At 39.1% G+C, this 72,089-nt stretch overlaps 1 protein-coding gene and 1 long non-coding RNA gene across 2 annotated transcripts; both read left to right on the forward strand.

Moving 5' to 3' along the window:
- The first annotated feature begins 1,933 nt into the window (after positions 1 to 1,933).
- On the forward strand, positions 1,934 to 25,691 carry LOC148121537 (uncharacterized). Its single transcript, XR_015738290.1, has 3 exons — positions 1,934 to 2,145; positions 24,317 to 24,477; positions 25,463 to 25,691. It is a non-coding gene; the product is annotated as an uncharacterized LOC148121537 (long non-coding RNA).
- A 32,323-nt stretch (positions 25,692 to 58,014) lies between these two features.
- LOC148121538 (interferon-induced very large GTPase 1-like) lies at positions 58,015 to 66,934 on the forward strand. Its single transcript, XM_087908602.1, is given in 4 exon segments — positions 58,015 to 58,056; positions 58,058 to 58,863; positions 58,865 to 60,645; positions 60,648 to 66,934. Coding segments are annotated over 4 exon segments (7,275 nt in total). The 5' UTR covers positions 58,015 to 58,017; the 3' UTR covers positions 65,297 to 66,934.
- The last annotated feature ends 5,155 nt before the right edge of the window (positions 66,935 to 72,089 follow it).

The raw sequence follows: 72,089 nt of genomic DNA on the forward strand, positions 1-72,089 counted from the left end.
ATTCTATCTGCTTTTTAGTTAATTTGGAAAATGTTTTGTCAGTCTTACTAATTTTCTTTAAACAACAATCTTTTTCATTGACGCTTTACCTTGGTTTTATTTATTTGTTTCTATTTTATTGATTTCAGCCCTGAGTTTTATCATTTCTTTCCATCTAATTTTTTTGTGTGGGACTTAGTTTTGGTCTAGAAGTTTCACAGGTGCTGCTTAAAGTTACTAGTATGATATCTCTCCTTTTTTTTTTCAATGTAGACACTTAGTGCTGTAAACTTGCCTTTAGAACCACACTTGTTATGTACTCTAAGTTTGGGTATTGCTCATTTTCATTCTATTTTAGAAAGTCTTTAACTACTGTATTGACTCAGTTTTCACTCACTAGAGAGTTGTCCACTTTTCATGAGTTTGTAAATATCCCTCATTTCTGTTGTTGTTGATATCCAGCTTTTTTCTGTGGTGGTTTTATAGAATGCAGGGTGTTATTTTAATATTTTTGTGTCTGTTGAGACTTGCTTTATAGCCAAGTATGTCACCGGTCTTGGAAAAGAGTCCAGGAAATGCTGAGAGGAAGGTATTTTCTTTTGTATTTAGGTGAAATAGCCTGTAAATATTTGTTACGTCCATTTGGATTCTAACATCAGCTAGCTCCAGTATTTCTCTGTTTAGTTTTTGCATGTAAACATTTTTTCTGTTTAGATTTTTTTCTGTATCACCTATCTATTGGCAACAGAGGGGTATGAAAGTCCCACACTATAGTAAGTGAGAGTCAATGAGTGACATAATCTTTATCCTCTCCCATCCACTTTTATCCTCTCCCAAGGTCTCCATGCTTCCATTTTACTCAAGAGATCTTGTATTTTTCTACATCCCACAGAGATACCACAGAGGTTATCTCTGTTTGGGGCCTCAGATCCTATCTGATGACACTTTTTTGATCTTTGAGTTGGTAGAAATTAGGGTTTTGCTCATATTTTCTGAAATACTTCTCTCATATTTACACGGTTGTTAGCACAAGGTTTAGGAGGTACTTCTGTTTGTGTGGTGCTTTCATTGGCTAATGAATAAAGAAACTGTCTTGGCCTAGTTGATAGGGCAGAATTTACACAGGTGGGGAAGACAGAACTAGATGCTGGGAGGAAGAAAGGCAGGGTAGCAGAGAACCACCATGGAGCCGACAGAGTCAGACATGCTGAATCTTTCCCAGTAGGCCACTACTACATGGAGATATAAGTGTGGAGGGAAAGTATTCTTACATTCAAATCAAAGGTCTTCAGTAACAAACTTGAAAAGAATGTATTTTAATATTATTCTCATAAGGATTAGTTGAGGTTTCATGGATTATTTCAACGTCCTAATTGTTATAATTTCCTAAAGTTTTCTTTTAATCCAACCACATTCTCAAATGGAGAACATTTAAGTGATTCATAAACTCATAGTCCATAGCAAGCAGTAATTACTCAGATAAAGGCTCATTTCTCTCCTAACTACTTTGTAGAAAAAAAGTATCCAACTTCCCCTCAAATCCTCTTGCAAACCTCTGTCCTGATGGTTTTCCTTAGGAACTAACCAATTCTAGCTAATTTAGCTAGTTATCTTGCTCCTAGTTGTCTCTGTGTCTTATGTGCTGGTATCAGTGACACCCAGTACTATGCCTAACATTTACATGGATTCTAGAGATGTGTACATAGGCCCTAATCTTTGCACAGTCAGCACTTTATCCACAGCGTTATCCCCCCAGCACCTGCCTCATTTTGTGATGTCTGATTCAAAAAGCATGGCTTTCTACTCTCATCTAGCTCCCTCTTCCTAAAAGCTACTAAGATATCTAGCTGTCTTTGCCAATTTTGGTTCTCCTTCAAACTCCAAAAAAAAGATCCTTAATTGTTTCTGTGTGAGATTAGTTATTTATAAACTGTACTCTGCGTTCCCTAGAGACACAACTCATGATATAAACAGAAATAAGAGAAGACTCCTTCCAGCAAGGAGGACTTGGAAGATTGCCCTGCTGATAGTAAATTCTGCCCCTGCCATCATATAAAGCCACCTGTCAGAGATGTAGCTGACAGTCTGCAGCATTGCCTCCTCCTAGAAGGATCAGACTCTTCCTGCACTTCTCTCTGGAGCAGCAGACTTCCCTCAAGGAGACAAGTAAGTGGAAGAATAGGTGGGAAGCAGGGTGGACAGTAAGTTCAAAACTGAATAGATAATACAAAATAGAAACTGATGGGAAAGTTAAAGGAACCATTAGAAACACAGTGATTATGACATGGTGATACTACAAAAATAATTTGGTATGAATCTAAAGTTCACATTGCCAACTGCTCCGCTGAAAACATTAAATGAAGTCAAGCCCAAGGAAAACAGATTTTACTATCTATCTATGACTTCCATTTTCAAGTGTTAGTGATGTGAAGGACTTTTTATGTAACCCCAGGATAAAAAACTAAGCTTCTAACTGGGCAGTCTTCCTCTTCAAGCAAAGTTTCTTGCATTCTCACAAGTTTTAGTTGTACCTAAGACTTTTTCCTCTGGAGTCAGTAGATGCATTTTCTCTTTAGAAAAGCACATTACATGTTTTCAAGTGATTTGATCATTTTTAAGCATGTCTATAGAATTGGTAGTTTTTTGTGCTATCTTGGATTTTCATGTTTCTTCTCTTTCTGCATTGGACTTCCATTTCTGAAATTAGTACCTTGCATTTTAAATATTATCCATATGCTTTTAGGTCAAGTATTTACAATATTTAAGAATTACTAAATTGTAGAATTGTAGTATTATTTTTCTCCACTGAAATTGGGGTGTAGCACACTATCTCAAACCTCAGTCTGCATGTTCAAAGCAATGGGTATGATTACAGCACATATCTGAGAGTGATGTGTTAATGGCATAAACAACCACAATTGATATGTAGAACCAGTAAGAAAATATCAATTTAGAAATAATCACTCCTTCAGTTCCAATAACTTCTGAAGAACAAAGAAACAAGATTGCTTTATACCTTGATGATTAAAGAACATATGTATATAAGTACGGTTATTAAAAATGGAGACTTTTACCATTCTTCTCCATAGTAGTAAGTCTAGCTGAAGAGATCAGGAGAGGGAAATATTCAGAGAAATAAAGTAGTGAAACTGAAACCAAAGCAACCGCTGGCACAAAAGTTACACATAGAAACACCATGAGAGTAGTCCCTAGTCTGAAACTCACTTTTTGGCATAGGTTGAATAATGGTCACATACATCACCCTACACCAAAACAAGATATATCTGGGGAGCTTGAAATTAAGAGATGTTGTATGTGTGTGTTTATGATATTGCATAACATTTGTGTACCTGGAATGGGACTCAGTGTATGTGCATATTACTTCATTAATAAAAATTTTCAGTTTTCATTGCAAAATAATACTAGAAAACAGACTAAAAGATCGCTTTTACCCATCACGCTACTGAAGTTAAAATCTCCTTGAATGATTAAAAAAGAAATCAGACAGCACTATATGTGCTAAGCTATTAGGATATAGTTGTGAAGATATGAGTGGGAAAGAGTGGCATTTAGTATTGGACAACACTCGGGAAAACACTGGGAAGGCAAAGTAAACAGAGCTAAACTTACAGAGTTGAAATAACACAAGTTCCAGTTAAATTAAGAAAGGAGAGAAAAAGTGATAAGGAAACATAACTGACAATTCAAAAATAAAAGCAAGATAATTTCAAACTCAGATCACACATGTCTTATGGAGGAGCCTGTTACATCTCAATCTTAAGTTATATACTCTTACCATGACCCTGAATAATGCATGTGTGTATGTGTATGTTGTAGCAATAATTTGCAGTCAGCAAGTTGAAAGCAATATTTAAGAACAAATATCTGCAAGAGATCTTGAAAGTGACGTGTGAATATAGCTTAATTATATCTGTCTGTAATTGTGTTTGCTATTCTTGGATCAACTGGGAGCAGTAATGTAATTTCTGCAGTTATTAAACTTTGTTAAAGATATCTCTATCAGAACCTGAACAAGAAAAAAACTGCTGGAGGTTTCACCATTTTCAATAGTAATAATTACAACACTATATTGGCATAAAAACAGACTGTTGAGGGAGTGGTGAGGTGATTCGGGCCCGCGACAGGGGCCCGGCGAGGGGGAGCTAGGACTCTCCCCGACCCCATAGACTCCCAGGTCAGCCTGCTCTGCTGGCTCCACCCTGCTAGCTTCCCCGCCAGCCATCCCAGCTTCCATCCAGAGGGCCTTCGGAGTGGTGAGTTGATTCGGGCCCCCGCGGGCCCGGCGAGGGGGAGCTAGGACTCTCCCCGACCCCATAGACTCCCAGGTCAGCCTGCTCTGCTGGCCCCACCCTGCTAGCTTCCCCACCAGCCATCCCAGCTTCCATCCAGAGGGCCTTCGGAGTGGTGAGTTGATTCGGGCCCGCGGCAGGGGCCCGGCGAGGGGGAGCTAGGACTCTCCCCGACCCCATAGACTCCCAGGTCAGCCTGCTCTGCTGGCTCCACCCTGCTAGCTTCCCCGCCAGCCATCCCAGCTTCCATCCAGAGGGCCTTCGGAGTGGTGAGTTGATTCGGGCCCGCGACAGGGGCCCGGCGAGGGGGAGCTAGGACTTTCCCCGACCCCATAGACTCCCAGGTCAGCCTGCAGTGCTGTTTCCACCCTGCTAGGCTCTCCCACCTGCCATCCCAGCTTCCATCCAGGTACAAATTTCTATATTTCTCCCCTCCCACTGAGCCCATAAAATTTCCCCAGTTCAGCTGCCTTGCACACTGGGCCTGCTCTGTAGGGGCATCCCGGAAAGAGGCAGTGCCTGTGCTTCAATACCCTGCTTGGGGAAAGGTAGGCATTCTATCAGTGAACTCCCTGCCCAACAAGGGAACCTGACCCGATACCAGAAGTTCCAATAGAGAGCATTTGATCGAAGAGATGGGCAGACGCCAAGGCAAGACCTCCTCCAACAATCTGAAAAACAACATGAAAATATCAGATCCCAATGACCCTACAACAGAAGGATTTGAACACTCTAACCCAGATGAAGTGGAAAAAAGTGCCATTATGAAAGCAATAGAGTCCCTTAAACAGGATATGAATAACTCCCTTAAGGAACTGGTCGAGAAGTATAACAAAAAGTTTGAAGAAATGAGTATAGAAATGGATGAGAAATATAACAAAAAGTTTGAAGAAATAAGTAAATCCGTGAGTGATACCCTGAGAAACCAAGAAAAAACAATCAAACAAGTAAAGGAAACAGTCCAAGAATTGAAAACTGAAATGGAGGCAATGAAGAAAACACAAAACGAGAACCGGCTGGATATGGAAAACCTAGGTAAACAAGCGGAGACTACAGAATCAAGCATAACCAATAGAATACAAGAGATAGAAGAACGAATCTCAGATTCTGAAGATACCATAGAGAAAATAAATGCTCTGGTCAGAGAAAACGGCAGATCCAACAAATTCTCTTCACAAAACATTCAGGAAATCTGGGACACAATAAAAAAACCAAATCTAAGAATAATAGGGATTGAAGAAGGAGAAGAACTGCAGATCGAAGGCCCAGAAAATATATTCAACAAAATTATAGAAGAAAACTTTCCCAACCTAAAGAACGATATTCCTATGAAGGTTCAAGAAGCATACAGAACACCGAATAGATTGGATCAGAAAAAAACATCCCTGCGCCATATAATAATCAAAACACAAAACATAAATATTAAAGAAAAAATTTTAAGAGCTGCAAAGGAAAAAGGTCAAGTAACTCATAAAGGTAAACCTATCAGGCTCACACCGGATTTCTCTATGGAAACCATGAAAGCCAGAAGATCCTGGATAGAAGTACTGCAGAAACTAAGAGACCATGGATGCAAACCCAGACTACTATACCCAGCCAAGCTATTGTTCACTATCAACGGAGAAAACAAAATATTCCAGGATAAAAACAAATTTAAACAATACGTAGCTACTAATCCAGCCTTACAGAGAATATTAGAAGGAAAATCACTACCGAAGGAATCCAACATTCCCAACACGATCTACAATAACTCGAACATCTAGCGACCATTCACAAGCACAAATCAAAGAAGAAGAACACATACACTCTACTACCTAAAATAAAAAAAAAATGATGACCGGAGTCAACAACCACTGGTCATTAATATCTCTTAATATCAATGGACTCAATTCACCTATAAAGAGGCACAGACTTAGAGATTGGATACGAAAACAGGATCCAACATTCTGCTGTTTACAAGAAACACACCTCAACCACAAAGACAGACACTTACTCAGAGTAAAGGGTTGGGAAAAGGTTTTCCAAGCAAATGGACCTAAGAAACAAGCGGGCGTGGCCATTCTAATAACTAACAAAATCGACTTCAAACTAAAATCAATCAGAAGAGATGGAGATGGACATTTCATACTCATAACTGGAACAATTCATCAGGAGGAAGTCTCAATCCTGAATATCTATGCTCCTAATATAAAGGCATCCACATATGTAAAAGAAACTCTTCTAGAACTCAAGGCAGTCATCAAACCACACACACTAATAGTAGGAGACTTCAACACTCCTCTCTCACCAATGGACAGGTCAATCAGACAGAAACCAAACAGAGAATTGAGAGACCTATTGGAGGTATTGAATCAAATGGACTTAACAGACATCTATAGAACACTCCACCCAAATAGGAAAGAATATACCTTTTTCTCTGCAGCTCATGGAACCTTCTCGAAAATTGACCACATACTCGGTAACAAAGCAAACTTCCACAGATACAAAAAAATATTAGTAACTACCTGTGTCTTGTCAGATCACCATGGACTAAAATCAGAATTCAACAACAATGCTCCCCCCAGGAAGCCAACAAACTCATGGAAACTGAACAGTCAACTACTAAATCACCCCTGGGTCAAGGAAGAAATAAAGAAAGAAATTAATCTCTTCCTTGAATTTAATGAAAACAAAGACACAACATACTCAAACCTATGGGACACTATGAAAGCAGTGCTAAGAGAAAAGTTCATAGCACTAAGTGCCCAATTAAAGAAAGCGGAGAAAGCACACATTGGAGACTTAACAGCACACTTGAAAGATCTAGAAAAAAAAGAAGCTGATTCACCCAGGAGGTCTAGAAGACTGGAAATAATCAAACTGAGGGCTGAAATCAACAAAATAGAAACAGAGAAAACAATCCAAAGAATCAATGAATCAAAAAGCTGGTTCTTGGAGAAAATCAACAAGATTGACAAACCCCTATCCAAGTTAATCAAACGGCAGAGAGAGAACATGCAAATTAATAAGATCAGAAATGAAAAGGGGGACATAACCACAGACACAGAGGAAATTCAGAGAATCATTAGATCTTACTATGAAAGTTTATATGCCACAAAGTTGGAAAATGTAAAAGAAATGGACATTTTTTTAGATAAATACCATATACCAAAGTTGAACCAAGAACAGGTGAACAATCTAAATAGACCTGTTAGTCGCGAAGAGTTAGAAGCTGTTATCAAAAATCTCCCTACCAAAAAAAGCCCAGGACCAGATGGTTTCAATGCAGAATTCTACCAGAACTTCCAGGAAGAGCTAATACCTATACTCCTTAACGTATTCCACAATATAGAAACAGAAGAGTCACTGCCTAACTCCTTTTATGAAGCTACAGTTACCCTAATACCAAAACCACACAAAGACACAACCAAGAAAGAGAATTACAGGCCAATCTCACTCATGAACATCGACGCGAAAATTCTCAATAAAATACTGGCAAACCGAATCCAAGAGCACATTAGAAAAATTATCCATTATGATCAAGTCGGCTTCATTCCAGAGATGCAGGGCTGGTTCAACATACGCAAATCTATCAATGTAATCCATCATATAAATAAACTGAAAGAAAAAAACCATATGATCATCTCACTAGATGCTGAAAAAGCATTTGACAAAATTCAACACCCATTTATGATAAAGGTGTTGGAGAGACTGGGGATACAAGGATCATACCTAAATATAATAAAAGCAATATACAGCAATCCGACAGCTAACATCAAACTGAATGGAGAGAAACTCAAAGCCTTTCCACTAAAATCAGGAATGCGACAAGGCTGTCCACTCTCTCCATACCTCTTCAATATAGTGCTTGAAGTTCTAGCAATAGCAATAAGACAACATAAGGGGATCACGGGGATTCGAATTGGAAAGGATGAAGTTAAACTTTCGTTATTTGCAGATGATATGATAGTGTACATAAGCGACCCCAAAAACTCTACCAAAGAACTCCTACAGCTGATAAACACCTTTAGTAACGTGGCAGGATACAAGATCAACTCCAAAAAATCAGTGGCCCTCCTATACAAAAAGGATAAAGAAGCAGAGAGGGAAATCAGAGAAGCATCACCTTTCATGATAGCCACAAATAGCATAAAATATCTTGGGGTTACTCTAACCAAGGAAGTGAAAGACCTATTTGACAAAAACTTTAAGTCTTTGAAGAAAGAAATTGAGGAGGATACCAGAAAATGGAAAGACCTCCCCTGCTCTTGGATTGGGAGAATCAACATAGGAAAAATGGCAATTCTACCAAAAGCAATCTATAGATTCAATGCAATCCCCATCAAAATCCCATCAAACTTCTTCACAGACCTTGAGAGAACAATAATCAAGTTTATATGGCAAAACAAAAAACCCAGGATAGCCAAAACAATCTTATACAATAAAAGAACTTCTGGAGGCATTACCATCCCTGACTTCAAACTCTATTATAGAGCTACAGTATTGAAAACAGCTTGGTATTGGCATAAGAACAGAGAAGTCGACCTATGGAATCGAATAGAAGACCCAGATATTAACCCACAAACTTATGAACACCTAATTTTCGACAAGGGAGCTAAAGGTATACAATGGAAGAAGGAAAGCATCTTTAACAAATGGTGCTGGCATAACTGGATGTCAACCTGTAAAAAAATGAAAATAGATCCATATCTATCACCATGCACAAAAATCAAGTCCAAATGGATTAAAGACATCAACATTAATCCGTCCACTTTGAACCTGATAGAAGAGAAAGTGGGAAGTAGTCTACAAGATTTAGGCACAGGAGGCCTCTTCCTAAGTAGGACCCCAGCAGCACAGACAATAAGAGAAACAATGAATAAATGGGATCTACTGAAACTGGGAAGCTTCTGTAAAGCAAAGGACACTGTCAGTAGGACAAAAAGGCTGCCTTCTTGTAAGCTTCCGCACTTTTCTGTGGACACCCGAACCTCGAAACAGGCGCGCGCTTTCCCTGACTCGAGCCCACGAGAACGGACGCATGTCCTAGGGGTTTGAACACATGACACACACACACAAAGAGACCGGCTCATCTGCCAAGGAGCAAGTGGCAAATGGCAGCTTTATTAAGCATAAGTCGGGTATATATACTGTGGGGCAAAAAGACACCAGCCCCCCATCAGGATCAAGGAAAGAGAAAAGTCAGGGGGCCACACCCAAGGTCGGAGAGCAGCTGAACAGAGAAAAGAGGAAGCCAGGTGGGCTGCTCAGGCTCAGAGAAAAGCTGACCCAGGAACCTTGCCTGCGGGCGAGAACCTTGCTTGCAGGTGGAATTACCATGATAGAAGAGTTCTCTCTGAGCTACACCTTTGGGCCGTAAGTGAAATAAACATAACAGGAGAGGGCAGTTCTATGCTACACCCTCAAGCTGCTGCAGTGGAACCAGGAAGCAGAACAGCCCTGCATAGCACCTCGGGAAAAATGGGGAACTTGTGTACCTACACCTTCTGACTGGGAGAAGATCTTCACCAACCCCTCATCAGACAAAGGTCTGATCTCCAAAATATACAAAGAACTCAAGAAACTAGGCACTAAAACTCTAATTAACCCAATTAAAAAAATGGGGTACTGAACTTAACAGAGAATTCACAACAGATGAACTTCGAATGGCCAGAAGACACTTAAGGTCATGCTCAACCTCCTTAGCGATCAGGGAAATGCAAATCAAAACCACTTTGAGATACCATCTTACACCTGTCAGAATAGCTAAAGTCAAAAACACCAACGATAGCCTATGCTGGAGAGGATGTGGGGTGAGGGGAACACTCATCCATTGTTGGTGGGAATGCAAACTTGTGCAGCCACTGTGGAAATCAGTGTGGCGGTTTCTCAGGAAACTGGGAGTCAACCTCCCTCAGGACCCAGCAATACCACTCTTGGGAATATACCCTAAAGATTCCCTAACATACTACAAAAGCATTTGTTCAACTATGTTCATAGTTGCACTATTTGTAATAGCCAGAACATGGAAACAACCTAGGTGCCCCTCAATAGAAGAATGGTTAAAAAAGGTGTGGAACATATATACATTAGAGTTTTACTCGGCGGTAAAAAACAATGACATCTTGAATTTTGCATGCAAATGGATGGAAATAGAAAACGCTTTACTGAGTGAGGTAAGCCAGACCCAAAAAGAGGAACACGGTATGTATTCACTCATAAGTGGATTCTAACCATAATTAAAGGTCTTTGAGCCTATTATTCGTGATCCTAGAGAAGCTAAATAAGAAGATGAACCTGATGAAGATTATTTAGCTATCCACCAGGAGGTAGGAAATAGACAAGAGTCCCAGGTAACCTCGGGTTCATGGGGGGGTGGGAGGGTCGATGGAGGGGGAGAGGGCTAGAGAGAAGGGAGTAGGGGAGGAACGGGGAAAGCTTGGTGGCCGGGGATGGGGTGGGGGAGGGAGGTAGGATGAATATGGGATCAGGGAACAATATATTTCAACTAAGGGAGCCATTTTAGGGTTTACAGGAGACTTGATTATATATGGCATCCCAGGTCCAAGGAGAAATCCCCCAGATTGCTCTCTGGACAGAGGAGAGGGTGCCTGAATCGGCCGTGGCCCATGACCATACTGATGTATATTTTGCTTATCACCATAGATCCTTCGTCTGGCGAAGGACGGCTATGCAGTCGGAGGCCCACATTGGAGCACCGGATTGAGCACCCCGAGGTCCGGAGGGGGAGCGGAAGGAGGAGGAACATGAAAGACGAAATCAGTACTGTGAGGGATGCTATCACCCACTGATACAAGGGAACGGATCTGATGAGAATTTACCAGGGCCAGTCGGACTGGGACTGAACGAGGACGTGATCTAGCCAGATTCTCGGAATTTGGCCGGATTCTCTGACTGTGGCTGGCCCGGGGTCTTTCTGAAAAGCCATTGACTATGACACTGGGACCTGTTTCCTCTGCATATGCTGGATTTTGGGGATCCAGTCTGTTTGGACGCTCGCCTTCCTGGACCTGGAGGGAAGGGGAGGGAGCTGGAGCTTCCCACAGGGCAGGAAACCCTGACTGCCCTGGGGGACGGAGGGGAAGGAGGGGGGGAGTGGAGGGAGTGGGAGGGTGTTGGGGGGGGGGGCGGAAATGGAAACTTTTATAATTTAATAAAATTTACTAAAAAAAAAAAAAACAGACTGTTGATCAATGGAATCAAATTGAAGACCCAGACATAAATTCACACACCTATGGAAATGGTGGAAGACTAGCTCCATTGGCAAAACACCAGGGCTACCATCCACTGACAGCCATTGGGATTCTGGAATATAAAGCTATATAAATCATTTAAGATATTCACTCTTGAAAGCACTGCTGCCTATACCATGCTCTAACTAACTGAGATAACTGGCCCGCTAAGACTGATAACATTTTATTTCTCAATAAACATCTCTATTATGAAATAACAAATTATTTTGACATCTGGTATATCCATATTCCTAGCATATAACAGTTAATATTTTATTCCCTGTTGAAATAGAGCTCTGTCACTAATGGTAATGTTGAAAACTCAAAAACATACAATGGTAGATATGACGGAGATTACAGTTTGTGCTCAGATTTTCACGGCCATTGACCTTACATTGTAAACCATTGAGGAGTTCCCTATGCCAGCTAATACAAAACCCAGATGAATTTTCAGAAAGAAATGTCCATTTGTAGCATAGTTATAGAGGGTAGATAAACCCAAAGGGTAGCTTCACTGTGATGGGTGTGCATTGTGCTTTGGCTTTAAAAGAAAGAAAATTGCTTAGTGAACAGAACTAAAAGTTGGGTCCTTATGGCATTATGGAAATAAAATATTAACCATAGCTTTAAAAATAAATTTCCACACTATAGGTTTTTTTTTCAAGTATGTGCGTTAATCAATGGAAAGGCAATATTATTCAGAAAAATAAGTTTAGGCAAAGCTCATTTAGGAAAGATCAAGTGGCATCATAGTGTAGACAAAATGATGGACTTTGAGAGGGGAAATCAAAGTGGTCCATGTCAGTGTTTGTTACAAATACCTCTTTCTTGATATCTTGCAACTCAAAATAATGTCATTAAAAAATAACTTTTCCTCTTTTATGTAAAATCACTTTTCTGTAATGAACTTGCAAATTAAAACTATTGCTTTACCTCTTTGATTTTCTCTAGCAATTTATACCTCCGACCTAAGCATCACACGAATCTAGATGGAATCAAAGCATGTGAAAAAAATGATGAGCATTCTAAAACTGCCAAGCCCACGACAAATCAAAGATGGGCTCATGTGTAGTCACAGACCAAAAGAAATAAAATCACTTAGCAAACCTGCTGTAAACACAGTCCTACAAGAACAAGATACAAAAGAGAGACGTGATCAAATTTAAAGTTTGAAGTCAACAGTAATGTGGCTATGACAGATACCAATACCATAGAAATCTAGCTACATACTACTCAAAACCACCCTACTGACTTTACAAATAAGCCTTAAAACTAAATGTTTGCTGTTGATTATTAGAGTTTTATAGTAAATTTCAAATGTAGATAGCTTGATTCCTTTCATTTTTATTATCTTTAAGAAATTATTCAGCTACTCTTGGTTCTTTGCACATCTATAGAAAAATTTAAAACCACTTAAAATTTACTTTAAAACCTAGAATTTTCATTGGTACTGAAATCAATGCGTAGATATTTTGATTTTTAGTACAAAGCAATGTTTTCCAATTCTTGAACATGTAATAACTCTTCTTTCATTTAGATTCCTTTCCTTTTCTCTTTGCAGTGTTTTACAGTAAAATGAAGCCTCAAAACAACTTCATTGATATCCTTAACCTATAACAAAACTGTTCAAAGTTTTCGGTAGGAAATAAACAATGTTTTCAATAAATGTTGTTTGAAAAAATAGTGAGCTGTACTACGCAATAAGAGGATCCTTATTTATCATCTCATACAAAGGCAAATATTAAAGAAAAGTAGATCATAGACTTAATGTAAAAAAAATTACTGATTTCTTAGAAAGTCACATCAAAACATCTGCATGGCAGTGGTTATGCAAGAGATGTTTAATAAACAAATTCATTAGTTCATTAAATTAAACAATTTAATTTAAATTAAACAATTAAATAATTATTAAATATATTTATTGAAGCATGAAAATTGTTACGGTGAGAAAACAACTAAGAAAAGGAAATATCAAGGTACAAATCAAGAGAAAGTTTTCCTGAAGGTGTCTAGCCAAAGATTTAAATACATAAAGAAATGTGAAAAATCAAAAGTAGAAAAAAAATGAAAACAGGTATAATATTTGAAAATAAATTTCATATGAGAATAGATGTTAAAAATTAATAAGAACATTAAAAAATTCATATGGTCCCACAAAAATGAAAATTAAACCCCAAAGTGAAATCATAGCACATACTGTCAAACGTCTAGCAATACCAGTTAGTACCAGCAGGTGGCAGATGGCCAATTCACGGGCAACCTGTGAGGATAACAGATGGTGAGGTCACCAGAAAACTGCCAACTGAAAACTGGGTGACATCCAGACCCAGGCTGCTGCCAAGGGCGGTGGCCCTACTGCAGCCAGGATCTGTGTTGATATCCATGGCTCCTGTCGCCAAGAGGGTCATGTGGATTATTGGAGTCTGGGCTGCCAGCTGGGGCTGTATTTGTGTGGGAGGGCCACACTGCCACTGGGGTCATGCTGATCTGGGTGGCCTGTGCTGCTACCTGGGGCCATGGTGACATACATACCTAGGCTGCTGCCGAGGTTCATGTCTGGGTCAGTGGTCCTGTGTCCTTGAAGGAGTCCGGGGGGGGGGGGAGGTATGCTGCAGCCAGGGCCATACAGATCTGAGTGGCCTGTGCCTCCACCTGGTGACATCCAGACCCGGAATCCTGCGAAGAGCCATGTCTGGGTTGGTGGTCCTATTATTGCCAGAGTCTGTGTTGAAGTTCGGGCCTATGTTGCTACCAAGAGCCATGTGGATGCCCAGGTTGCCACCTGAGTCCATGTTGGTATCCAAGGAACAAGCTACATTCAGGGCAATGCAGACCTGTTTGGCCTGCAATGCTACCAGATGCCATGGTAAGTAATATCGGGGCCAGAGCTACAACTAACGGCCATGTCTGGGTTCATGTCCCTAACAAAGTCAGGGTCAGTGCTGCTGTCTAAGGTTCCTGTCACCATCAGAGACTGTATGGATGCCCAAGATCTAGAGCCAAACTGGTGTCTGAGGACCACACTGCCACCAGGCTGTGCCCATCTGAGTGACCTACACGGCCACCTGGGGCAATGGTGGCATCCAGATTCAGGCTGCTGCTGAGAAACATGCCTGGGTCCATGGTCCCACCACAGATGGGGTCTGCTTTGCCACCAAAGGTTACATGGAACTCTGAGGTCGAGGCCACAACCTGTGGTCTTGCTGGTGTCCAGGAGCTATGCCACCACCAGAGCCATGCTGATTTGTGTGGCCTGGCTTTCACCCAGAGCAAGGATGTCCTCCAGGTCCAAGCTGCTGCCGAGGTTCATGTCTGGGTCTGTGCTCCTGCTACAAATGGGATCTGTGTTGATGGTGGTGACCCCGGTTTCCCCATCGGGCCATGGGAACCACTCAGTGATGGAATGAGGGGGCCATATTGAGCAGGCCCTGCCCTTCGCTGACCTTGGCCCTGGGATAGCTTGTTCTGCCAGTGTTGGACACTGCAGCAAGAGTGCTGGCCCCAACCCTCCTGGAAGAACTGACCTCTTGCACTAGAGAGACATGGCCCCACCCCTCATCACAGGCAGGGGAGAGCTGATACTGATGCCATAGACACAGGGGAGCTGGCTCTGCCCTTCACCTAAGGCCCCAGTGGCATGGACTGACCAACTCAACAACCACCCTGGCCCACACTGGGCGTGGAGTTGGCCCATCCTAATATCCACCTTCTCTAGGACCTGATGTGAGTCAGCGACCATAGACTCCCCATGACTTGGGGCAGTTGCAGGATCCTGTGATGATGGAGTACCAGAAACCAGAGGCTTTAAAACAAACCAGTGATTCATTGCAATGAATATTTGCAAGTAAAGCTTACTGGACAAAAGGGTAGGCTGCATGACACACAAGGTTCCCAGTGGCACCAGGACTAATGAAGAGGTGTTGGAGGGAAGAGAGTTAATTTGCTGTTGTTTTTCTTTTGGTTTTTGTTATTTTGGGGTTTTTGTTTTGTTTTTCTCTGTGTTTGTCTCCTTATTTTGGTTTGGTTTTGTTATTTTTAATTTTCATTTGGAAGGCTGTTGCAGGAGGAAGAATATGGAAAGATTGGAGTTGAGCAGAATTGGGGTGCATGCTGTGAAATTACCAAAGATACAATAAATAAATTAGGTCGAAAAATTTTCAAAAAAAAAAAAGGAAAGGAAGCACTACATCAGTACTTGAAACTAAACTTCTATTTGCCATGTTATCCTGATAGGTGTCTACAGATGAGGATGAAAATATATGTTTACTAACCATACAGTTACAAATATTCATAATAAAATGAACAAGAACAATAGAATGAATCACTTCTAATACCTAGCAACTAACTGTTAAAAAGATGCTACATCACAGCCAGTTTTGTGTTTTATAGAGCAGTACTATCTAGTGAAGGGTCTCAGTGCGTACAGGCATCTGTTGTGAAGTGAAGGATCTGAGTTCAATCACGGATGCACATGGACAGAAGAGAGAACTGATTGCTGTTAGTTGTCCTCCAACTTCCACACACATGTAATGTCATGTGTGCCCGTGGACATGCACAGCAGAAATAGATAAATAGATATGCAATTAGAAGTGTTAAGCACTCGCTAAGTGGAATAGGATCGGGTTTCCAGTTCATCCTCCATGATAGACCCTAGGGATAGCTACAGATTCAACAACAAAAGTCTAGCTTTGCTCTGTTTCCTAGACATGAGAATTCCAACTTACTTGAAAGATTAATTCATCCAAGATTTTCCTTTTGAGAACTGGTACACAACTATGTTCACTGATGCTCCATTCACAATAGCTAAGGAGCATAAACGGCATAAATGCCTTTCAACTGATGAATGGGTATTGAAAATGTAGTACATATACACTATGGAATGCTATTCAGCTATAAAGAAAAATGAAACCATAAAATCTGTAGGCAAATTCCATGTGAAACTAGAAAAGATTTACTGGGTGAGGTAAAAACTAGACTCAGAAAAAACTGCCATACGTCCTCTCTCATCAGAAGTTCCTAGATACAAATCTTCAAATGTGAGAAATATCCTGGAGTAATACCAGAAACTAGGATAGTAAAATAAGACCATTGATAGGAAAAGGAGTTTGTAAAACAATAGAAAGTGGTATAGTGAGATAAAAGTCATCTAATCAGGTAAATGGGGAAAGGAACTCTAAATGGAGAGGGAAGGAGGAACATGCAGAAGAAGTTGGGAGGGGAAAACAATAGTAAGGATGTCTGGAAAAGTCACAAGACATCATATTATTAACTAAGGAGACACCTGTAATGCATGTAGTTATTTGTATAAATACACATATATAGTTTCAGTGAACTTTTCTCATCTGGGCTGACAATGCTCCCTCCAAAGTCAAAGACCACCTACCAAAATCTCTAACACTAAACATGAGAAGCCCTTTTATTATTTGCTGATCAAGGTTGTCAAAAGACTCTCAAAGCATGCCGCCTGTCGCTTTTAGTTGCCCCTCAGAGGTAGAAGACAAGTTCCTGTTGCTGAACATCATGCACTTAGGAAACAGCTCCCAAGGACCCTGACCTTGGACTAACCCAAATGCTCGACCCCTGACAACTAGATTTCATGGTATCAGAAGACATCATGCATGCTTCCAAAGGCAGGAGGCAACCGGCAGTCCTACCCAGTGGTGATTCCTATGAACCACATCAACAGTCATGTGCAATAACCCTAAGGGTGAAGAAGTGGCATTCATAACTTGGTAGTAACCAACAGCTCTCTAATTGGACTTAACACCTGCTCAATAATAGGAAAACTATGAATGATACTAGAAATCTAGCTAATGACTCTCAGGGCTAGTGAAGGCATGGTTATTTGAGGAGAACCAACAACCACTACTTTCTCAGTGAGATTCTGCAAAAATTATGTGGTGGTTAAGTTCCAAAATTACTGTCTAGTATAGTTGCCAACAATTTCTGAGCAGTCAATAGTTTTGTTTTGTTTTGTTTTTCAAAGTTCACATTTGGAGCTCTCACCAGAATATGAGAAGGTGCACCATTTCAGCATCTGGCACACAAAAAAGCTGTCTTATACTAGTGCTGTTTGCATCACGATGTCATCTCAACTAGGTAGAGTTGTTGCTTCTTCCTGGAAACTTCAAAGATTACTACAGGAAAGGGATCTGTGGGAAAATCTATGTTCATCATGAAAAACTTAAACATCATTCATATAAACAAACATTTCATGAAGAATATGATATAAACAAAATAAGCATTTTTACTTAGCTTATGTGGTAAAAAGATCCATTCAAAGGTAAATTCATCCCTCTACATTAAAATTTCTGTAGGAGAAATTTTGGAAGGCAATATAACTAGAATACAATTAAGATTTGGATTCACCCTATTCACATGTGCCTCCTGTAATTTCTCCTGAAGAATCATCAATCACTTTTCCGCTTCAGCTGTTAATTCTCTGTGACTATTCAAGTCTTCATTGCAATCTAAGGTTTTGTTTAAATCGATTATTAGATCAGGTGTTATCCCAACAGCCAGTTGTAGACTGGAAGTGTCTCCTAATAATCTTTGAAAGTCATTAAGAGTCCGCAACCAGTCTCTCTGAATTTGTCCCTTTTGTGTTCTAATTTTCTGTAAACCCATTCTGTAATCTAGGTAATCAGCAGAATCTCCATTTTGAACCTTTTCAGGAGCAATTTGTAATCCCCATTTAGGCAAGACTTTCTTTACTTCTTCAAATATCCTTTCTAAAGTATCTATAATTGAATCAGTTAACAAATGTCACCCATGTAATGGTAGATTGTAGACTTAGGAAACTGCTTACGAATTATTTCCAATTGCTGACTGAAAAAGTATTGGCACAGGGTGGGGCTAGTGAGCACTTCCTGTGCTAGGATGGTCCACTGATATCTTCCGGTAGGCTGAGAATATAAGAAGGCACTGTGAAGGCAAACTTTTCTCTATCCTTTTCTTGTAATGGTATAGTGAAGAAACAATCCTTTAAATCAATAACTATGAGAGGCCATCCCTTTGGTAACAGAGAAGGCAGAGGAATTCCAGATTGTAGAAGGCCCATAGGTTGAATAACCTTGTTGATAGACCTTAGATCTGTCACCATTCTCCATTTTCCAGATTTCTATTAACAACAAATACAGGAGAATTCCAAGGGATGGTAGATTCTTCTGTATGTTGAGCTTCTAGTTGCTCTTTTACCAGCTGTTCCAAAGCCTGCAACTTTTCCTCAGATAGAGGCCACATATTGGTTTCTCAGTTAACCATTTTAAATGTAGGTCTGTTGGTACCTCTGAAGGGTTATCAATTGCTTTGTGTTCTTGTACAGCCCAACTGGCAGGTGTCCATCGTCTATAATATTTTCTAACATTTTCCTCAGAAACATAAGTTTTGGGAGCTGCAGGAATGTCATTCTGGGTATTCCATTGCTGCAATAGGTCACAACCCCACAAATTTATTGTAATAATTTCCATATATAACCTTAGTCTTCCTATTTGCCATTCTGGGCCTATGCATTCAACCTATCTCTTGCTTTGTTTTACACAAGATAGGGTTCCAATTCCTAGGAAATGAATGAACATCTTCCTATTGAAGAGGCCAATTTAGATGCCAAGATTCTGCAGTAATGATACTTACATGAGCACCCTGTCTAATTAGCCTTCAAAAAAGTCATTTATTCAAACTCTTAGTTTTGATTGTTGATCATTTATGAAAATCTGCCAAAATATACGTTTCCTCAGTCCTACTAGAGTTTTTGACCCATCCTTCACATTTAACCCATCATTCAGACCAGTATTGCTTTTAACAGCTGGCATTGGATTTTTTAATTTTCTTGGTGAGACACATTCTCCATCAAAACTGGGAATGAGTGGGCCAAATTCATCATGGGGGAGGCAGCAAAAGGCCCCACATGGTGTTTCCCGATGGTATCAGGTTGCCTTGTCTATCTTTCGTTGACCTACATTCATTGATTCAATGTTGCCCTTTGCCACACCTTCTACACACACCTGAAGGTTGAGTCCTCCTATTTCTGTCATTCCCAGAGGAGATATTATTTTTAGAAATCTGTTGTCAACAATCCCTTTTCAGATATCTCATTCTACCACAATTAAAACATTTGGTATTTTGATGTCTTCTCTTAACATTGAAAATTGCTTCTCCTACCCATGCTTCAGTACCATAGTCAAGTGTCTCAACATTCATTGTATGCAAGACCCATTCATCCATGGGTGCTGATCTGATCTTTAAAGGCCCAAGGATCCGTTTACACTCAATGTTGGGATTCTCATAAGCCAAAGATTCAACTATTATATGTCTAGCTGCTGGGTCAGTTACCCCAATTTGTACAGCCCTTGTTAGTCTTTGCAAAAAGTCACTAAAAAATTCTCTCTTACCCTGTTTAACCATAATATATGATTCCACTCTCTTTTCTGGTTCCTGAATCCTATCTCAGGCCTTTAAAGCTGCTGTGCTACATAGGGACAAGGTGTGGTCATCAAAAAGAGCTTGATCTTTAGCATCAGAGTCAGGTCCTTCGCCTAGAATTTGATCTCAGAAAATCTCAAGTCCGTTTGCTTTTTCCAGTTGCTCTAAAATTCTTGGCTCCTCTTTTAAAAAGCACCTCCAAAGTAATTGCTGTCTACTTTCTAGGACTACTGAGATTAACGGAGCCCAGTCTTGAGGCATTGCTTTGGTACTGAAAGCCCAGGTTTTGACCATCTTCCTAACAAAGGACGAATATAGTCTGTAAGCTACAATTGCTTGTCTAATTTCCTTACATTAGTCATATCATAGCATACGTATGGGCTCCCATGTATATTCTTTGACAACCTTAGGGTACTGGGGGACAGATACTTTTTTCTGTTGTTATTACTGGGAAGTCAGGCAGAACTCTGAGGAAGCTATCCTGGAGAATTTTATGTATCGATGAGGTTAAATTTTAGCTTTGTACCTTTTGTTCCTGGTCATCAAATTCGATAATTTCCTCAATTTTTTTTCAAATCGGTTTACCATTGCCTTTTGTAATATCTGGATTTCCTGTCCTGTTCTGCTCTAATGCCCTCATTGATGATTCCGAGGTATGAAGTCTGTCCAATAGAGATAATGTCTCATCCTTGGACATAATCTTTATAGCGTATTACCATCCTGTAGAGACCTTCCTTCAGTCAACCTGTCATACCTCTTTGACAGAGTCTGATTAATACATTCAACAGTGTAAATTCTCTCAAGTAATGTTTCAGCACCCACTCTCATTGATTGGGTTATATGTGCCAAATCATCTGTTTTCTTCTCCAGGGTGCTTAATTTTCCATTAAATGGAGATGTATACTTCTTGAGATTTTCAAACTCTTTCTTGAGAAATGTGGTTTCAGCCTGTAAAGACTACATCATTTCTAAAAAAATGCCTCATTATTAGCCCTATTGTCAAACCATTTTTTAAGAAAAAAATATCGAGGACAAAACTAATCCCCAGAATTAAGCTTAATGATGTAAAAGGGACATCACATAAGTCTTGTAAAACTGCACACATGCTGTAGATAAAGAGGTTATTTAAAGCTTGGATGTTCAGGTTGTCTAATATATTGACCTTTTAAATTAGCAACTTATGATCTATAGTTAGGATATTAAATCTTAATGGTGGCTTAATTAGCTGAATTAGGTGCAATAATCATTACCTGTCAATAGGTATCATGGGCCACATATAAAACTAACCCAGTGGGGCATAGCAGTGCATGTGAGTTCACGTGGCCAGTCTGAAATCTGATTTTAGAGTGAAATGATGAAAGATAAATCACAGACTGTGTGCTCTGCAGATGTCTTTAGAGCAGTGAAATAGGCAAATGCAAACAAATCATTAGAAAGCTGCGGAACAGCTGGCTCAGACCAGGGAAGCCTGCACCTCCCCCAGATTTCTGTGGTGCATCCTGGCAGAAGATACATGGGGACTTGAAGCCAATCCAAGGCATGTAAAGAGAAAATATAAAGAATTGCAACTGATCCACAGCAAGAAAAGCTGCTGTGTGAGATTCTATATTGAACTGCTGATTCCACACACAGGTCATGGCTGGCTAAGGGAGAGCTCATGCCAAGCTGGGTGCAGTAGGCAGCTGAGCCAGGGGGTTCTAAAACCAAATGTTGGATGCCAGTTGAAGGCGTAAGTCACAAAACAATCCCACACCAGTTTGGAATTATGATTAATAAAAGGGTTATTTATTTAAAAGGAGGCAAGAAAGCGAGAGCAGGGATGCCACCTCTTTTAAAACAAAAGAGCCCATTCCGAAGTGGGCTGGTATCTTAAAGGCTATTGGCTGAAGGAGCAGAAGGAGATCCCACAGGACACTGGCCTGTATTCAATCAATTATATTTTAAATAAAGGCTAACTGGCAGGCAGAAAGTATAGATGGGACAACCAGATAGGAAGTAGAGGTGGGTCAATGAGAACAGGAGAATTCTGGGAAGGAGGAGGCCCCTTCCTCTACAGTCCTGACCTGAACACAGAAGAAGCAAGATGTGACTGCCCCGCTGAATGAGGTACTGAGCCATGTGGCTAGCATAAATAAGAATAATGGGCTAATAATCGACTATATAAGTTATAAGAGTTAATAAGAAGCCACTCAGTTTATAACTAATATAGACCTCTGTGTGATTTCTTTGGGACTTAATGGTTGCGGGAACTGGGCAGGACAGAAACCTTGACAACAACACAGAACTGAAGTTCCCTTTCTCCTTGAATAGAAGCCACTGAGAACATCTTCAGTCTGCCTGTCTCCCCACAGTTTAGCAAAGAGTTTAGCATCTCTTGAGATGCTTTAAAGAATATTATTCAAGAATCTTTTTCATTGAGGTGGAATTATGATTTGAAAATTCAACATACAATAACAGTAACAACAAAAAGATTTTGGTGTTATAATCTGCTAACCTAATCTGTCACCTGGGTACCCTGTCCCTTTAAGAGACAAGCTCCAACTGCTCACAACCTCCTCCTTGGATCTCCTACCTCCTCTCCAGCCTGCGCTCCCTCTTCCTGTCCCTCTTCTGAAGAGGTAACTATTACCTCTCTACCCCTCCCCTCGCCTCTCTCTCTTCTCCCCACTTCTCCCTTTTCCCCTGCCTTCTCTTTCCGCTCCATAAACCACTAAATAAACTCTAAACCTAAACTCTCTCTGCATGACACATCTGTCTGTCTCCCATCAAGGCCTCAGGCCACCCACCAGAGACCCACTGAGTCCTTGGATGGCCTGCAGCTGCCCTGCTGAGACCTCAGGTGACCCACCGCTGCCACTCATTGGACCAACCTTGCATCACTCACATGTCTTTATAAATGATAACATTGGTGCATGACTCAGCCAGGCCCTCTCCATGTTCCCTCCTGTTGACTGAGGACAGGTGGAGACTCTCGACTTTGGATCACTTTCCAACCTTCTGTGTCTGTTCCATTGCTGCAAATGGTAAGGTTCCCTTCTCCAATCGTCTTTCACTCACATTCACCTCTGGTTGTTTCTCATGGCTACAGACTGGGATTTGGCACTGCTGCCACTACCACTGCCACCACTACTCCGACTTTTTTGTCCTTTATTCGAATCACTCTGAAGTGGTCCTGTCGCCGATGTTTGGACTTTTTGACCTCTATAGAATCACTCACAAGTGGTCCTTTCCGGCCCCCAGTTCCTGTACTTATGATCTTAAAATTGGCTTGGCCTAGCTCTCAACCCTCACACTATTCCAGAGACATCCTGATCCATTGCCTTTGGATTTTCGCCTTTCTCACATTTTTAGCCATGGGAAACAAACTTTCAAAAACTATCTATCCAACTTCCCCCCAGTATGTCTTTTACAGACCCTAAAACTCCAGCCTTACTTAGACATTCCTAGCGTACCCACCTTTGCACTAATAAATGACCTACATGCTTTTAAACAGCAACCTAAAGCAAACCTACCAGCAAACAGGACTGCCAGTGTCCTGCAGACATCTCACACCTACTGCTTTTCCTTTTGATGGACAACCCATCCCCATCTGCCTCTAAATGTTCTTTTTCTTGCTTATATTCCTTTTCTCATTCCTATTCCTTCTATTCTCTCTTTGCCATCGCTACCACTGGTCCTGCAGAAACCGGCAAGATTAGTTGAATTCACAAGGCGACTGCTTCCAGTACCAGCTCTCGCTCCCAGCCACAGACAGTGGTGCAGCAGATCGAGGACACAGTGGTTCATGGTGCTAAGTAATTTTCCTCTCTACTTCACGTATGAAAGAATGTGTGAATGGTGTGGCCACATGAATGTAATTCTGTTTTAAATGTATGTTCTAGATGGCCTCTACATTCTCTTGTTAATTTTATCTGTGTAAAATTCCCACCGCAGCTCAAAAAATGTGGTCTCACCATACAACACATGACTGCCTTCATTTTAGCTAAGGTCAGGTGACCTCACCACTGTCTTTACTAAGAACAGATCAAGTGACCAAATCTTGCCATCTTTACTGAGGTATTCCTTGCCTAGTCTCGTGGTTTACTTATATTTTTGTCTCTAAATTCCTCTTACTAACTTTGCTACATGTGTGTTTTGCGCAGTGGCATGCTTTCTGTAAGGTCCACCAAAGCATCCATTTTGTCCAACTCCTGTTTAGTGTGTGTGTGTAGTATGTGTGTGTGTGCATGTATGTGACTTGGGTTAACTATGTATAAACCTAAGTTAGCTTTAACTCTGTTCATATGTATATAAAACTTAAATTCAACTGGCTGTAAATGTATACATATTTACTATTAAATGTAGTAATTATATGTTCATTGTCTCTCATTCCAGACTGAGAAAACAACAAGTCTCATTTTTTAAATTGGTCCAAGAGACACCAGATAGTTCCATACCACAAATCTTGGACAGGAATAAAGCAACCAACTACACCAGGATGTGACCAGCACCCACCTTTCTCAGCCACACCCTAAGAAAGACTTTCATGTCCATAAGTAAGCACAAAACATTCTTAAGAATCCATCACCCCAATTCCTTTAACCAGATGTGCCTAACTCCCTGCCTTTTTTTTATAAGAAAAAAATGAGACTGTTGTAATCTGCTGGCCTGGTCTGTTACCTGGGAACCCTGTCCCTTTAATACAATCCCTGCCCACTCCCAAATTTCCCTTAGGTCTCCTGCCTGCTCTCCAGCCTGCTTCCTCTCTTTTAGTGACTCTTCTGAAGGCACAACTACTGCATCTCTCTTTTTTTCCCCCTTCTCCTCCCCCCACCTACACTTTCCCCTCCATAAACCACTAAATAAACTCTATACCCAAATTCTCTCTGCATGCCTTATCTGTCTGTCTCCACTGAGGCCTCAGGCCACCTGCCAGGAGATCCCTTGAGGGTGGCCCACTGCTGCCCACCGCCATCCCTCGTGGGACCGGCTTCAGGTCACTTACATGTCTTTATAAATGATAATAGTTGGAGCGAGGATAATCAGAATATTCTTGTTATTTCTGCACTCTAGACCTGAAACAGCCAGGACTAGAGTATTCATTTCTCCTTCTTTCCAGATGGTACAAATATGAGAAGGTCGTGGATGGAAGATAAGAAAGAGAGGTTCCAAGTAATTACAATCTAGTCAATGAACACTGAGACTTAGTTGCTCTCATACATGAACATACTTCAAAATATCATCTAAATCCATAATGTTCACTCAAAAAAAGTTCAAGGGTTTGTTTGCTAGTGGACATCTTTGTCAGCCTCTCCCAAAGATATATCCTAACTAGGCATAGCTTGAATCTGAAGGAGAAATGCCAAGCACCAATGCCAAGCCCATATAATGCAAATGCAAGTGATACTGAATGGTCTACAGTGCCTGTGGCGTGAATACATGGCTGAATGTCTGAACTTTCCTCAGTTTCCAACAGCACTGTGTTTGCTCTGATAAATCCCTTTATTAAATAACAGCTTACATCAGCTTCCCACTTTTCAGAGTCGCCGAGCCTGGGAGGAGCCTTGAAGAAGGAGATTGTTCACTGGGCTCCCTACACAGCACTACTCCATCCATGCTGAGCACTGACTCCACACTACGCTGCTGAGGGAAATTAGTTCACAAGAAATGAAGGTTCATTTGGGGGTTAAGTCCATTGAACCTCTCATGGTCCAGAAAGATAAACTATGGCAGGCAAAAGCCTGGCTAATTAGATCTGAGGGTAAAATAAAATAACTCACATATGTAACTGCTGCACGTTCATTATGCTTTGGGAAGAAAGGGAGGGAGAAGAAGCACCATAAAGAGGGATCTCCACAAAGTTTTCAGTCTATATGGGTATACAGACAAGTCAGCAATCCCATAAGTGTTAGCAATAGTATCAAGCATGCAGTTCACAGAGTCACAAAACTGGCAGATCTGGTAAGGAAGCACCTTATGTCTCAGATGGTGTGGCTGTGTTGGTAGCTATACTAACCTGCCCCTGCAGGCTTGATTTTCATTAGCATTTATACAGTTGAGTTAAATGGAACCTCTTTGGGGGACTTTGCTTTTGACTTCAACAGGGTGGCCAAATGAGAATTTTTCTCTCTGAAGTAAGTGACTCAGGCCTTTTTCCTATCTAAACAGTTAATTTCCTGGGCTGTGATCTTATGTTAGTTAAAACCAAGGTGAAGGATAAGTACAAAATATTAGTCGTTTGTTAAGTTAGATCAGAAGACCAGTAGATAACACCTTCCTGAATCTGTTGTTAGAGCAAACATATTGCCTCCTGTTTGGGGCTCCTTTCTTATTAGTGAGTTCTCTCAACAAACTTGTGAGGGACTAGTTTTATGTAGATTTTGACTATAAGAACAAAGGTTTGACTGACTGAATGCTTTCACACAAGGGCTGCACTCTGGGGAAGGTGTCCGGTTGCACTATAGGAAAAGTCAGGTTTATACACTGCTGGGATACAACAGAAGGAGAAATGCCATGATTTCACGAGGTTTTTACAAGACTGACAGTGACTTATTCAGAAGACAGGTGTTCCCATAGCGCTGCAAAATGGGTTGTCCCATGTGGGTGTGAATGTGTACACTTCCCATGGATTGTCTATTGGTCTGTCAGCTGTGCATTCATTGAATAATACTTGTGGGCTCATGACAACCAGAGCTCTGTGCTCTACCTTAAGATTCTTCAGTGAAGAGAAAATAAGATGTCTGGGGATATGTACAAGGCCCAAGAGTGTGGGATAACAAAAGGAAGAAGTCTACAGATGGTTAAGAAGCCCAGACATGAGGACAGAAATACATCTTTCTGAAAGAAAACCTTTAGAATTGGGGTTTGGAAGATGGATATAGGGGAATATGGAGACATTTTTTCCAAAGTAGGGAAAAGGGCATTTATCAGGGTGATTAAAACTGGGAATGGACTGTGAGTTTGTAAGTAATTAAATGTTCTCCCCTTGAGAATATGGTTGGATTGGAAGAAAACTGTAAGAAAGATCAAGTGATTCCATAAGAGAATAATATTTTTTATACATTCCTGTGAGGTTTATGGCTGAACACCTTTGATTTGAATGTGAGATTCTTTTTATTGCCACACTTACTTTAGGAGATGAATTCAGATATTTCTCTATAGAACAAATAACCACCTTTCTAGGAAAAGTGTGTAGATTACCAGAAAAGAACTTGGATGTCCCCAGAGGAGACTCTTTGTTTCTTATAAGCGTTTGGTCTGGCTTCTTGCATAGCTGTTTTCTGTAATTTTTGGAACAAAAGCCATCCCAAAATATTAAAGCCATTTTTTCCTTGAATCCTGGCTCCATTGTACAAAATATGCCAGTCTCCACAACCAGTGTTACTGAAGACCAGGGAAGCATTCACAATGCCCTGAACATAATAGGAAAAAAAGGACTGTGCCAAGTCTTCTGACTTCAAAGTTTCAGTGGAGTATACATTTGGGAAGTGATTAAATAAATAAATAAATAAATAAATGCAACAGGAAAGCTTAGGGAAAAATAGCTTGCAAAAAAACATTGAGCTATTGATTAACAGACATCCAGCTGACTGACAGGGCTACTTTCACTTGTGGTTTAAATAACAATTCTAGGAAATGAACTTTGACCGAGAAGTGAAGTTGAAAGTCTATGTTTGGTAATGGGGCAGGACTGACCTAAACAAGAACTGGAAATGATTAGCTAGTTTCCAGGGGGAACAGGCTGAACTTACCGTAAGCTTTGTGTGAGTCTGATTGATTAGAATTCTGATTATTTTGGAGAGTTAGAATGCTGTATGTCCCTCAAGTTACTTGAGCTATCTTAGCCTCTAAATAGACATTTTTGTCCACTTCTGTGTTTGACCTAACAACTGTGAGACTATGAGATAAGTAGTTCAGAAAATACAAACAAACCCCTATCTTCTACCAACCAGAAGTTTTAAAATGTCATCAGATGGATCTGAGGCCCAACGCAGAGATTTCATCACTTTGATGTAAGCTTGCCTCATCATGCTTTGGCCAATGTGTTAAGAAAGATTGGGTAAGTTAGAAATGTAGACCCAGCCATGCAAGTGGGCCTCAGGAGATTCAGGATGGTGATGACATTTATGAAACTGCTTGGGAGATAAAAGTTGGAAGTAGATCTAGTGAGATGTAAGGTGACCACACATCAAGAAATGAGAGGTTCTAGGAAGAGGGTTGTAGTGTGGACCTGCCTTTCAATGGATCTGAAGGGGCAAAGGCTTAGAGGATTCTCCTAAAGACATCATAAGTCTGATGGAAAACTGTGAGGAGAAGAATTGGTCAGAACAGTTGGCCTTGACACATTGTTTTAGCTAAGTGATATTTATAGGCATTTCCTTTTTTATTTTATGAAAATTTTCTTCGATGACTTTGTTGAAAATACTTTCTTGTCTTCTGAGTTGGGATTCTTCTCCTTCTTCTATTCCTATAATTCTTGGGCTTGGTCTTTTCATAGTGTTACAGATTTCCTGGATGTTTTGTGTGAGGAATTTTTTAGATTTAGCATTTTCTTTGACATATATATCTATTTCTTCTATCACATCTTCGGTGCCTGAAATTTTCTCTTTCTTCTCTTGTGTTCTATTGATGATGCCTGCATCTATACTTCCTGTTTGCTTACCCAGATTGTCCATTTCTGGGTTTTCCTTAATTTGTTTTCTTTATGATTTCTAGTTCCATTTTCAGTTCTTGAAAAGTTTTATTCCTTTCCTTTGACTCTATTTTATTTGGTCGCTAAACAAGTTGCGGTTATGACAGGGAATGTGGAGGGGAGTGGAACTGGGATAGTGTTGGGGGCACAGAAAGTGGAGGAGGTCTGTTGGCTCACCTCCTATCTGGAGTTCGGTCAGCCTGTGGCTAGAGTGGCCTCTGGTGTATCGAGGAGTCCCCGCACAAGTTGGAAGCTGGTACAGGGTGACTAGCAAGGGAAGGGGATTGGAAATAGTGTTGGTGGGGCACCAAGAGAGTGGAATTAGTCTGCATGTGGGCTGTCTACCTGGTCTCCTGACAGGCATTTCCTTGTTTGGGGGTGGGGGTGTTTGCCAGAGTTGGGGCCTGGAGACAATGATGAGAGAAGGAGGGACAGCTGAAGGTTGGGTCATTTGGAAGCACGAGAGTGAGGATGATCAGTGGATAGGTGACATAGCTGGTCTTCTAGCGGGATGTCTGTCGGATGGGGGCCTGGGGTTGGCTCTTGCTTGGGCAAGGGGTATCTGCTAGAGTTGAGGGCCTGGAAGACCACCAGAGAAACTCATAAGAGAACAAACAATAACACGTTTCTATTAATAGAAAAATGTCATTCTCTACTCTAATGTGGGCACGTGTGTGTGGGTTAAAATCTTATCTCAGTAACTGTTGTAGGAGGCTGCTTGTTCATTTCCCAGCTTCATAGACTCCTGAGATAATCACACGGAAACTATAATATTTAAATCACTGCTTGGCCAATCACTTAAGCATACTGCTAGCTAGCTCTTACATCTAGAATTAACCCATATCCATTATTTTGTATCTTGTGGCCTACCCAGCAAGGTTCCTCTGACAATTACATGGTGTCTCTCTAACTCTGCCTTCATTCTCCCAGCATTCAGTTTAGTTTTCCCCACCTAGCTCTGTTCTGCATTGCTATAGGCCCAAAGCAGTTTATTCTTTAACCAATAAAAAGAACACATATACAGAGGACTTCCCACACCAAGTAACCAGGCCAAGAATTTGTCAAACAAAGGGTATGTATGGTTCCTTCACCATAAAGTGGAAGAGGCCTAGCACTATGATGGCAGTGGCCTCCAAACCAACCTCTCTTCCAATAACTGCTGTATATATCATGGACAAAAAGAGAAAGAAAGAAAGAAAGAAAGAAAGAAAGAAAGAAAGAAAGAAAGAAAGAAAGAAAGAAAGAAAGAGAGAGAGAGAGAGAGAGAGAGAGAGAGAGAGAGAGAAAGAGAGAAAGAGAGAGAGTGTAGGTACACAGGTTCCCCATTTTCCTGAGGCGCTATGTAGGGCTGTTTTGCTTTTTGGCTCCACTGCATCAGCTTGAGGGTGTGGCATAGAACTGCCCTCTCCTGTTATGTTAATTTCACCTACGGCCCAAGGGTGTAGCTTAGAGAGAACTCTCCCTTTACTGTTGTGGTAATTCCACCTGCAAGCAAGGTTCTCGCCCGCAGGCAAGGTTCCCGGGTCAGCTTTTCTCTGAGCCTGAGCACGCCCACCTGGCTTCCTCTTTTCTCTGTTCAGCTGCTCTCCGACCTTGGGTGCGGCCCCCTGACTTTTCTCTTTCCCTGCTCCTGATGGGGGGCTGGTGTCTTTCTGCCCCACAGTATATATACCCGACTTATGCTTAATAAAGTTGCCATTTACTCTTGTAGATGAGCCAGGTCTCTTTTGTCTGTGTCTCTTTATTCATCCCTCAGGACAATCGTCCCTTCTCGTGGGCCCGACTTCAGGAAGCGCACAGCCTAGGTAGGGTGTGGGTATCCATTGGAAGTGCTGACTCTTACAAGAGAGAGAGAGAGAGAAAGGAAGAAAGAAAGAAAGAAAGAAAGAAAGAAAGAAAGAAAGAAAGAAAGAAAGAAAGAAAAGAGGGAAACAGAGAGAAAACTGGCTTCTACAGATCACTTTAGAACCACTGAATGAGAAATCTAACAAATATATATGTCTGAATGAAAATTAGAAGCAGGCTTTAAGCCTTCACTGAAAATTGAGGATCCCAAATTATAACAATTTAAAAAAGCTCTGTTCTGGAAAAGAGTAAATCAGATTTGATCAGGAAAAAGCCATGACTTCCAGAAACATTATCAAGAAAATAAATAAAATATGAATAAAAACTATTATTTTTTATAGTTTTTATTAAAAAACTATAGTTTTTTTAAACTATATATACTATTTATACTATACTGTAATAAAGTATTTAATAAAAACTAAAATTTTTCTGATTTTATTATTAGTCTTTTTATACTTCTTTCTTTCAATCAAAATTTTTGTATTTTATTTTTTACATAGAGAGGGCTTATTTTATTTTACAACATATTGTTTTTATTAATTATTTGGGCACTTCCTACAATGTACTCCTGTGCTAATATCTTGTTTGTAAAATAAAGCTTGCCTGAAGATCAGAGGGCAGAACTAGCCACTAACTAATCATAAAAGTCTGGAGGTCTGTACAAACAGACAGGAAGAGATATGGCTGGATGGAGAGTGGAAGTGAGAAGGCAGGAGAAGACAGGAACTTACTCTCTTTTCAGTTGGGAATCTGAGTATGTTAGATGACTGTGGTTTTGTCCCTTCATCTCTCTGATCTCTCAGCATTTCTCCCAATATATGACTCTGGGATTTCATTATTAAACCTATTAGAACTCATGCAACATATTATTAGTGTACTAATTTAGCCTTCCAGACATCCCAGATTTGAGACCCACTTTTCTACTGAGGCTGGTCTCTGGCACATATGGGGCTTGAAACCGTGGCCCTAAGATTAAGAGTTTCATGCTCTGTTGGAGGAGGGGCTGCTTGTTTGTCCTGGCCACCCAGAACCAAAATAACCACACAGAAACTATATTAATGAAACCACTGTTCTGCCCATTAGCTCTACCTTCTTATTGGCTTACTCTTACATATTAATCTAACTGATTTTTATTTATCTGTATATCACCACAAGGTCATGGCCTACCAGCAAAGTTTTAGCACATCTATCTCTGATGGTGGATCCATGGCATCTCTCTCACTCCACCCTTCTTTCTCCCAGCATTCAGTTCCATCTTCCCCACCTACCTAAGTTCTGCCTTATCAACAGGCCAAGGCAGTTTCTTTATTCATTAACCAATAAAAACAAGGAATAGACAGAAGAATCTCCCACATCAATGCTCCTCTGGCTGAGCTAGCCCTATATGCATTTCTGGCCTGTGCTTGTGGCTGCAAAGTCACAGGCAAGTGATCTTTTCAAGAAGGGGGGATTTAAATCTCTGTAGGATAAGATGCTGGACAACTTGAAAATAGAACAATTAAATAAGAGAATAACTAATTTAAATAGGACTTATTTAACGTCAACAATAACACTATCAGTTTTATCATTTTTTCACTAAAAAAGTTGATTAATATGAGTGCTAAGATACAAGTTTTACAAAAACTTCATAAAACAGACCATAAAGATATTCAGACCCAGACAGAGGAATTTAATGTAGAACCAATTTCAGCATTGCATTATGAGGTTAGAGAGAAACGGCCTAAGGTTTTCAAACAGCCAACTTTAATTTATCCAGTAACCTTTCAGGAACAACTGTCAAATGATAGATATCCTCAAGGCTATATAAGAGTTAAATTGATTCCTGTGGCAATGTTAGATTTAAGAAGATTCAAGGAAATGATAGTTTCATATGGCATTCAGTTACCTTTTGTGAAGCAGATGTTAAACTCTTGATCAAATTGTAATAGATTATCCCTGGACACTGGAGAGACTTGGTTAAAGTAGTCATTAAGTCTTGTCTTTAGTTGCAATAGGATGACACATGGAAGAAAGAGGCATAGACCACTGAACAATGAAGTACGTACTGATAGCGGTATGGAAAGCTTCAAGACCAATTACTTGGAGAGGGAAGTTATACTGATGTGCAAAGGCAATCTCTTTATTATGAACACATCCTAGATTTATGCTGCACAGCAGTTTTGAATCCTTAGGACAGAATTAGAGAAATAGGAAAGAAAATTGAGTCATTTACTAAAGCTAGACAAGGCCCAAAGGAAGCCTTTGACTTCAACAGTAAATAGAATGATACCAGCTTCAGAAGTCAGACAAATAACAATTGAATCTCTGGCTTTTGAAAATGCTAATGCACAATGCAAAAGGGTAATTTTTTTACCAATAAAAAATTATTGGTAATTTTTTATTACCAATAAAAAGCAAGATCAATAAAAGCAAGATCAGTATCCTTGAAGGAATGAATCTGAGATAAATCAATATTGAATCTCATTACCTTGATGGTTTATGGATAGGAAGATGATTTTCAGAGGTGTGAAGAAAAATCCAAATGTCATGTGTTTTAAGTGTGGCAAACATGGTCACCTAAAAAGGAATTGTAAAATGGGCATTCCTTGAAACAATGTTTTTTTCCCTAAGCACAGTTCAAACAGAATATTTCTCCCTTCTGGATTATACAAAAGGTGTGGCAAAGATAGTCACTTGACCAATAAGTGTAGGTCAACAAGGGATAGTTAAGGTAATGTTTTGCTGCTGGGGAAACTCCTTGAGGGGCCTTTCACAGGCCCCCATGACAAATTTGGTTCAGTCATTTTCTATAGCCTTGGAACAAACTCTTCCCCAGAGCAATTAAAGAACCAAATGCTTATAATAAGAAACCGTATTCCTCTGGATGACAGAAAAACTATGGAGAAGAGAACCAAAAATTCAGGAAAAAACATAAAGCAAATATTTTGGCAAACTTCTATAAATGAACAAAGACCAAAACTAAAATTATGAGTAAATGATGTCATCATTGAAAGCCTTGTATACACAAGTGCAAATGTTAAAATAATTTCACAAGAATCTTGGCATCCAAATTGGCCTTCTCAGGAGGTAAATGTTCAGCCTTTAAAAATTGAAACATTATCTAAGGTAAAATAAAGCATGAGATTGATCAGATGTATAAAACCAGAAAGACAAAGAGGAAAATTAAAATCATATGTGACTAACATAGCAATAAATTTGTGATGATGTGATTTGCTATAGAAATAGAATACTCAGCTTAACATACCTCCAATCTCAGAAATGAATCATACATTAACATATGTGCCAGAGACCAGCCTCAGTAGAGAAGTGGGTCTCAAATCTGGGGTGTCTGGAAGGCAAAATGAGTACACGAACACAGGATTCTGATGCAAGCTGACAGGCTATCAACTGCAAAGAAACTTCTTCATCGTCATCATCTTCTTTTTCTCTTTCTCTTCTCTTCTTCTTCATCTTCTTCTTCTTTTTCTTTTCTTCTCCCCCTTCTCCTCCTTCTCCTTCTTCTTGTCCTTTTTCTTCTTCTTTCCTGAGTTTCAAACCTCAGTCTTTTATTGTAAATTTTACACAAGGAAAATTATTCTTTTTTTCTTGCCACAGGTTAATCATTCCCTGGGCAAAGTAGGTCACAAGAAGTATAAATATAATTTGAAATCAGAACATCATCATTCATTATGGCAATTTTCCAGATCCCAAGCCCAATGCCAGTCACTATATTCTTAATTATTCGCTGAGTTAATCATAAAACAATTTCTGAGGCTCTCAACTCAAAGGCTAACTATTTGCAGTTTACAAAAGCATAGTTCAGTGGGTTTTACTCCATTGTCATACCCTTCCCATTATTGTTCCTCACTATTCTAATTTTGATTTATAAAGCCATAGGCAGACAGTCCTAAAGTCCTAGGTTCTTCAGAAACTTTATTAGTCATAACCAAGTTTTTTTATTTCAGTATAATACTTTTGCCAAGAACAGACAAAGAATTTCTGCATTTTTCCCAAATTTCCCCAATTCTTTCATCACTCAGGTTTTTTCCCATAATCTGCTTTACATTTTCAAATACCTGCCTACTCTATCAGATCACAAAGACTCATATTATCATATAGCACATCCATATTTCCTGAAGTCACTGGTATTGAAGGAGAAAAAGAACATGAAAATCAAAGGACACTAGTATAATTGCTATAACCAGAACCATCTGTACCACTGCCAAATGCATGTGCAAATGCCATAGAAGTGGTTTTGTCGGCATATAGGTGTTTTCTCCTTGACCCTCAAGTTACACACTTCTTAGCTGCCACTGAGTTGCCTGAAAGGAATTTCTTCCTGCACCTCAGGAACCACATTTGGAGAGGGCTATGCTTTGTGGTTTCTAGCACATATGTTTGTGGGGAAAATATTTGAAGGTATTATAAAGAACAATCAATGACCATTCAGGTTGTAAAAAAAAAAAAAAAAAAAAAACAGGGCACAACAGCTGCTGATATTTTAAAGGCACCAACAGCCCTACCTTTAAAATGGTTGACAGACAAACCAATGGATGTAGGATTCTTCTCTGCATTCTGTGAATATCATTGATATACATAATAAAGAAACTGGGTTGGCCTGATAGGGCAGAGTAGAGCTAGGCAGAAAAACTAAACTGAATGCTGGAAGGATGAAGTCAGAGAGAAGCCATGGGCTGCCACTGGAGACAGACATGCTGGAACTTTGCCAGTAGGCCACAAGCCTCATGGTAAAATATAAAATTATGGAAATGGATTAAATTAAGATGTTAAAGCTAGCCAATAAGAAGTTAGAGCTAATAGGCCAAGCAGTGATTTAATTAATACAGTTTCTGTGTGATTATTTCAGGGCTGAGCAGTTGGGAACAAACAAGTGGCACACTACAACAATCTATGTGTTAATAAATGCCGGATTCTTCCTCACATTGTACAGGAAACATGAATATCTGGAGCCGCTACATTCTGTACTGATGCAAATAAATCAGAAAAAGCAGGGCACAAATCAGAAAATTTAACTAATACTATCTAAGCACTTATTGTTCTGTCCAAAACTCAGAATTATACACTATTCTCATGATACTAATGAATTTAAAGAAACCTTTCAACATAGTTACTGATTTGCAATCTGCAGAGTTGTTTTGTCTGTTGAAATCACAGAATTTATATTAGATGATACAGAATTGACTTTATTATTTACTCAATTATAAGATATAATAAATATAATGAAATCATCCAATATAAAAAATTTACATCCAATCCCATAAATGTCTGCCAGGTCCTCTAGCACAAGGTAAAGCAGAAATTGATCAGTTGTTGATTGGAAATGTACTGGGGACTTCAGAATTTCATAAAATTCATCGTAAAAAAGCAAAGAATTAAAAATACTTTTCCAGATGCTGCAGCAGCACACAGTAAACCAAGAGGTGAGTGATAAACCAGCCAGTGGAAAACCCCACTTTCTAGGCCCTCAGGACTGGGGTCAAACCCCGGGCCTCTTCCCCACCTACCACAGCTTCACTAACCAGCTAGCAGTCAAGCTTTTCTGCAGGTAGACTGCTACAACATCTTCATTGATCACACCCTGTAAGTTACAATGTACACTCCAACTTCAAACCCACATATCCTACCTCTACTCTGCCCTATCAGGCCAAGCCAGTTTCTTTATTCATTAACCAATAAAAAAAACACACAGACAGAAGGACCTTCCATATCATAGCAGACACTATGGGCCTATAGGCTGAAGATGGGTGCCCCAATGTTACAGAAGAATTTTGGGTGACTGTCCAGGCAGCAAGATGTCTCTGTCAATTCTAGAGTTTTGGAAATTGCTTTAAAAATGCAGTTCCTGTTTACTTATCTGGAGCAGTCTTTGATGGAGTTGAATAATAGGTAGTTATATTTATAGTGTTCCTTAGTTATGATAAAAGATAAAGTAAATATAAATATTATAACTATACTTCTTGCTTAATAACTATTTTGTTATATGTAATTTTACTATGTCAAAAGTTAAAACCTTCCTTTTTATTTAGACAGAAAAAGGAAGGTAATGTGGGATTTCCATCTGTATGCTATGAATGTTTAATTGCCATTGGTTAATAATGAAGCTGCTTTTGGAAATGGCTTAACAGAATACAGCCAGGCTAGAAAAGATATAGAGAGAATAGGTGGAGTCCCAGAGATATCATGTAGCTGCCACAGGAGACAGACACCAGATGTAGAATAGAACCTTACCAGTAGGCCACAACCACATGGTGGTACACAGATTAATAGAAATAGGTTAATTTAAGATGTAAGAGCTAGCTAGAAATATGCTTAAGTTATTGGTCAAACATTATCACAATTAATATAATTTCTGTGTGATTATTTTGGATCTGGGCAGCCAGGAACAAATGAGCAGCCTCAGCCTACAACCCCAACAATGATTATACCAGGACTTTGATAACATCACTAAACTTACAAACACCAACTAAATATTGGCTTTGGACTACAAACTGCTCAGGACAATTTCAAGGTGGCTAGCATAGATGATTCAGCCTTACAAACAATTCTAGTCAAAATTTGAGAAAATCCCTGTAACTTTCCCATTATGTAGAGACTGAACTGGGCAACAAATGATACATCTACTTCTCCAAGGACTTGATAATTATCACAAATTTTCTTTTCAGGATCCCCTAAAGATGCCATCACTCCCAGACAGCAGGAAGTAAATTTAAAAATACGATATCCACATTCCCAAAAGGTGGGATGGGTACTTTTTGATCATTCAATGGGTTATGGATATTTATCATTGAGAGTTGGTTACAAGTTGCTACTGGTTATGGTCAGGAAGAAAGTTGAACAAAGGAGATTACATTCAGAGTTTGTGTTTTGGAAAAAAAGGGGGTTAAAGATATGATAGAATATAAGCATAAATCTACTCTGAAAAGAAATAAGGGATAATATGGATATAGAATTAGAAGGTAGATTATTGAATTTACTATTAAATCCAAAAAAAACAACTACTAGTTTTAAATATTTTACATTGGCTTGGACTTTTTTGCATATGATACAAAGTTGAGATTATTTTTGTTAGAACATATTGTACATACATTTATAATCTTGTTCAAGGCACAGTACCTATGTAGCTCATTTAAAAATGTAATATAAATTTCTATCCCTTGAAAGTCATTATTACCAATTATTTGGGATAATAAAGAAATGTAGGTTAGCAATTAGTTACCTATTACAATTGAGCTTGAAGTCAATATTAGGTATATTTTCAAGGTCAAACATATATTTTAGATAGACAGGTTGTCTTCAAACACTTCAGAGACCTACAGACTACGGCATTTAATATGTTTTAATAACATAAGTTCTTTTCTTTTTATGACAATCAGACATGTCTGCTCTTGGCAACATCAATCTACATCCGAAAAGATGATGAACATCAAAGGGATGTGACATGGAGTTTACTGTCTTTGTGACAGATGAAAATGCTCTTGCATCAACTACTGTTGAGTATGCAGTAAAAATTGGACAAGCAGGACACAAAGAAAGGATTTCTAAACTTTAACAAAACAAGATAGGACAATCCTTCAGAATACCCTTCTTCACAGAAAAATCTGTCAGAAATGCTAGGACTATAAGCCTAAAAGATGCCCCAACATTGCAGAGAAACTTTGGGTGACTGTCCAGACAGTCAGTTGTTTCTGTCATTTCTTACATTTTTTGGAAGTCATTTGCTTATACTTCCTGCTTACTCAGGTAAATTATTTCCTTCTTGGGTCTCTAATAGAGTTGAAGACTTTATAGTTACAATTATAGATTACCTTGTTACCAGATTCATAAAATAAATTTACTCAATTAATGTAAAATGGAAAAGATTGAAAGACATAAAATAATAGTTTTAGCAATACAAGTTAGAATACAAAGGAAATTAAGTTCATCTTTTGGACTCGCCAAGATAGAATAGATATATTTTCTATGAATTTGCCAATTGGTAATGGACCAGATGTTGTTGATGTATTTATTGTTTGTATATATTATATATAGTTATTGATTTTATTGTATATAGTTTTTCTTATATTAGCTTTTGTAGAATACCAGGTTTTCCCCTGCTCTTTGGGGTGCAAGTCACAAGGACTGTTTTGGTTAACCAACTAAGCTTCCTGCTAATTTCTGTGCTCGTTCTGCTTTAGTCTGGTGATTTAGCTGCAGGGCTTTGTTTTACTTTTGGCATGGTAATTTCCCACCTGCCCAGGAGAACACGGTGCCAAGTCCCCTCTCCACTGTCTGTCGCTGCTCTCTCTGCCCCCAACCCCCTGCCTGGGTAGGAATTCCCACACAGTGCCAGGCTCCTCGCACTGTGCTTTTCCGTCTGGGTGGGAGGGAATTCCTCTACTGGGGCAAAGGTATATTAACTTTGCAGAAAGCTAAATAAAATGGCATTCAGCTATTTCTTGACAAATGACCCAGGTCTCTTTGTGTGTGTGTTTTATCTCAATCTCCAGGACTTTACCCAAGCTTGTGGTCAGTATGGAGGCGTGCGGACCATACCAAAGGAGGGTGTCGCAGAAGCAGGTAGGACAAGCTATAAGCTACTTTTCAAATTTTTAGACAAAAAAGGAGAAATGTGACAATATCTTTTTCGTACAAATAAAGTTTGCCTGAACAACAGAGGGCAGAACTAGCCACTAGCTAACCATAGAGGTCTGGAGGTCTGTACAAACAGACAGAAAGTTATATGGCTGAGAGGAGACAGGAAATTGTAAGGTGTGTGCCTTCTTTTGCTGATATGAGATTATTTCATGGGATTTCACGGGCATAGTTTAACTCCTTTAGTTGGAGATTTCTTTCTAGTACCTTCCATAGGACAGCATTTGTAGATAGATATTGTTTAACTATGCCTTAAATGGAATGTTTTATTTTCTCCAACTACAGGGGTTGAAACTTTTGATGAATAGAGTAGTTTGGGCTGGCATCTGTGGTCTCTTAGAGTCTCTACTACATCTGTTCAAGGTCTTCTGGTTTTTACAGTCTCCATTGAGACCCTAAAAGTCAAGTTTAATAATAGGTCTGTCTTTCTATGTTATGTGGTAATTTTCCCTTGCAGGTTTTAGAATTCTTTTTTGTTCAGTACTTTTATTGTTTAGATTATTATGTAGCAAGAGGACTTTCTTTTCTGGTCCAATCTATTGGGTGTTCTGTATGCTTATGCCTTGATATGCGCCTCCTTTTTAGGTTAGAAAGAGTTTCATCTGTGATTTTGTTGAAAATATCTTCTGAGATTTAAACTGGGCTTTTGTTGGTTCCTCTATTCTTACAATTCTTCAATTGGTCTTTTCATAATGTACTAGATTTCCTCTATGTTTTATTGCAGGATTTTTTAGATTTAACATTTGATTTGACTGATGTATCCATTTCTTATATTGTATCTTCAATTCCTAAGAGAGATTTTCTGTGCCACATCTTGCATTTTGTTGGTGAAGTTTCTCTCTGGTAGTTACTATTTAAGTTCATCAAGTTTTCATTTTCACAATTCCACCAGTTTGTGTTTTTTATTGCTTCTATTTCCATTTTCAGGAATCAATCAGTTTTATTCATTTTGTTGAACTGTTGGTTTGCCTTTTGTTTCTTTTCTTTAAAGGATTAATTTATTTCCTTTGGTTGTTTGTGTTTTCCTAGGTACTTTCAGGGATTTATTAATTTCCTCTTTCAGGATCTCAATTGCCTCGATATAGTTAGATTTAAGGTCTTTTTTCTCGTGCTTCATTTATGTTGTAATATTCAGGCCCTGCTGTGGTAACATAGCAGGCTCTCTATTATTCTGGATATTATTGAGTATGTTCTTATTCTGTTGTCTAGACATCTAGGTTTTGGATGCTTATAGATCAGAGGCACTGATTTATGAGTTTGTCTGTGATGGGTGGGTATTTTGTTTTCTGGTTTCTGTTTCCTCTCTGGGTTTTCAGAGAGCATGATGACTTGTGTTGCCTGTTTTTTCTGGGCTGCTCAGCTGGTGTGTTGTGTAGGAGGCTGGGATACAGTGATGAGAGGCAGGAGGCTAGAAGATGATGGTTTGTATGGTCCACAGAGTGAGTCTGCTGCTGGTGATCTGTTACAGCACTAGGGACAAGACTGAGGGGTCTTGGAGAGCAGAGAAGCGAAGAGGAGGAGGTCTATGGAAAGCCTATCTTGTTCTCTGCCAGATATGGTTTATTTTTTAACAGGAGATGCCTGCTGGAGTTGGGGGCTAGGATACTGCAACAAGTGGGGAATGAGGTTAGGAGGGGATGCTCTGTAGGATCCACCAGAACTATGGGCAAGAAAGAAGTGAAGTTGCAGCTGGAAATCTGTTGCAGTGCTAGTTAGGGATGAAGACTGAGTAATTGGGTCTATCAGAACAGAAAGAGCTCTAATCTCATAATGTTTTAAATCAAGTGTTTTGGTGGGAGAACAATTATGTATAAATGACAATTACATGTAATCCTGTTTCATCTACTATAGTGTTCTAGACAAAAGAAACTTTAAGCCACAAAGCAGTGTAACAACATTGATTATCTGTTCATAAATTTACAATGCTTATAGGGAGCAAACATGAAAATCTTTTTATTGGATTATTCCGGTTGATTTCTTTCCAATTATAGACGATATCTTAATTCCTAATATGTTAATCAGGAACTTTTATATGGCTGTCATTAATATTATAAGACATATAATGTTTATATGTGACAAGAGTTTTTATCTTTCATTTGTCTGGTAAAAGATAGTCACTCCATAGCAAAATTACATGATATTCAGATGAAGAAAGGATGAAGGGAAAGAGACATGATTATCTTATGTAATATGAGGACATATTTTTGCTTCATGTTGTATAAAGGAATGTTCAGGTACACATTCTGAAGAGTTTCATAGGGACATGTTGTAAATGTTTTTCTTTATATTAAGTTATACATCACCTAGAGCAGGTGATACAGACAGAAAGAAAACTAGGTTCAGCAAGGTCAGGAATAAGCAAACACAGATACAAAGAGAGAGATGGTAATGTGTGCAACATCCAGAAAATGATAGTAACTGGTGCGCCAACACTACCAAACATAAAGCTGGCAATCTGAAAAAAAATATATTTGGGAATAACTTTGCTCCTGTTTCTTATGAAGTGTCCTACCTGGAGATAAAATAGAAAATCTCTGTGGGGTAATTCAATTTTACCAGACAGAAGGCTTCTGAATAGGGTGTAGTTTAATGACTCTTGAAAAGACAACTTCCAGTTTCATAACGAAATACAAAAACACAGAGTAACTAAAACAATCCTGAATAATAAAAGTACTGCTGCATCTATCCACTCTCCCTGGTTTCAAGCTGTATTGCAGAGCTATAATGATAAAAACTACATGATATTGGCTCAGAAACAGACATGTTGATCAATGGGATCAAAATCCAGACCTAAATGTACAGACCTACAGACAACTGATTTTTCATAACGAAGCCAGAGACACACACTGGAAGAAAGACAGCTTCACCCTCATCTGTTGCTTGTCAAACTAGATGACTGTGTGAGAAGAATCCAAATACATCCATACTTATTAGCCTGAACAAAACTCAACCCCAAATGGATTAAAGAGCTCAACATGGAATTATTAGTGAAAATTCAGTATGTTTATGAGATTCCTTGGTGCACCAAATAAGTGCGTCTCTGATTCTTGAACCTTCTCTTGAGTTCTTTTGTTTCTGTTCAATAATTACAATGTGCTAATATTTGTTTATTATAATTATATTTTATTTTTATTATTATCCTTTAGACGCCTGTATGTTTTTAGATGAGAAGCAAAAGGGAGTGTGTCCAAATAGGAGTGGAAGGAAGTAAGGAGGAACTGGCAGACATAGAAGGTGTGGGAAAAATAATTCACATCTGTTATGTGAGAAAAACATCTTTCGATCATGAAAGGAAAGAGCAGAAAACATAATAAAAGATTAAGTAATTTAGACAACACGGTCTAAAATAGATTTGAAAAATAGATAAGCAAACCAATAAAATGGAATGAAGGATTGGATTCAGAAATAAGATGATAAGCTAAGCCCACTTAATTTTTGACAAGGCAAGCAAAACATACATTGAAAAAACGTAGTTCATTCAACAAATAGTTCTGCAGAACTGAATTTTACTTGCAAAGAATGAAAGTAAATTCATTTCATCCATTATTCAAAAATCAATTTAACCACTCATGGTCCTGACTTCCTTGCTCATATTCTCTCTCTTTCTGCTCTTCAACTGGACCTTGGGAGCTCAGTCCAGTGCTCCCATGTGGGTCTCTGTCTCTATCTCCATCTGTCACCGGACAAAGGTTCTATGATAATATTCAAGATATTTATCAGTGTGGCTATGAGACAAGGCCAGTTGAGGCACCCCCTTCTCCACTGCCCCAGGGTCCTAGGTGGTGACATCACTGTGGACATCTGTGACCCCTCTAGAGTCAAGCCTCTTGCCAACCCCACAATACCTCTCTTAATTAAGATATCTTCTTCCCTGCTGCTATACCTGTCCTTCCTCCATCTCAACCATCCCACTCCCCCAAGCTCTCCCCAACCCTCCCCTTCTCCTTTCTCATTCCCTCTCCCCTTCACCCCACCCTACCCCCACCTCCATGCTCCCAACTTTTGCCTGGCAATCTTGTCTGCTTCCAATTTCCAGGAGGATCTATATATGTTTTTCTTTAGGTTCACCTTATTACTTAGCTTCTCTAGGATCATGAACTATAGGCTCAATGACCTTTGTTTATGGATAGAATCCACTAATGAGTGAATACATACCACATTCATATTTTGGGTTCTGGGTTATCTCACTCAGGATAATATTTTCTATTTCCATCCATTTGTAAGCAAAATTCAAGATGTCATTGTTTTTTACTGCTGAGTAGTACCCTAATGTGTAGATGTGCCACACTTTCTTTATCTATTCTTCCATTGAGAAGCATCTAGGTTGTTTCCAGGTTCTGGCTATTACAAATAATGCTGCTATGAACATAGTTGAACAAATGCTTTTGTAGTATGATTGGGCATCCCTTGAGTATATTCCCAAGAGTGGTATTGCTGGATCCTGAGGTAGGTTGATTCCCAATTTTCTGAGAAACCATTTCAATGAAGTCAGGACAACAAGGGGTTGGTCCACCCACTGAGACAGTGTGCCTGAACTAATGGGAGCTCACAAAAGCCAGATGGACTGGGATTGAACAAGCATGGGATCAAACTGGATCCTCTGAATGTGGCTGACAATTGGGCAGACTGAGAAACCAATGATAATGGCACTGGGATTTGTCTCTACTGAAAGTACTGGCTTTTGGGGATCCTAGTCTATTTGGGTGTACACCTTCCTAAGCATGGATGGAGTGGGGAGGTCCTTGAACTTCCCACAGGGCAGGTTACCCTTCCCAGTCTTAGGACTAGGGCAAGGGGGAGTAGAGGAGTGAAAGGGAAGTAGGAGGAAGGGAGGAAGTGGAGATTTTGATTTCTATTATCTATAAAGTAACAAAAATTATCAGAGAAAAAAATCAATTTAATGCGTTAAAAAAGACCTTAGCTTAAAACCTGATGTATCAAAAGTTCTAGAAGAGAACTACCTTCGAAACACCAGGGTAGACAAAACCCTTTCTAATAGAACCCAACAGCACAGAACTTTCTCTCAGTATAAGACATGAGCCCATGAGAATCAAAAACTTCTATACAACAATGCAAACATCAGCAGAATGGGAGAAAACATTTACAGCTACACTTCAGACAGGGGAGTGTAGTTCAGAATTCATAAAGAACCACAGAAACTAAGTAGTAGTAGAATAAAAGTGCCAATCAACACCCTGGTAAGTGAAGTGAGCACAGTTTTTTTAATGAAAGAAACACAAATGATCAATGAATATTCATAAGATGTTTCATATTCCTAGTCATTGGGAAAATCAAAATAAAACTACTTTGAAAGACTACGTGAGTCCAGTCAGAAAGGCTTTCATGAACAAATCCGAGAATAAATGATAGGGTGTGGTGAGAGAAGACTCTTCATTGACTTTTGGTGAGGGTAAAAATTAATGTAGTCCTGTGGAAATTAGCTATTTCTCAGAAACCTAAAAATATAACTACTACGTGACTCAGCTATATACTCAGAGAACTCCTTACCCTTCAGGGAAGTTTTTCACATTTATGACTTTTTATTATTTTTTAATATTTTGAGATTATAATACACTATAATGAATAATGAGACCAGTATATCCCTTCCCTTTTTTCCCTATACCTTCAAGCTTATCACACTTATATTCACTAGAGCAAAAAACTGGATTCAACCAAGATATCCATCAGCAAATGAATGGATCATGAAAATTACACACACACACACACACACACACACACACACACACACACACACACACATATATATATATATACATATATATATATATAGCCTACTCAGAAAAATACAATAAATATAGTTCATGAAAATGGATGAATGTAAAATGTATCATACTAAGTGATATCATACAATCTCAGAAATAAACTCATTTTCTACCTTCTATGTATCAGTAGTACATATGGGAACAGTATAGCACATAAGAGAAAGAACCCAAAAGACTAAACACTAGGAGCTGAGGAAGGACTGGATGGAAGATGTCAATCTGGTTGTTCCTCTAATTCTAATTCTTTCATGGAATTTTTGTTTGGTGGTGGACAAGTGAATCAAAACATATTCATCAATGAAAGTGTAAAATATGACATGAAGCCCCATAGTCTCATAAAGTAAATGCTGACTGCACAGAAGTTCAAGAAGATGAATAGACTATGGGTTTGGTTCATCGTGGTGTGTAATATTTTTTCAAGATTATTCTTTTTGTTTTAATAAAGTTAAATCAAACAACAACAAGAAGAACTGATGTTTTGGTAGCATGTATTACAAGACAGCCTTGAAACTTTGTATCTAATAAATGTAACAGGAGGAGGGGGGCTGCTTGTCACCCTAGTCGCCCTGCTAGTTTACACCCGAAATAATCACACAGAAACTGTATTCATTTAAACAGTGCCTGGCCCATTATCTCTATCCTCTTGTTGGCTAACTCTCACATCCTGATTTAACCCATTTCTGTTAATCTGTATTTCACCACGAGGTCATGGCTTATGGAGAAAGATTCAGCATAGCTGATTCTGGCAACTCCTTAGCGGTTCTCTCACTTGCTTTCTTTCTCACAGAATTCAGTTCTGTCTTCTCTGCCTACCAAAGTTTTGCCCTATCAAAAAGCCAAGGCAATTTCTTTATTCAACCAATGAAAACAACACATAGACAGAAGGACCTCCTACGCCAAATAAATTATCCCAAAGTCCTCCTGCCACTTGTGACTAGAGAGTCCTAGATTTCCAGGCTGGAAAAATTTCTCCTGGCAGGCAGTGGTGAACACGACTAAACTCCCAGCACTCAGAAAGCAGAGGCAGGCGAGTCTCTGTGACTTCAAAGCCAGTCTGGTCTACAAGAGCTAGTTCCAGCACAAGTACCAAAGGTACAATAAAAAAAAATCTCTCTTGGTTGCTAAGCGATTTCACTTCAGTACTTTTCCATTTCCTGCAGGACTACAAAGTTTTCACATAACAATCTGAGTTCATGCTCTTTCCAGCTTTCCTTCCTGGGTTAAAGTTTCTTTGACTCAAGCTTAAAAGTGCTTTATGGTCCATTTTATTTATATTACTTCACAGGACACAGCCTCTGTGGCCTCTGGCTTGGAGAACCTTTCCTCTCTGCTGTCTGCTCTGCTGTTATGCTTTGTTGTTGTGTAATCTCAAGACTTTCACCTGTTTACATGGGTGGCACAGCCTCCATTCCTATCAATAGTCCTTTGGGCATGTCCTAGCACATTGGTCTGACTATGGTTATAACCCTGAGGGAAAGAAGAAAATGTTCTCTTTCATCCCACTGAGCATCCAGCATAAAGGAGACATTTGCTCTCCCTCCTGGTTTTCCAGGGAACCGATGCCTCTTGTATCCAGAGCTGTGTTTACAAGGGTGAGCACCTAACTGTTAACTCTGGATATTGTTTTTTTTTTCATTATTTATTTCCCTATACAAAAATGGTTTTGCTATCCAAGGGGAAACTTACTTAATCAGTACTTCATAGAATATAACATTCCATAACTTAATGACCTTTTAGAATACTGGGTGTGAGGGTGGTATGTAAAAGTTAGCTTTTCTTTAAACCCAAATTCCAGTTAAGAAACTTTGAAGCTTAAAATTATGTAGTTGAGGTTTCATTGTTTTTTCTGTTTTGTATTTCATCTACTTTTTGCATATATTTAGGTGTGTGTTTGTGTGTGTGTGTGTGTGTGTGTGTGTGTGTGTGTGTGTGTGTGTGTGTGTGTAGATCACAGTAGTAAGGGAACATGTTGGACAGAAGAACGGGTTTACCTGGGGGACAATGGGGGGGGGGTTAAAAAAGGTCTGGCTACAGACCTAATCTGTGCTGTTTTATAAATTCACGTAGTCTATAATCCTTAAATTCCATTAAAAATTATATGTTTGGATCTAGCATATTTCATGAATCATTTATATACAAAAACTTTGGTATATCATTAAGACATATGTAATATAATGATTTTTTTCATAATCACAATGTTTTAAAGCAAGGATTTTAGTCAGGCAACAGGTATTAAAAATGAGTATTTGGCATAAATTTACACCTAATGTATGAGATTGTCATAGAGAAAATAGACATTAAGTGATAACGATGTAAAATAACAGATGATTATATGTGCCTCAACATAAAATGCCTCCACATGAGAAATACTAAGAACATTTACATTGAATTATTGCTGTGGTTTTCTTAATAGGGGGAGGATATATAAAAATTATGAACTTAATAAGGCTGTCATTACTGTATTAAAGCATGAATTTTGTGTGTGCCAGAAGTCCTTGTGTTATATTTACCTGCTAAAGGACATTTATTTCATGGTAAAATTACAGGATATTCAGATGGAAAAAGGGTAGATGGAAAAAAGCACAATAATCTTCTATACTATAAGGACACATTTCTGCTTCATGTTGTATGTATAAAGGAATGTTCAATCACAGAGTATAACAGCTTCATAGGGACATGCTACTAAAAGTTTTTCTTTATTATATATATAATAAAGAAAAAATTTATTCTGTTATATATATATATCAGATATTTATTCTGATATATCACCTAGGGCAGAAAGAAAACAAGGTTCATCGGTCATATGATTAGCAAATGATACACAGAGATGATGATGATGATGTGTGCAAAGTCCAGAAGATGATAGTGGCACCAACACTACCAATCTCAGAGATAGGGCTGGCCACCTGACAGGACTACACTTTGGAGTGACTGACTACATTTGCTCCTATTTCTTATGACGTTTCCTACCTGGACATACGATAGGAAATCTCTGTGGGGTAATTTAATCTTATCAGACAGAGGCTTTTGAATAGGGTGTAGTTTAATGACTCTTGAAAAGACAACTTCCAGTTTCATAACGAAATACAAAAATACAGAGTAACTAAAAGAATCCTGAATAATAAAAATACTGCTGCATCTATCCACTCTCCCTGATTTCAAGCTATATTGCAGAGCTACAATGATAAAAACTGCATGATATTGGCTCAGAAACAGACATGTTGATCAATGGGATCAAAATCCAGACCTAAATGTACAGACCTACAGACAACTGATTTTTCATAACGAAGCCATGAAGAAAGACTGGAAGAACGAACTGGAAGAAAGACTGCTTCACCCTCATCTGTTGTTTGTCAAACTTGATGACTGTGTGCAGAAGAATCCAAATACATCCATACTTATTAGCCTGAACAAAACTCAACCCCAAATGGATTAAAGAGCTCAACATGGAATTATTAGTGACAGTATAGTATGTTTATGAGATTCCTTAGTGCACCAAATAAGTGCGTCTCTGATTCTTGAACCTTCTCTTGAGTTCTTTTGTTTCTGTTCAATAATTGCAATGTGCTAATATTTGTTTATTATAATTATATTTTATTTTTATAATTATCCTTTAGATGCCTGTATGTTTTTAGATGAAAAGCAGAAGGGAGTGGGTCCAAATAGGAGTGGAAGGAAGTGGAGGAACTGGCAGACACAGAAGGCGTGGGAAAAATATTCCGCATGTGCTATGTAAAAGTTAGCGTTTCTTTAAACCCAAATTCCACTTAAGAAATTTTGTGGTTTAACATTATGTATGTGATTATTCTTTGTTTTTTTCTGTTTTGTATCTCATCTACTATTTGTATATGTTTTACTTTACTCTGTGTGTGTGTGTGTGTATGTGTGTGTGTGTGTGTGTGTGTATGTGTGTGTGTGTGAGAGAGAGAGAGAGGGAGGGAGAGAGAGAGAGAGAGAGAGAGAGAGAGAGAGAGAGAGAGAGAGAGATGCCTATGTAGCCTTGTTTGCCTGATTTTTGGACTCCCTTTGTTCCTTTGATTCTCAAATGCCAGAATTACAGTCCTGAAATACAACATTCAATAAAGGACAGAATTTTCTGAGCAATTTTTATGTCTTAAAAGTCTATGTTTTTCTGAATAATCAACTGAAAATATAAACAAGTAAAATGAGTGTGGATAAGGAAGCAGGGTTTCTCGCTGAAGCTGAGTTAACAAATTCTGGCTAATTTATCTAGATAGCTTGCTCTTAGCTGTCTCTGTCTCCTGAGTGCTCATAACAGAAACACTCACTGTACCTGCATGACATTAATGTTGGTTCTGGAGGTGTGCACACTGGTCCTAGTCCTTGCACAGTCAACACTTTATCCACTGAGTTATCCCCACAGCAACTGCCTGATTTTCTGACCTCTAATTCAAAAATCATCGCTTTCTTCTCTCATCCCTCTTCCTTAAAGCTACTAAGATCTCTAGTTGCTTTTTTTCTTAATTTCTTTATGTGAGATTAGTTACTTATAAATTGGACTCTGCCCTCTTTAGTGACACAACTAATGATATAAAAAGGAATAACATGAAACTCCTTCCAGCAAGAAGGACTTAGAGGCTTGTCCTGCTGGTAGTAAATTTAACCCTTACCTTCACATAAAGCACCTTGTCTGAGCTGTAGCTGACAGACTGCAATCTTGCCTCCTCCAGCAAGGATCACACCCTCCCTGCACTTCTCTCTGGAGCAGCATCTGACCTGAAGGAGACAAGTAAGTAGAAGAGTAGGTAGGAAGTGGGGTGGATAGACAGGAACAAAATGGTATAAACAGAATATACAATGCAAACATAGAAATGGATGGAAGAGTTAGGGTAGCTGCTGGAGACACAGTGATTATGACATGCTGACACCACAGTAATAATTTGGCATTGAATTTATAGTTCACATTGCCAACTGTTCCACTGAAAACATGAAATGACTCAAACTTTGATAGAAACGAACTTTACTGCCTATGACTTCCATCTTCAAGAGTTAGTGACATGGAAGAATTTTTATGTAACCCCAGGTTAAACAAGAAAACCTCTCACTGGGGAAGTCTTCCTCTTTAAGCAGTTTCTTGTTTTGTTACAAGGTTTAGTTGGACCCAAGACCTTTACCTCTTAAAGTTGCATTTTCTTTTCAGAAAAACACATTGCATTTTTACAATAGAAAAGTAAGCCAAATTGAACAGAGATGACACAGATGCTTCGCTTTAGACCTTAGTATTTCATGCAAAAAAGATGGGTCAATAAAAGGTGAGGGAAATAACTTCAGATCTAAGGAAAAACAGTAATTTCTGCTCTTTGTGTCACAGCATGATAAAGCAGACCTACAGTGAAACCTAGGCATCTGGAGGAGGGTGAAAGAGGACAACTATCCAGGTGACTTCCCCATTTTCAGAAAGATTATAAACATTAATGAAACAATGCAAGTCCAATTTTCTGAATACTCTTAAAACTATTACACTAATACTAAATCTAAAATGATGTGAGGATAATGAAGGTATATGATAAACAAAAAGAACTTGATTATTAGGCCGGGCAGTGGTGGCACACACCTTTAATCCCAGCACTCGTGAGGCGGAGGCAGAGGCAGGCAGATCTTTGTGAGTTCAAGACCAGCCTGGTCTACAAGAGCTAGTTCCAGGACAGGCACCAAAACTACACAGAAAAACCCTATCTCAAAAAAGAAGAAAGAGAAGGAAAAGGAAGGAGGAGGAGGAGGAGGAGGAGGAGGAGGAGAAGAAGAAGAAGAAGAAGAAGAAGAAGAAGAAGAAGAAGAAGAAGAAGAAGAAGAAGAAGAAGAAGAAGAAGAAGAAGAAGAAGAAAATATCAAATATTAAATTCTACCTGATAAGATGAGGAAAGGGAAGTATTCAGAAAAATTAAACAGTGGGACTTGGAACCAAAGGAACAGCCTGCACTGAAGTTACACAAAGAAACACCTTGATTCTAGATTTTAGAGATTCTTGATTTTAGAGATATTGTATGTTTTGATGCTAATTAACATTTTTGTGCAACTGGAATGGGACTATTTCAGTGTGTGTGCATATTATTTCATTAATAAAAATGTTTTAGTTTTCATTGCAAAGTAATACTAGATAACAGAATAAAAGATCAACACTTATGTTATGGAGTAAGGGAGGAGGGTGATGTGCAGGATAGAGAAAAGGGCAAGGCAAAGCTAATTCAAAAATATTAAATTAACTACTAATTAAGGGAAATATAAAAGTCAAAGTTATTAATCAGGTTGCAGACTTCATACCGTCACTCATCTGAACACAAATGCACAGGGTATCTTAAGGAGGTCACTTGCCTAAACAGAAAGAATAGAATCTTTCTCCTTACCATAACTCATGTGGGCACAGGTAGAGTCTATCTGTAATCTGTCTTACTTTTCTTTCTTTCACTACATATCTTGATTTCTGGCTTAGTTAATTTGTATTGCAGTAACAAAACACGATGACCAAGAAATAAAATGGGTCTATGTTGAAGGTGGTTCATTTCCTCTCTCTCTCTCTCTCTCTCTCTCTCTCTCTCTCTGTGTGTGTGTGTGTGTGTGTGTGTGTGTGTGTGTGTGTGTGTGTGTGTCTTCCCTCCTCTTATCTTTATTTGACACTGAAAGTGCAATGAAAGCTTTGTAGGGATTCGGTCTTTTTTTATTATAAATGAAAAAAAATTACCATACAAAGTAAGGGGCTTCATTATGTTTTCCATGTAGTGTCAGTATACTGTGTTCTGATTCTCTGCCATTTCTGCTTTCACCCTTGCTTTCAATCCTGTACACACGCACTACTCTGTACTTGGAGTGAAAAATTCTTTGCTCCTGAATTGGACTCTGGGCCCTCTCTTTCAAACTGAGTTCTAAACTGTTTCCATTTTCTCTTTGCTGCTGAAATCAGTGTCTTCTCTCCTCATTCATATCACAGGATAACTGTTCTCCAACTATCCTTAGTTGTCCCTACAGATTCTAGCATAGCATGACTGGGTATTATTTGCCATGAGCCAAAAATTATATTCCATTTTAAGTTAAAGTTTTAAAGACAGGGTTTCATTTTAATTTTTTTCTAGTATGATATACTGAAAAAGATTTTCTATCATTTCTCAATGAGATTACCTTTGATTTTTTTGTCAATGATTCACTGATTCTAATTCCGTGATTATCTTTCTGGACGCTATTGTTTGCCATTCATCCCTTAAAGTTTTTCTGTCAATACTAAATATCAATGATTGATGTATTTTTGCATTACTTCTTGAAGTATTAGTGCTGTTTTTCCTTCAGTGTTTTAGTGGTACTTCTGTGTATTTTCTTCTTTAGGGTGAACATCAGAGTCAGTTTGTAGACATTGAAAAATTACTTGAGTAGCATTTATTTAAAAGTCATTGGTTCTATATGATCTAGCTGGTAACACTTGGTGTGATAGTTATTCTAATCTGTCCATTCAACTGAATAAAAAGATACCTTGCCTGGGGGCATATATACAGTGTATGACAACTGTTTCAGACAGGACTGACAGGCTGCTTGGTGACTGCAAAGAGACAGCCCTGAGTAGGGTTGGGCTTTTCGGTGTTGTAAATATGGCATGTGAGGAGATGAAATGGAATAAAGATAGCAGATAAGTTGGCAAGTCCATTCCTTTTATGAGTAACTGTTTCCACGTCTATCGGAAGACATCAGATTCCACTTTATTCAGATTTTCAGAATATATTCAATGCCAGAAACAGTCCAGGGGACTTACAGACTTTCAACATGGAATTGGATGCTAAAGAATCCATCTTCCTAAATTAGGAACAAGGATCTCTGACTCTCCCGTGTGGAGATAACCATGGTTGAAATACTCAGCTACTGTCATATGAGTCAATATAAAATATAACCAATTCCATTTTATAATGAGCTTATGCATATACATACATGGATTCCTTCTCTCTAGAGATAGAACCTCGCCAAGTGCAAATGCAGTTTTAACAACATGAAACAGAAAGTATGGATCCATTGTTTAAATACCTTTAATCTGATCTATAAAATATTTGTAATTTTATTCAAGAAAATTTCATGTGCATTTTATTGTGTTTACATTATAAAATCATATAGATATTAATGTACTTTTAATTTTATATTCCACTTATTTTTTGATAACACATATAAGTTAAATTGTTCTAAGTTTTCTTTCTTTGTTGAATCTTTGTATGGTTTGCATGGGCTTGGGTAGCAGGATGACTGTGGTCTGTGGCCTCATAAAATGAATTTGGATAAGTTCACTTTGTTTCTAATTTAAGAGAAAAATTGAGGGGTATTTGTATTAGCTCATCTTTAAAGGTCTAGTAGAATTCTGCACTAAAACCATGCCCCCTTTTTTTGTTGGAGAACTTTTAATGACTGCTTCTATTTCCTTAGGAATTATAGATCTATTTATATTATTAATCTGATACAAATTTAATTTTGGTAAGTGGTATCAACCTAGAAATCTATCCATTTCTTTTAGTTTCCTAACTTTTTGGAGTACAAGTTATTAAAGTAGAATGTATTAATTCTCTGGATTTTCTCAGTGTTTGTTATGCCCCCTTTTCATTTCTGATTTTGATAACTTGAATATTTTCTCTCCTTCTTTTATTTATTTTGGGTAAGGGTTTGTCTGTCTTACTGATTTTTCCGAAGGATCAAATTTTGTTTTATTTTTTGAGAGGAGGTATTGTTCTTTTTGTTTCTATTTTATTTATCTCAACCTTCAGTTTGATGACTTCCTAACATATACTCCTCTTGTGTGCTTGCTTATTTTTTTACCTAAATTTTCAGTTGTGCTGCTATATTGCTAGTATTCGATTGTTCCGATTTCTTTATGTAGATACTTAGTGCTAGGAACTTAGAACTGCGTTCATTGTGTCCCATGAATTTGGGTACATTGTGCATTCATTTTCATTGAATTCTAGCAAGTCTTAATTTCTTTACTTATTTCTACCTTGACCCAATAGCCATTGAGTAGACAGTTATTGGCTTTCTGTTGTTTCTGTAGTTGTTGAAATCCATCATTAATCTGTAGTGATCTAATACGATGTAGGGAGTATTACAATTTTCTTATATTTATTGAGACTTGCTTTGTGCCTGAGTGTGGCTCAATTTTGGAGTCATATGATGTGCTGAAGAAAAGGGATATTATTTTGTGTTTTGCTGAAATGTTTTATAGGTATCTGGTAGACCCATTTGTTCATCATTTCTTTCAGAACCAGGGTTTTTCTGTCTATTTTGTCTGGATGATCAGTCCATTGTTAAGAGCAAAGTATTGATGTCTCCACTATCAATATATATATATATATATATATATATATATATATATATATATATACCTATCAGAAACAAAATATTGAAAATTAATTTCAACAACATTTATGACTGAAACAAATTATATAACATGGTCAGGTGAGATGTATTCCATGTAAGACAAAATGGCTTAACTCAAGGAGTTTCAGAAGGGAATAATATAGCTACTTGGCTTTAGAAAATTCTTGTGAGATTTTAGAATAAAATGTGACTGTGGCGCTGCTCTTATTATAAGAATCTACCTGAGCAAAAAAATTAAAAAGTAGTGGAATAATTTACTTGACAAGGCAAGTTCAAGATGGACTAATGTTGTATAGTTTCTAGTAACTACTTTTGTGAAAGTCTACAATAAAAAAGAGCAAGGGGTGAAAAATTAACACAAAATGTGAATCTTGAAGTAAAAATCAACATCAAGATATTTAACTTTTGAGCCTATGCTTGTGCTGACAGAGATGAGAAATTCAAAGGACATGAGATCTGAAATAGAATAAATAGATTATTGATATCAGAACAAGACAACACTCACCTAAGCTTCCAACTTGTGGAAAGAAAAGGCCTAAGGAAATACCCTGCTTATAAAAAGGAGCAATATATATTTCTCTTAGGGTTCACCTTATTAATTAATTTCTCGACGGTCATGGACTATAGGCTTGGTATCCTATGCTTTACAGCTAGTATCCACTTATGAGTAAATACATACCATGTTTATCTTCCTGGGTCTTGGTTACCTCACTCAGGATGTTTTTTTTTCTAATTCCAACCATTTTTGTTTGTTTGTTTGTTTGTTTTTAATAGCATGGTACTCTATTGTGTAAATGTACCATGTTTTCTTTATCTGATCTTCAGTTGAGGCATCTAGGTTATTTCAAGGATTGGCTATCACAAATAATGCTGCTATGAACATAGTTGAATACATGTCCTCGTAATATGATTGAGCATCCTTTGAGAATATGCAAAGATCGGTATTGCTGGATCCTGAGGTAGGTTGATTCCCAATTTTCTGAGAAACCACCATATTGATTTCCAGAGTGGTTGTACAAGTTTTCATTCCTACCATCAATGGAGGGATGTTCCCCTTACTCTACATCCTTTCCAACATAAGCTATCATTGGTGGTTTTGATCATAGCCATTCTGACTGGTGTGGAAATAGAAAAGAACTTCTCACAAAATGGGGACCATGGGAGTGGGGAGAGAAGGTAGGGCAAAAGGGGCAGAGAATGGTAGAAGGGGAGGGGGAGAAAAACTTGAGTGAATGAGATAGTTGAGATGGGAAAGGACAGAGACAGAGGGCAAGGAAAGAGATATTTTGATTGAGGGAGGCATTATGGGGCTAGCAAGAAACCTGGCGCTAGAGAAATTCCAAGGAATCTACGAGAATGACCCTATCTGAGACCCTAAGCAATAGTGGAGAGGGTGCCTGAATTGGCCTTGTCCTGTAATCAGATTGATGACTATCTTAAATGTCACCACAGAAACTTCATCCAACAACTGATGGAAACAGAGGCAGAGACCCACAGTGGAGTACTGGTCTATGCTTCCAAAATCAAGTTGAAGAGTGGTAAGAGTGAGAATATGAGCAAAGTGTTCAAGACCATGATAGGGACACCCACTGAAACACCTTACTTGAGCTAATGGGAGTTCACCAACTTTGACCACACAGAGAAGGAACCAGCAAAGAATCAAGTTAGACTCTCTGAATGTGAATGACATTTGTATCACTGGGCAGACTGCAGGACCACTAGAAGTGTCACCGGGATTTGTCACTGATGCTTGGAACCTATTCCCTTTGAATGGATACCTTGCTCATCCTGGATATAATGGGGAGAGCCTTGACCCTTCCTTAAAGCAATGTGCCTTACCCTCTCTTGGGAGTGGATGGGGGGTGAAAGGTGGAGGGAATTGGAGGAGGGCAGGTAGTGGGAACTGTGATTGATATGTAAAACTAAAAAAGATAGTTTGTTTTTTTAAAGAAATAAAATAAAAAATAAAATAAAGCAGCAATAATTCAAAGCCTCTAAAATTGTAATTCAAGGGTGCCAAGTTTCATTCGAATTTGGAAGTCAGACTTGGTAATACTGTTCACATAGTCGGGGCTTTACAATCCTGAGGATACACGAGTAAAAAGATTGGAGAACAATTCTCCATGTTTTGGGAGAACCACTGAAGCCAAGAATTGAAGCATGGGAGACCCTGACTGGAGACCCTGAAAGGCCATTTTTCAAATCTGTGAAATAGAATCCTGGACTCTGAAGAAGACGAGATACCAGAAATGCAAGATCTATATGATGACTGCCAAAAACTGGTATACAGCCAAAGGGAGAGAGGTGTGTTATAGTCAGCAAAAGTAGAAGGTTGGAGTCATCTAAAACCTTTGGCATAAGACAGAGAACCATTATGGGATTTAGAGTTTGTGCTGCTGGATGCTGACCTCGCCCTTGTCTATGCCATCTGGGGTGGTAATTTATATTCTTTGCCACTGTATGTTGAAATATGTCATTGAATTTCTGATTTTATAGGGAATTACAATTCAGAAATTATCTTTGATCTCAGAAGAGACTTTGAATTTTAAACAGTGTTGAGACTGAAAGAGTATAAATGGAAGAATATAAAATGAAATTGAACCGGATAAATTTTGCATTATAATACAGCCACGGGTTATTGGGTGGCCTGGGAGTAGTATGTGGTGATTTGAATGAGGATGGCCATAGTCTCATATATATGAATGCTTAGTGCCCAGTTGGTGGAACACCTTATGAAGGATTAGGAGGTATGGCCATGCTGGAGCCCACTAGAGGTGGACTTTGAGACTTCAAAAGATTCAAGACATTCCCAGTGTCTCTCTCTCTCTCTCTCTCTCTCTCTCTCTCTCTCTCTCTCTCTATTTGTCTCTCTCTCTGTCTCTCTCTCTCTTCCTCTCTTTGCAATTTCTCTCTCCATCTCCCTCCTATCTCTTCCTATCTCTCTGTCTTTTTCTGTGTCTCTCTATATCTGTCCTTCTCTCTCTTCGTCTCTCTCTCCCTCTCTCTCTCTCTCTCTCTCTCTCTCTCTCACACACACACACACACACACACTCACACAAACTCTTCCACTTTCTCTCTGTATTGTTCCTATATTTCAAAACGTGATTTCTCAGTTACTGCTCCAGTACCATGACTGCCTGACTGCTACCATTCCCCCTGACATGATGGTCACAGATCTAAGCATCTGACATCATAAGCTCCAAATTAAACAAAATCATTTAAAAGTTGCCCTAGTCACAATGTGTTATTTCAATAGAAATTACTCTAACACAGTATACGAGGGCAAAATGAAAAAGTTAGAAGTAAGTAACAGGCATAAACAGAGTAGAAATTTATTTATGACAGCAGATCAAATCAGTACTACATAACTTAAGATGTATTCATGGAGATTTTATTGGAAATAGTCCACATAGGTTTCATAGAAACAAATAGAGAAAAGTCAATAAGCTTATGAAAATCGTTCTTATTTTAAAATAGAAAAATTGATTGTCATTATGTATTAAAATTTAACCATTAACTAAATGGTTCTAATGTTGCATCAATGTAGGAGAAAAGGCCTAAAGTCAGTCTACTACACTGAAATTCTTAAAATAGCTAGACACATAATTTATATTCAGTGAACAGAAAATAATATAGCAAAGATATTAAATAAATGTAAATAAGACAATTAGATGAAAGAATGAGAAACGTTGGAGACTAGCCTCCTAAGAAGCCTCACACATTGAATAATGTTGATATGAATACTTACAATTGAGACCCAGGCTAAATAAGTATCTGTTCTTCACAGAGTAATGGAAACAATGAAGTGCATGCCTGCTGAGCCTCAGCCTAGGAAGAAGACAAAATCTTCAGGAGACGCTGACCAAAGTGGGGTTGTCTGTTGACTATTGGCTGCCTAAGCTTCAGGAAAGCCTGGGTGTGACTTGTGCTCAAGCCTTACAACACCTAGAAGAACAAGACCTCCAGAAACTGAAGTCCCAGACACAGTACATATGGGAGGAAAAGGCTCTGAAGACACTGTTTGACCTCTCACAGACAAATAGTGTTGAGGAGATCCAAGAAAATCTAGGGGAGATGACAAAGAAGAGGCAGAATCAGGCAGAACAGGCACTGCAGGAACTGAGGGTCTTGAAGTCAGAAGGGAAGCATAGACAGGAAGAGGAAATGAGGAGGAAGGAACCAGAGCTGAGGCAAGCAATGGCGATCCCTGAAGAGTGCTGGCCAGGGCATAGAGTACCCCTAAAAGACATCAGTGAAACTATGGAGAGACATCTCGGCCACATAGAACAGACAGTGCCAAATAGTCAAAACTTCTCAGATAGAGACCTGCTAAGATTCACATCTGGTGGGCTGGCCCTGCAGGGAATTTATAAGACCTGTCACCAAAAGGACCTGCTAACAAGGAGAGAAGAACTACTCAGGGTCCCCAAGGAACTGTTCCTCTTTGGATCTGAGCAAGGAAAACGGATGGAAGCAAAAGAATTCACATCTTCTGAAGAAGAATCCCTGTTCACTGAAACTGTGAAGAAGTTCGGTTTCAGGTTAACACTGTCAACCAAAGCTGGAGGCTGGGGATTTAATTTGGAAGGTGGAATGGATAAAGTCAAGCAAGCCAAGTCCAAAGACATACACCAGTCAGTCTAATCACTCTTATTTCTGCTCATCGAAGTTCAGCTACAACCCACTAGCCTCCTTCCACTTTTGCAAAGATCAGCTCCTGCTCTCCACCGCTGCTCTCAAAGAACTGAAAATCACTGAAGAACAACTGGAACACACAAAAGGACCAGACAGATTCCTTGTAGTCAGGAACAGGACTGAAAATTTCTTTAACAGATTTGGCTCTCATGCTAATCAAGGCCCTCTGCACCTTGGGGGAATCTACTGCTGGAAGGCCATTTCAGAGGGTTTCAGAAGAGACCAGCTGGATCTTGTGAAGCAGCAGACATCAGAGGCCTTGAATAGTTACATGAGGGGGAGCTACAGTGATTTTGGAGTTGAAGTTGGGGGAGGGAGGACAGCATCAGATGAGCACTCAGAAAGATTCTACAAAAATTCAATTGATCAGCAGCTCCAAAAAAATGTCCAATTATCTGAGGCCCAGATAGGTGGACCAGCAGAAGCTAATGGAATTGTTCAGTGGACAGCTGGCCTTTGTGCTAGTAACAAAACCTGGTGTGTCATTGACCGAGAACTTCAGCTGGTGCCCATTTGGGACATCATCCTATATAACCACAGAAGCGATTTTAATGACCCCTTTCTGGTGGCTAGCTGCCTGGCAGACAATTACTCTGCTCTGACTGGCCTCGGTGTCCATATCCAGGCTGAAGAGGAGTTGCTGAGCTCCATAGAAAAAGCAGAACATTTTCTGGATGATGTGAAATCCTGGGTGGTTTCTAACCCTGAACAAAATCTTAACAACCTGATGGATTTTATGCAAACATTGGCTCACAAGACAAAAGGTTATGATGTTTGGGTTAATACATGCCTCACAAATTGCAATCTACAGAATTTTCTCATAAGCACTGTCAACTTTTGTAAAAGTTCTTACATTAAAAAATCTCAGTTTATTAAATCTCAGGTTCGCAGCCTGCTAGAACCTCATGTCTACAAAGTGAAAAACTTTCCTCAGGTGAAGTCGATCATGCAGTGGATCTATCAGACAGAGTCAGAGGAACAGCAAGTTAAAATCACTGAACAGTCTGAATTTTTAAAAATTTTAAAAGAAATCCAAAACTCTTTCACAGAAGCAAACATGACATCTGAGTCCCCAGAAACAGTGGAAGAGGCTCAAAGAAAGGCTACCTGTGAGGTCACCACAGCTCTTAGCTCCTTCTTGAACTATCTCAGAGAAGCAGAGCAGCCAGACATGCAGCTGCTACTACTCTCCATTGCAGCTGGTGCAGGCTATCAGCTGGAAAGCAATGTTTTCCAGCCTCTCCTGGGATGCGCTGAGATAAACTTCCTACTGGAAGAAATACAAACTGTCCAACACAGATATCATGAGCTAAAAACTATCTGCACTGACAGGGCACAGGCATTCCTAGTGCTCAAAGCTCTGACAGCCACAGTTGGACTCTCGGTCATTTCTCCACAAGAAAACGCACAGCGCTTGGCATTAACAAGGCAACATATGGAGCACTTACTGTCTACTAAAGTTGCACATCTCCTCACAAAGTTTGAAACAGATCATGATTGGGAGATTCTAGAGAATAATTTGAGATTACTTGTTGATGGGAACTATGAAGACACCATCTCTTCTTTGCAAATGGATGAGGTAAAAAAGCAATTGCAAAGTCTCCTGAATAAAAAGGAAGAAACTTATGAACAAAAAAATGATGATACCAATGAAAAAGGGGTGATAGTAAAAAGACCTTTTCTAGACTTACTCCAATGTCTGGGTCTAGAACAATACTACCCAAAAAGATGAGCAGAGCTGACTTCCATCTGATCTATAAGACTTCTGTGTACAATACAGAGCCAAGATCTGAACACGAACTATCCTTCTATTTCCTCCAAAAGTTATTGATGTTAGATTGTGGGTTCAGACACCTGGTATTCAAAAATGATGGAAATGCAGATGCCCAAGACTCTGTCGGTCCCTCCAACGAGGAAAATGATGTTATTGATCCATTCGAAGAGTTGTTTGATGACGGTGATGAAGTCATTTATTTTTCACCCACTGAGTCCCAGCCCCACATACACCCAATGGACATCCAGATGGCCATTTTTCACTGTGCAGATGATCTTGCCAGGCAATACATTTTGTCCAAACTTTCCATTTGTCAATTTGCACTTCCCCTTGTGGTGCCAAATCCCAACACTTCTGAGATAGAATTTTCTCTCTGGTCTCTCAGGCAAATCAGGAAAAGTTGGCAAGAATCAAGTAAATCACCACAGGACAGGAGCTACAGTCACTGGAATCAGCAAATGTGCTGTGTCTCTGCCCCCATAGTGTCCTTCATTAGAGTTGGAAATGGCTTCTCTGCTTTCAAATCTCAGATCATGAACTCACTCCTCAATAGACATAACCATGATGTGTTTTTTCACAGACACTGCAGAGGAAGTAGCAAAGACTGTCTCCTGATGGAGGGAGTGGTGGAGATCTCCTGGTTCTGTCCTGGGGGTCAAGGTAAGGACACATTTGATAAGTGTGTGGCCTTCACCAATCTTCATGGAGATGCCAAAGAACATAGACAACAACTCAGCTTCCTGAAGGAGGTCTCTTCTCTCATTGTGATCCTCATGTCAGCTTCTGATAACAATAAAGAAAACCAAAACCTCATCAGACACCTGTGTCAGTCATCAAAACCTGTGATCTGTCTGGTTGATGACAAAGAAAAATTCATAACTAATAATCTAGGCAGAAGGGTGAGGATTGGCATTAAGAATAGAAATGAGGCAGAATTAACAGAAGAACTCACGACTGCCATCAGACATTTACTAGAAGTCTCTGGTCCTGCTCACAGTATAAAAGACTGCTCACAAATGGCTCAAAAACAAGGATTCATGATTGATGAATACCAAAGAACATTGAAGGAGGCCAAAGAAAAAGCACAGACAAATAAGAAACTCCTAGAGCTATTCAAGGTACCTCAGATAAAAGAAAACTTGCTGCCCCTTCAGGGACAACTGTGGCACCATTGGTGTAAGAAAGACAAAGAACTCTATCATCTGCAAGAAAAAGGGCATCGGAGCATTGAACAACACAAGAGTGACATTAAAAAAGAAAAGCAAAAAATACGATTGCAGCAATTTGAAAAGGCCTTCGCTCTCAATGGTTTTATGCAATCTGTCCTATAAATTCTCAAAGAAGACTCAGAAAATGACCTCAAATTCTACTTCTTATACTGGTTAAGTGTGGTTTTGGAAAATCTAACTATAGAACACTTGGAAAATTTACATGGAAAACAAGAATATTTGTGGTCACAGGTACAGGCAGAAAAGCAGAAAGCACAGAAGAGCAGCTCCCTGACACTCTGGCAGAAGCAGATAGAAGCCATCACTACCGAGATTCTTAACTGCACTTTAGGAATTGAGCACCTTCTCCGAGAAGTTGGCCAGATCTATGAAGCTCTGGAAGAAATTTCCTCCTCTAGAGATAGCCTTTTTCTCTGCCTCCCCCAGATTGCTGCAGACCTGATGGTAGCTGGTGTTCCCATTGAGCTGATGGATGGGGATGCTTCATATGTGCCTGTAAAGTGGGTGGCAGCTGTTTTTGAGAAGATCTCAGAGAAAGTTGGAGACAAAAGGTTGTTTGTTCTCTCTGTCCTTGGCCTGCAGAGCTCGGGGAAATCCACCCTACTGAATGCACTGTTTGGGCTGCAGTTCACAGCCAGTGCAGGCAGGTGCACCAAGGGGGCCTACATGCAGCTCCTGAAGGTAGAAGAGACATTCACAGAGGAACTTGGCTTTGATTTTGTTCTTGTTGTAGACACAGAAGGACTTCGGGCTCCAGAACTCAACAAAAAGTCCAAGAATAGGGACAATGAGTTGGCAACATTTGTCATTGGCCTTGGAAACTTGACTCTGATCAATATTTTTGGGGAAAATCCATCAGAGATGCAGGATATCCTACAAATTGTTGTCCAGGCCTTTCTGAGAATGAAACAAGTGAAAATCTCCCCCAGTTGCATCTTTGTCCTTCAGAATGTGGGAGAAGTTACAGCTAAAGACCAAACTGTGGAAGGCCGAAGGAGACTGGAGCAGAGACTGAATGAGATGACAGCATTAGCTGCTGAACAGGAAGAGTGCTCAGACATAACTCGCTTCAGTGATGTAATTAGATTTAATGTCACTAATCATGTGTACTACTTTGCTCACCTCTGGGATGGTAATCCCCCAATGGCCCCTCCCAATCCTCAATATAGCCACAACGTCCAGGAGTTGAAAACTGGGATTCTCAGGACTGCCCAGCAGGAATCCAAGGGAAGAATCATGAAGATCTCAGATGTAAAATTCCGAGTTCAGGATTTATGGAAAGCCCTGGTCAGTGAGAACTTCATTTTCAGTTTCAGGAACACCAAAGAGGTCATAGCCATGAGTAAACTGGAAACCATGTATAACCACTGGACCTGGGAGCTGAGGAGTCATGTTCTGGAATTACAGAATCAGTTGAACAATCAGATTCAGAATGGGAAAATCTTGACACTCACAACTAATACACTGGAGGGTCCAGTCAGTACAAAATATGAAAGCATCAAGCAAAAATTTGACAAGTATTTTGAAGAAGACCCAGACAGTGAAACATTGGTTCAATGGAAAGCAAATTTTGAAAATAAGCTACTAATGCTTAAAGATGCACTTACTTCAGACACCAGAAAGAAATTCAATGAACTCATCAGTCTTAAACAAAGCCAAGAAAGACTAGATAAACAAAAGTCACAATATGAAAATGAGATGTTAGAGAGGAGCCGAGATTTGGCTTTAGATGTGAAGGGTAAAGAATTAAGTGATGAAGAGCTGTGTGAGAAATTCAATCAAGTTTGGACAAGTTGGATCTACAAAGTGTCTTCTACTGTACCCCTTGTCACAGAGCCTGACATTGATTCAGATGCTGAAAACATTTTCCTACAGTGTTTCAAAAAGGACAAAAATATTGCAGAAACACTAAAGAAAAAGAATGGAGAAGTGTTTGACATCAATTATGACAAGCATGTCCAAATGAAAAAAAGATATTATATAATTTCAAAAAGATTAGAAACTTGCCATAAAGAATCAATTAATAAAACTACCAACAACATTTATTTAAAATTTGATGAAATAATTAAAAACATTTGGAAGCAAAAGCGTGATTACAGTCAGCATGATTTTTATGAAATCCGGAGGATAATAGAAAATGAATTGAAATCTGTTTCCCCTGAGGAAGAATACATGTTTACCAGAGAGTACAGCATTGACTTATCCCTGTGCTTATTCCAAAGGGCATCTAAGAGTTTCAAGGAAATACATAAGGCATTTAAAAGAGCAAATGATCCTGTGAACTATCTGGAGAGCAAGAAAGACAATTTCTTCATGAGTTTTAAGATCTTCTGCCAAGGTGCCACCTCCATCACATCTTTTGTAGACTTCCTGTGGCCCAAGCTCACTCCTGCTATCTCTGAAACTGTATGGGTAAAAATGGGCCTTAAAATAGCTGGGGACATGAGAGCCACCTGTCCTGCATTCAATGGAAATAGGGCTAACCTGGAGAAACATGTTCTCATTTCTCTAGCAGAAAAAGAAAAGTTTGATAACTATTGGCAGTACATTCATCATCCAGAATCCTTTTTCAGGGGTTACATTAGAGACCACATTATAAGATATTGTTCAGAAAAAGAAGGTGAAAAAATAAAGACTTTTTTAAAAATAAGTTTAGGAGACATAAATAATGCCATCCTCTCTGCCATTCATAAGACCACAGAAGTAGCAAATGATAGCAGCACTGCTTCTCGCTGGTTGGATTTGTTCTGTGATCTCTTAGGGAGCCATCTGATCTTTCCAAGAAGAGACCTGATAAGCATCGAGCACCAGGAAATAAAGGATATTGAGTTTCTCAAAGAAGCCATGAATGCAGCTTTGGATCCTGCACTGAGGAAAGTCGAAGAGGACTGCTCAAGTAAGCCCATAGACGAAATGATTCCTGACATTGAGAAAATTCTCTCTGCCCATCTCTGTGGCTGCTGGAAACAGTGTCCTTTTTGTAAAGCAATTTGTACCAACAGCATTCCCCAACATGATGGAGACCACAGTGTGCCATTCCACCGTCCTCAGGCTGTCAGTGGATGGAATTATCATAAAACAGACTACTTTGACATTGAGTCCTGTACTACTTCTGTAGCAAGTGATCGTTCATTTATTTTAAATGATGTCCAGAGCTTCCCATATAAGAAATATCGAGAAGCAGGAGGTGATTATACCACGTGGAGCATCACCCCAGACTCATCTACCCAGCCATATTGGAAATGGTTTGTCTGTCACTTCAGATCGGAGCTAGAAGAGAAATACGGGAAAAAATTTACAGACGTAGGTACTATTCCAGATTCATGGACAAAAATCACAAAGGAAGAAGTACTTGATTACTTGAAAAATTAGTAATGGCCACACAGAGAACACTAGCACTGCCACACAAATTTCACATTAGCCTAGGATGCCTAATAGCAATTTAGGTAGCATCTTCAAGGTTTTACCTTTAAACTGAAATTAACATTTCAATATTTGAAGATTTTCTTCTAAAATAACCTTTTTCTCCTTTGATTTCTTCTGCTTAAACATAATGTGCTAAACATGAGAATGTATGATAAAATCAGTATCCATTCAAAAGCCTCTTTCATACTTGATTATTTCTAATATGCGTTTAAATATTTAGTGACTCAGGAAAGTTGTCTTATTAAAGGAGATGCTAGAATTTCTGGCTATCACAGAGTCCTTTAGAACAACTGAGTGGGAAACTCAACTAGCAAATACATCTAGGGAAATGCTACAATCTGCCTTAAATTGGTTTAAATAGATGTTTTCACCCACTTTAGTTATGAGGAAACCTTGCTGACTTTAATTGTATCAACCTTCATTTTTTTCTAGAACAGAGGCTTTTTAAATTCATCCTTAATAATTAATGAAGGTTAGGCCTATAGAAACACCTATTACCATTATTGTGGTAAGATAACATGGCGATAAAATGATTGCTATTCACATAGATCAGTGCTTTTCTCAATCTGACTCAGAGAAGCTTCTTATGTACATGGGAATTAGCACAGAGACCTACAAGTGGACAATGTGCAGAGTGTAAGAGACCTAAGAGCACTCAGTCCTAAATGGCATATGTTCATCAAATCCTTCTCATTGACACTCAGAGCTTTGCTAAAGAGAAGGCTGAAAGATTGTAAGAGCTAAAGTTGAAACATAACTCCAAGAAAGAATACATGAGAAACTTAACAGGGCTGAAGCACATGTGAACTCAAGGAGACTGTGGCAGTACACACGAGATCTGTTCAGGTTCAAGCCTGACAGGGTCCTAGCCCGGAGGGGTAAATTGGACACAGTATCCCAAGCAAAACTAAGAAGTTTTCTACTAAAGAAAACCAGCCTACAAATCGCAATTCCAGAGAACTTAGACAACAATGAGGACAATAAGAGAAACTTACATAGATCTAATCTACATGGGAAGTAGAAAAAGACAAGATCTCCTGAGAAAATTGGGATCATGGGGACCATGGGAGAGGGTTGAAGGGAAGGGGAGAGGCAGGGAGGGGAGCAGAGAAAAATGTAGAACTCAAAAAAAATCAATAAAATAAAAAAAGAAGCTGTCTGCAACTGATACTTGCTATCAAAGAAAATCACTTTTCTTCAATGGAGTCCCACTGGGTGTATTATCTACACTGCAAACAGGCTCCACATCCAAGAGCAGTTGATGAATATCAAACAACTCAACGATATTTATGTGGACTTTTTGTCTCATTTTGTTTTATGTGGGCATTCTTTGTCTTATTGGGTTTTTACTTGCTTATATTCATTTTCATTTGTTGTATTTTTAGAGGTGTTTTCGTGTTTTGTTTATTTTATTTGATTGTGTGTGTATTTTTTGAAAGAGAGACACAAAATAAAATTACAAAGTTGCATTCATATGAAGTTGATAAGGACCTGGAATGAACTGAAGAAGAAAAAATCATAAGAAAAATATAGTATTTGAAATTTTTCAATTAAATAAAAATAAAATGAGCATGAAAATTAAAACCTAGTATTGTATATAGATATGAGAAAGAATTATCCTGGAATTACACTTTGGTGATTACATAACAAAGGGTTATGAAGGTTAACAGTGATTGCCAATTTGACAGACTCTAGAACCAACTAGGAGACAAGACTCCAGGGACACATCAGTGAAAGAGGTTTTTAGATGAGATTAATCTACACCTATGAGATATAATAATGATTAGATTAATGGAGGTGGGAAATCCTTCTCTAACTGGGAGCACAGTTTACTGGGCTGCAGTCCTAGATGCATAGAAAGGAGAACTTTACCCGGTCACAGAGCATTTACTGCTCTTTATTTGTTGACTAGAGATATAGAAAGACCATATGGCTCAAGTTCTTGACTCTGTAATTTCCTCCTTTCTGAAATCAAACCAAAAATGGTAACTCTTCTTCTTTCTATCTTTCTTCACCTCCTTTCTTCCTTCCTTTTTTTTCTTTTTCTTATGCTTTGAAGCTCTTGTCTAGACACCTGAGGTTGGGAAGATTGTAATTCTAGGTGTAGGTATCTGATCTTGACCTTTGTTGGAATGTTTTTCATTATATTTGTGTGTGTGTGTGTGTGTGTGCGTGTGTGTGTGTGTGTGTGTGCTTGTTTGATTTTTGTTTGTTTTTACACCCTGATCATAGATTTCCCCCCTTCTCTACTACCAGTTCCCCCACCTTCCCTCTCCCTACCCTATCCATTCCTTCTCCACTTCTATGCAGAAAAGGGAAAGATTCCCATGAATATGTACCAGCCATGGTCTACAAAGTTGCACCGAGACTAGGCACCTTCTCTTCTATTATGGCTGGATGAAGCAACTTGATAAGAGAAAAGGATCCCCAAAGCAATTTGATTTCATGCTGTCCCCACTGTGTTAGATCATATAATCACTTTCCCTATTGTGTTACGAAAACATTGTTTTCTTATAATTATCCACATTTTCTGATTCTTTCACTCTTTCTGCCTTCTCTTCTGCAAGGATCCCAGAGCCTCAGAAGGTATAGGTAGGGTATAGATGTCCCAATTAAGGCTGGGAACTCCACAGTCTCTTATTCTCTGAGCTTTGACAAATAGTAAGTCTATTTATTAATTGCTGGCTAATGCAAAAGAAGATTCTCTGATGAGATTTGAGACATGCACCAACTTATGAATATAATGGTAACTTTTAGAAGTAAGTTTAATGCTATATTCATTTAGCAGAACAGTGGGTGTAGGTTTGCCTCTAAGACTTATCACATTTAGCTGCAGGTTCTAGAAATTGTACCATGTCTCATATTGATCAGGCCTTAAATCTGACAAGAAAGTGATAAATTACTCTTATTACATTCTTGTTACTGACGCACCAGAAGACATATGTCTTTGGGTTTCCATGGCTGTGGAGAAACACCACAACTACAGCAACTCTTATAAAAGAAAACATTTAACTAGGGCTGATTTACAGTTCAGAGGTTTTATCCATTGTTTTTAGGGCAGGAAGTATGGTGGCATGTAGGCAGACATGGTACTGAAGAAAATGTTGAGAGTTCTACATCTGGATCAGCAGGCAACAAGAAGAAACAGTGACATCAGTTCTGGCTTGAGCTTCTAAAATCACAAGGCCCACAGCCAGTGATACACTTCCTCCAACAAGACACCTATACCAACAAGGTCCCATTTCCAATAATGTCATATGAGTCTCTGGGGGCTATTTTCATTCAAATCACTATACACCAAAAACTGGCTCCAGGAGACTTATAGTCATATCATAAGAAAAAACACATCTATAGTCCACTTTCAAAAGTCCCATAGTCTATAACAATGTTTAAAAGTCCAAAGTCTCTTCTGAGACTCTTAGTAATCTCTTGCTGCGGGAGCTCCTTCTGCTCCTTCAGCCAATAGCTTTAAGATACCAGCCTACGTGGGCATGGTCTCTTTGGTTTGAAAAAGCAGTGGTAGCCGTGCACTCTCTCTCTTGTGTTAGACTCCGCTTCCGACTACCAGACTCTTTTCCTAGTCCTACAGAGGGCTGTTGTCTAGCATGATGATCTGTAAGTTTTTCTTTTAAATAAATAACCCTTTTATTAATCATAATTCCAAACTGGTATGGAATTGTTTTGTGACTTACTCCTTTAATCTCTTAATTATAATCCCATATAAAATCAAAAGCAAAAAGTAAGTCACATACTTCCAACACATAATGACACAGACTATATATTATTATTCTAAAATGGAAGAAAGGGAGCATAATGAAAAAATACTAGACCAAATCAGGACCAAAAACAAGCCGGGAAAAGAATAAACTGCATCTTCATGTCTGATGTCAAAACACCCTTCAGATCCCCAACTCCTTTCAGTTGTTGACTGCAACACACTTCTCTCTCTTGGGTGTCACCACCCCTGCTATCAGCTCTCCTTTACAAGTGCACCATGGCTCTGCTTCTCCAATGTTTTGGAGTTGACAAGGGAATCATGGCTTCACTTTCACAGCTTCACACAATAACCTCTCTTGGCCTCCATGCAGGGATATCCTTGACACATACCTAACTGGTGTGGGCATTCCTTCTGTTTGGGTGTTGCTTTCATTGGTTAATGAATAAAGAAACTGCCTTGGCCTAGTTGATAGGGCAGAACTTAGGTAGGCAGGGAAGACAGATTTGAATGCTGGGAGAAAAAAATGGAGAAAGAGAGAGCCACCATGGAGCCTCCAGAGTCAGACATGCTGAATTTTCCCGGTAAGGCACTGCCATGTGACAATATACAGATTAGTAGAAATGGGTTAAATCAAGATATGAGAGTTAGCCAATAAGAGGCTAGAGATAATGGGCCAAGCAGTGATTTAATTATTACAATTTGTGTGGTTATTTTGGGGGTTATCTAGCTGGGCAGCAGGAAAGGACAAGCAGGCCCTCTCCCTACAACACCTAACCTAAGTGGCTGTTCTCAGCTGTGCAGGATATTCCATAACCCCTTTCTTGTATCCTTGATTCAAAAGACAAAACAACAAATTATGATGGTTCCTGGGCTAGAACACAGCATCCTCATTCAATTACTACTTCACCAGTTTCTGGTTTTGATGATTTTCTTTACTACATAAGCTTGGATATTGTTCAAACCACTACAAGATATCTTACTAGGAGATCATCCAGATATTTAATGCAAATTACAAGGTTCTCAAATAGTTAGGATTGATGAGTATGTTTTGTGTGGAGCAAATGAAGCACTTACTGAATACATAAAGAGCCAATGAAGTCCTGAGTGAATGTGTGCTGTTGACAAGGCACTACTATGTCAAGGACCCTAATAACTCAGACTCTTCTGCTGCTGAGGCAAAGCTTTCCTCTGGTTTGAGTGAAAATTTGACAGTGTATACAGAAACTATCAACCTGAGTGTCCTCTGCCTGAGTGACTGAAGCCTGAGACTATTTCCCTAAAATGAATTCCTACAAAGTAGCTAAACCTGCATCCTCCTTCAGATGTATAAAATAAACATGATGTGTTTCTTGGATGCTATTTGTGCCTTCCATGAAAGTGTGCATAGCCTACCTGATCTTAACATTTCTGTACATGTGTCTGTGTGTCTGTCCTTTCTTCATTCTGAGATCACCCTAGTTAAGTTAATACCTGAAGCCATGCAGAGCATAGAATCCAGCAGCATGCTTAGGAACTCTAGCACTGTGAAAGCTAGCCAGTAGCTATGAAGCTTCAAAGCAAGTGCCATCTTGATCTAACCATGTTCTAATACTCAATTATACACTGCCTTCAGCAATAAGATCTTATTTTCAAGTTTCATATTGGAAGCAGGAGAATTGGCCACAGCATAAAAATAGTTGATCTATAAGACCACATTAGCCAACACCTCTAAAACAGTAATGCAGTTTTCCAACTGTGCATTTATTTGTCAGCCTGTAGTGTCTAGAAGTAGAATGGGTGCACTCCTCTAAAATATGTGCATTGATTTTGCTGCTAAAGCTTTCATCTCCCTAGACCAAGAACCAGGGTCTCTGCCTCTCCAGGATGCATATGACCATGGTTGAACTACCCAGCTGCTGTCACATAAGCCAATCTAACAAGTTCCCTTTTATAATATGCACATACATACAATATATGAATATCTGCCTAGTACAAAAGAAATTTAACAATATGAAGCAGTAAGACTCCATTAATGTACATCTTTGTCCTGCTCTTTCAAAATTTTGTAGTTTTATTCATGCAAATGTTATGTTTAAAGTATAAATTCATGTAAATAGGATTCTGTTTTTAATTTCATATCACACAATAGACTGATATTAAAGGAAAGAAACTTTACCTTTACTCTTTTTTTTAACATGAGTTAAATGATTTTTGAGTTAAATGATTTTAACTCAAATCATTTTTAATAAAATAAGGAAGTCCTGTCTCTCTAAACTTATGCAATACAATTTTTTTGTAGAAAATAAAGTTTATTAAAATACAAAAATCTCCATTTCCGCCCCTCCTCCCAACACCCTCCCACTCCCCCCACTCCATCCCCAATAACAGTCAGGGTCTCCCGCCCTCTGGGTAGTTCAAGCTCCTCCCCTCTCCCTCCAGGTCCAGGAAGGTGAGCATCCAAACAGACTGGATCCCAAAAATCCAGTATATGCAGAGGAAACAAGTCCCAGTGTCATTGTCAATGGCTTTTCAGGAAGACTCCAGGCCAGCCACATTCAGAGAATCCCGCCTCATTCAGAGAATCTGGCTGGATTACATGCTCGCTCAATCCCAGACAACTGTCCTTGATGAACTCTCATTAGATCAGTCCCCTTGTATCAGTGGGTGATCGCACCCATTGTGGGAGTGATTTCCTTTTTTATGTTCTTTCTCCTTCTGCTCCTCGTTTGGACCTTTGGGGACTCAGTCCAGTGCTCCAATGTGGGTCTCCATCTGTATCGCCATCCCTCGTCGAATGAAGGTTCCCTCTGATCTTGCCTTCCTTGCTCACGTTCTCTTTCCTTCTGCTTCTCGTTTGGACCTAGGGAGTTAAGTCCAGTGTTCCAATGTGGATCTCCGTCTCCAACTCCATCCATCGCCAGATGAAGGATCTATGGTGATAAGCAAAATATTCATCAGTATGGTTATGGGCCAAAGCCAGTTCAGGCACCCTCTCCTCTGTACAGAGAACAATCGGAGGATCTCTCCTTGGACCTGGGATCC

This window comes from Myodes glareolus, chromosome 7 (genome assembly GCF_982192425.1).
Source record: "Myodes glareolus chromosome 7, mMyoGla1.1, whole genome shotgun sequence".
Taxonomy (NCBI): domain Eukaryota; kingdom Metazoa; phylum Chordata; class Mammalia; order Rodentia; family Cricetidae; genus Myodes; species Myodes glareolus.